Source organism: Hyperolius riggenbachi, chromosome 9, assembly GCF_040937935.1.
Source record: "Hyperolius riggenbachi isolate aHypRig1 chromosome 9, aHypRig1.pri, whole genome shotgun sequence".
Taxonomy (NCBI): domain Eukaryota; kingdom Metazoa; phylum Chordata; class Amphibia; order Anura; family Hyperoliidae; genus Hyperolius; species Hyperolius riggenbachi.
In genome coordinates this window covers 248620472-248692560 of record NC_090654.1, presented here as the reverse complement: position 1 = coordinate 248692560, position 72089 = coordinate 248620472, and the positions used below count along the sequence as shown (strand labels likewise).

Sequence of the window (72089 nt, the reverse complement as noted above, 5' to 3'; positions counted from 1 at the left end):
TGGCCAATCACAGTGGCTGCAAGCCATAGGCCAATCACAAAGTGCAGGCAGCGCAACCCAAAATGACGTAAAACGTCCAGCCGCCAGGAGCCAGTCTCACTATGCGCAGTCGCACAGACACCGGCCAATGAGAGCGGCAGAAAGCCGCCGGCCAATAGAAGGTGTCCATGTATCACAGCGCCGCCCCATCAGACGTCACAGCAAAACTCCGTGCGTCTAGAGTGGGCTAGATCAAAGACTGCTCCAGGCATATGGGAGGGCGTGCGGCGTCATGACAACGTCGCACCGCCCCTCAAAACAAAAACATACAAATATGTCAAAGATGCGCCCCAGCTAGATATTATAGATAGAAAAACATGTGAACAAAAACAAAGAGCTCACATGTACAATATAAAACTTACAGAACCCCAGCAGGTCATCCCGTGTCCACATTAAAATAAGGCAAGAGCACCTGTAAAGATATAAAATAAACAAAACAGATGTTAAGAGACCATCATACTGTACAACTCTCCCCTACAAACAAAACCTGAGATCGTATTCCTTGTTTAGACCCCCTGAACCCATGGTACCCAATCTGCGAATCCAATATGCCTCCCTGTGCAATAATTCCTTCTCACGACTCCCTCCCCTAAAGTTAACAGGAACCCCATCGATGACAGTTACCCTCAACTGTGAGACCGCATGCCGAAAACTGTGAAAGTGTTCTGCCACCATAAGATTACACAAAGGATTACGGATATTAGATTTATGTGAAGAGACGCGGTCCTTCAGACGCTGAGTCGTCTTACCAATATAAGAGAGACCGCATGGACACTTTAACATATAAACCACATAAGCAGAATCACAGTTATAAAGCCCATTAATTTGCATGGGAGTACAAAGGGAAGGGTGAAAAAACGTTTTGCCTCTAATGACATTGTTGCACATATGGCAGCTGAGGCATGGATACATGCCCCGCCTGCCATCAGCTGGACGCGCAGGTATAGCCGCCGTAATTTTGTCACGAATCGTCGGAGCACGTTTAAAAGACATGAGAGGGGGGTACCTAAACTCCGGCACAGCAGGCAACCCATCTCTCAAAATGTGCCAATGTTTGCGAATACTATGCGTAATCGCATCACTACAAACATTGTATGTCGAGACAAAAGGCAATCTAACACCCAAACCCCTCATACTGCGTTGGGCCCTGGGTCTGAAGCAACGGTCTGGATAACCCCGTGCCCTAAACTTGTCCATCATCTCCCGGCCGCGTGCCTTCCTCGTACGCTCATCGCTGACAATCCTAGAGACACGAGACAATTGACTGTGTGGTATACTCTCCTTGGTGCCCATGGGGTGAAAGCTGTTAAAGTGAAGCACCGAATTCCGATCCGTGCCTTTCACATGTAGATCGGTTTCTACCTCAGAGTCACCAAGGGAGACCACAACGTCCAAAAAAGGAACGCTGGTCTTGTCAGCATGGACGGTGAGACGCACCTGCGGACAGGAGCTGTGGAGTTGTGTGACAAACTCCTGCAAGCTGCTCTGTGGCCCCCTCCATACGCAAAAGATGTCATCAATAAAACGTAGCCAGCATAAGGCGTGCTGGTGAAACAGCGTATTAGTATAAACAAAGGCTTCCTCGTACAGCCCCATATACAAATTTGCGTAGGAGGGGGCCACATTCGAGCCCATAGCAGTGCCCCGTTTCTGCATATAGAATCTTCCAGCATAAGAAAAGTAGTTAAATTTCAACACAATTTCCAACAATGAGATCGCAAACCTTCGTTGTTCTACTGTAAGGTCAGCCTCCGTCATGAGATACCAATCTACTGCCTCTACACCCGCATCATGAGGAATGGAGGTGTAGAGGCTTTCAACATCCATGGTGACCAAAAGCACATTCCCACCAAAATCTAGTTCCCCAAGTTTACCCAAAAACATGGATGTATCCCGCAGATAAGAGGGCAAAGCTTGTACCATAGGTTGGAGAAGACCGTCGAGGAATTTGGCCACAGGGACAAAAATAGAACCTACCCCTGCCACTATAGGCCTCCCCGGCGGCCGCTCCAACCGTTTATGTATCTTGGGCAAAATGTAGAGATATGGAGTACTCGGAGAGTCCACCTTAAGATACCTATATAGGCCCTCATCAATGATGCCAGAATGTAATGCAGAATTTAATAACACATCAATCTTAGAACGTATTAGGAGTACAGGATCATAGCTGATATATTCATAAACCTCGGTGTCAGCCAATTGGCGTAACACCTCAGCCTCATACAAAGTAGTGTCCATCACTACGACGGCCCTGCCCTTATCAGCTGGACGGATAGTGATAGCAGTGTTCTTTTGCAATGTACTCAATGCCTTCCGTTGGGATGGAGACAAATTACATTGAACCCTGTATGAGCAATTTTGAAAGTCAGTCTCCAACTTCTGGAGATCCTCCTGTACCCTACTCACATAGGAATCAATGATGGGGTGACTGGGAGGTACAAAGTCACTCCGATTTCTTAGGCCCAAAGATCTCAATTCAAAACGTCCATCATTTGGTGTTGTCCGACTGGCAAACTGTGGAACAATGGAGAAAAACTGCTTGAGCAACCTAAAAAAAACGATAAAGTTCTTGATCCAGGTTGAAAAAATTGGGGAAATTAGTAGGGCAATATGACAGACCAAGTTCCAGAACCTCAGTTTCTTCCGCAGACAAGGGGTATGAGGAGATGTTAACTACCAGGGATTTTCTTATTTCCTGGGTCTCAGGATCCTGGGGCTCAATGGTTGCTTGCCTCTCCCTGCGCCCCCTGCATCTCCGTCCGCCCCTCCTGATCCTACCCCGGCACCCACGTTTGGGGAAGGATCCCTGGAGCCACCACTAGAAGGATCAGACGCAGGTTCTGCCCCTGAGCCTGAACCAGGGACCCTCGGTTTACGTCCTCGTGGTGGTCTCCCACCTCTAGGGCCCTGGCGTCTCGGAGCCGGTTGTTTCTGCCAGGCATAGACATAGCCAGAAGTGTAGTCCGCTGTATCCCGTGCAAACTTCACTCTCTTCTCATTTTGAACAGCTTTAGTGAACTCATCAATCTTCTTAATAAGAAGCTCGGTATATTGTGCGAATTCACTCGAACTCATGTTGTTCTTTACTTGAGAAGTCACAAGATCAATCTTAGCATCCAAGAGGGGGAGTTCTTTATGTATGCGAACTATAGTGTGTAACATCGCGTCGAATGACGCCTTGTTCCAAATACACTCCCATATTTTGGTAAACGCAGCATCATGAGGGAACATCAAAGGAGCAATCTGTGAGCGCATAGCTCGGGGAATTCTCCTCACTCTACAATATTCCCCCAGAGTCTTAGCATGAAGATGCAAATTCACCCTCCGCTTCTTAACAGTCTCCAAATCCCTCTGGAGTGTTCTAACGTCGGGTGTTTGCAGGAACTCCACTTCTCCTTCATCCAGAGCCAAGATCTCAGAAGCTTGGGCTTCGTTGTAGAAGAAAGTGTCCACCACAGTGGTCTCAGCCATCATGAAGCTAAGTGCTAGACCTCACAGAGACACTCACAGTACTCGCAAAAGGTAAAGTGAGGAGCACCTTGGCAAAAAGGAGGTGTGCCACGACCCCATCCCAGTGTCTCTTGGGATGACCACAGTCAAAAATATGAATGGGTCGGCACCACCAAGTAGTAAATATAGCTCTTTTATTCCAGCAGTAACAGACGCTGTTTCGGGCTAACAAGCCCTTTATCAAACTGCTCAACCCTGTGAAAGATACCACCACCTTATATATCCACCCACAAAGTGGGTGGCGACACGGGCGGACCTGATGGGGAACTTTTGGATAGAATAAAACATACAAATAACTCACCACGAGTGATATATGTTTTATTCTATCCAAAAGTTCCCCATCAGGTCCGCCCGTGTCGCCACCCACTTTGTGGGTGGATATATAAGGTGGTGGTATCTTTCACAGGGTTGAGCAGTTTGATAAAGGGCTTGTTAGCCCGAAACAGCGTCTGTTACTGCTGGAATAAAAGAGCTATATTTACTACTTGGTGGTGCCGACCCATTCATATTTTTGACTGTGGTGATCCCAAGAGACACTGGGACGGGGTCGTGGCACACCTCCTTTTTGCCAAGGTGCTCCTCACTTCACCTTTTCGTGAAGTGACATTCACAGCATATACTGTGTAGAGAGCAAGAGGAATATCAAATGTCAGGTAGTGGAAATGGCATTACTAGACACCACTTTTATATAAATATATTTGTAAGTTTATGCATCATTTTTGCCAAATTACCCCTGTGTAACAACATCTCGCAAAACGGACGCTTTAAAGTAATCCGTGTTTTAGAGCGCAGAAGATCGGGATATACCTGCAGGTGCTGTGGCCACGCACACACACCTGCAAGCACGTGGCCACTTTCTGCACTCTCTGGGCGGTTGGAAAGTGGTTTAAAGAGAACCTGAACTGAAAAAAAAAGTCACGATAACCATACACAGGTCATACTTACCTCCTGTGCAGTCTACTTCTCAATCTCTTTCTCCTATCCTGCGTCCCATTTGTCCACTGTGATCAATGGAATTCTCTGTCCTCCATTTTGAAAATGGCCATTACCACACAACAGCTTCCTGGTCAGCACACTGTTAAACTGTAATAATACTCATTTGAGCCATAGGGAAACATGGACATTACCTTGCACATTCAGTTGTAACTGACAGCTGCTGATATATAGCTGACAGCAACTGGTATATTTCAGTTCTGACAAAATATTGTCAGAACTGGAAGGGATCACTGTAAGAAGAAAATGGTGAGCTTCTGAAAGGAACTGGCGGTTAGGTTTGTATGTAATATTCATTTGCAGCAACGTCATGTGTTTATTTTAAATAATTTGACTCGCTTCAGGTTCCCTTTAAAGAGAACCTGAACTGAGTAAAATTATTTAAAATAAACACATGACGTAGCTGCAAATGAACATTACATAGTTACCTTCCCATCAGTTCCTCTCAGAAGCTCACCATTTTCTTCTGACAATGATCCCTTCTAGTTCTGACAACATTTTGTCAGAACTGAAATATATCAGTTGGTGTCAGTTATATATCAGTTGCTGCCAGTTATAGCTGAGAGGACAACTGATGTGCCAGGTAATATCAATGTTTCCCAATGGTTCAAGTGGGCGATGTTACAGTTTAACAGTGTGCTGACCAGAAAGCTGTTATGGGGTAATGACCATTTTCAAAATGGAGGACGGAGAATTCCCTTGATCACAGTGGACAAACAGGACGTGGGAGAGGAGATGGAGATTGAGGAGTAGACTACACGGGAGGTAAGTGTGACTTGTGTATGTTTATTTAGACTTTTATTTTTCAGTTCAGGTTTTCTTTAAAGTGAATGAGTTAAAAAACAAACAAACAAAAAACAGCCAGATACTTACCTATGGAGAGGGAAAGCTCTGTGTCCTATAGAGCCTTCCCTCTCCTCTCCCGGGCCCCCGTTCCAGTGGTGCTGGCTCCCCCGTAGCAGTATTCATTTGGTCAAATACTGCTTTCCCCCGCTGCCAAAGGGAGGCTTTGGAAGTCTTCAGGAGTTCCCCCTGAAGATGGGCGGCTCTGTACTGCGTCTGCATGAGAACGCTCTCTCACACGCTCATGCAGGTGCAGTATGGAGCTGCTTGTCTTCGGGAGGACTCGGCTCCCAAAGACTTCTGAAATCGCCCGTGGTGTGGGATTCAAACGGAGGAGCAGCCTCTTCAATGAGGGTGCCGAGACAGGAGAGGAAAGGCTCCATTGGACCCAGAGCTTCCCTCTCCTTAGGTAAGTATCTGGCTGTTTTTGCTTTTTTAAAGTTCCCAATGACTTTAAGGGCCCGTTTCCACTACAGCGAATCTGCATGTGTTTTCCGCATGCAGATTCGCACAAGCAATGGAAGTGGATTGGCCTGTTTCCACTTCTGCGTGATTCTGTGCAGTTTGTCGTGCAGAAAAAATCTGCACGGCAGACTGATCAGAATTCGCACGCTGCACACCTGCATGTGATTCGTCAGTAATATAACTAAATAGGAAAACCGCAAGCATTTTAGTCTTGCGGTTTTCCCGGTGTTTCCGCATGTGTTTTCGGTTAAAATCGCGTTGTGGAAATCTGCATAGAAACGGCAACAAAACGGCAACCACATGCGGATTCGTTGCTGCGATTTTCCTGTAGAAATCGCGCCGCACAAGTGGAAACGGGCCCTTAGTGTACCCGAGGCAAACCTAAGCTGAAAAAAATAGATACTTACCCCCCCTTGCCCCATCACCCTTCGCAGCGCTGCGATTCCCTGAGATTGGTGGCCGCCAACATATTTTTGCAGAAGTCCGACAGTAACGTGCTGTTGATCCATCGCTGTGGAAGTCTGACGGTAACGCGCTGTTGACTTTGCGATGGGTCAGCCTTGATTCGGAAACTTACGCCGCAACACGTCGTGATGGGAAAATGTACTAGTCCTCATAGACTTTCATTGCTGTTGTGTTATCCTGTGAAAGGGTAACGAGTCTCCTAATGTAAAATGGGTCTATGGGTCCTTTTACACTATATCAGTTGCTGTCAGTTGTAACTGAAAGGACAACTGATGTGTAAAGTAATGTCCATGTTTCGCTTTTTCACAATGCATTGCTATGGAGAAAAAAAATGCATTAAAACGCAACACATAGCAACGCATTAAGATTAAAAGTGCCCTTAGGACCCGTTTCCACAAGGGCTGAATCGTTCCTTTTTGCTGCAAGTGGAAACGGAACCGAAATGACAGCCTGTTGAGATCAGGCTGACTTATTTGTTTTAGACATTGCTTAAAGGAAAACTTAAGTCAAAAAAAAAAATGACATTTACTCACCTGGGGCATCCCTCAGCACCCCGAAGCTGGATGGTGCCCTCGCAGCCCCGCTCCGATCGTCCTGTCCCCGCCGGCGGCTACTTCCGGTTCGGCGACAGCCGCCGACAGGCTGGGAACGCGGCTGATTTTCCGCGTTCCCAGCCGCTGCTATCACCCTCTATGCTGCTATAGCGTCTATATATACGCTATAGCAGCATAGAAAGTGATAGCAGCGGCTGGGAACGCGGAAAATCAGCCGCGTTCCCAGCCTGTCGGCGGCTGTCGCCGAACCGGAAGTAGCCGCCGGCGGGGACAGGACGATCGGAGCGGGGCTGCGAGGGCACCATCCAGCTTCAGGGTGCTGAGGGATGCCCCAGGTGAGTAAATGTCATTTTTTTTATTTGACTTAAGTTTTCCTTTAAGGATCCCCATTGCCACGCATTGTCACAGCAGGAAGATCTGGACGCAAATGTGGAGCAGCACGGGTGCTGCGTCTGTCTTGGAGATGCATACAGCACTCAAAAAAAAGAAAGTGATCCTAATTGTTTGGTTCTGTCCAATGGCGTAGCTTAGAAACTGTGGGCCCCAGTGCAAGTTTTGCATTGGGGCCCCCCAAGCATGCTAAACATAACAATTGATATGGCGCACCAAATCCAATCAAGGACAACCACAGTGTCAGAGGTGCAAGAAGGGGATGGGAAGCCATGTGTTAATGATCACTATTATTCAAAGCATCTATAGAAGTGATGATTACAAGCACTGGACCAATAAAGAGCTAATAATGTTGTTGAGAGTGGGCCCCATGGGGCCCCTCTAGCCCAAGGGCCCCGATGCGGTGGCTACCTCTGCACCCCCTATTGCTACGCCGCTGGTTCTGTCTCAAATGTATCCAACTATAACAGTAATTCCAATCTACTGCAGTGAAAGTAGTCACTTTTTATGTAAGAATCTTCTGAGCAAAACAAGGAAACTGGCCAACGTATAATTAGTGGTATATTGTGAAAAAGGGCAGTGCCAGACTGTAATGTAACTACAATTCATGGGGCCCCCCAGTGAAACTTTGATTGGGCCCCCCAATGCTCACACCCCTCCCCTTGCCTCCCCTTGGGGTCCTTCCTTGCCTGGGGGTCCATCTCACAAGGGTCATAAAACATGTGTGGCCATCATCATCTTCACACAAAAACACCAGATATGAAGTATAGTCCCCTGTATCAGAGGAAAGGAAGGTTAGTAGTTGTCCCCCCCCCCCCCCCCCCAAAGCTCTAGACTCCCCTGGGGCTGCTCCCCTCTAGTTACCCCCCTGGTGCCAGATCTAACACTTCTGCCCCTACTGAAGTGATAGGGTTAGGGTAGACATGGGCAGACTACAGCTTGCAAGTGCTCTGGTTTAGCATTTTTTTATCTGGACCCCCGATGCCTAAATCATTTCAGTAGCAACATTAGCCATTTATATTAGTGTCTATGGCCGCCCGAGATCCTCTGTCTCCCCACAGCAGACTCCAGTATTTGCTGCTACTTACCTGTGTCGCTGGATCCTTCCAGAAGACTTTCATTGCCCCCTCCTCACAGTCTGGTCACGCTTCCGATCCTCTATATCAGAGATGCCCACACTTTTTCGGCCTGTGAGCTAGTTTAAAAAATTAGCAAGTCAAAATGATCTACCTATGTGCAATTTTAAGAGCACAATTGTATAGTCCTTCGCGATCTACCGGTAGATCGCGATCTACCCATTGGGCACCCCTGCTCTATATGATCTTGCCGCACGCGCTCATTACCACAACCAATGAACTAACTGAAGCAGGGAGCATAGGCTGGACTTCTTACAGAAGGATATAGCAGTAGGAGAACAGAGGCGCCAGCAGGATAAAAGCGGATAAAAACTTTAAAATTTGCTGGGAGGAAGTGGTCGACTTACCTCCATAAAGCAGACACGAAAGACTGTCTGAACAGCAGCAATCACATTTATTAAATAGTACCCGAAAAAAGTGCAACGCGTTTCGCAGGCCCAGCCCGCTTCATCAGTGTTATGATCATGTCTGCAGCGTTTACTGCTGGCTGCAGTGGTATTGTAACCCAAGCAGTTCTGATGTCATTACATGCATTTTCTTGCATAGTTTGGTTTGCACTTAAACTAGTTGCTGATTCCATCTGCAGTCGCTCTGAAGTTAATGACAGTTTCATATGCTTTTGTGTACACAAACATTGTCTGCTGCAATGGAGGGGCAATCCCTTTCCTGCAGGCTGCATATCATTGTCTGCCTTTTCCTGCTGTCAGCCTGTGATTAATTACCATTCACTTGTGTGGGAATCTGCAGGTCTGCTCCCATTGGATGACCTCAGTATAAAGAACTGCTTCCTGCAATGCTTGATGGGCTACCATAGTCTCAGATTAAGTCTGTTACTCTGCCCGTGCCCCACCTCGTTCCTAGTCCGTGTGGACTGCGCTGACTCCTGCGAAGGGGTCAGCGAGTCCTCCTAGTTCTGCTCTTGTTTCTAGAAGTTGTTACTTGCTTGTCTTGTGTCATATATTGGTTCATCGCCAATATATACGCATACTTGCACGTTTATTATTTTCCTTGTATTCGTGTTACGTTGATACATCAGTGTCGCTGATATATACGTACACGAACTGTTTATATCCTGTGTTCCGTTAGTCAGCGTTCCAGCACGCTGAGCTAGTTATCCTGTTCCTGGTCCTGTTTGTGGATTGCGTTCATCTCTGCGAAGAGATAGCGAATCCTTCTGAGTCCTGTTCCCTGTATTACTCCAGTCTTAGTCAGAGTTCCTGCTTATGTCATATATCGGTTCATTGCCGATATATACATATGTTAGTCAGATGTTACAAATAGTTTCATTGATAGCTGTAATTGTAATACGCTAGGAAATCATACTTATTGTATATTTATCTGTGTTACGTTCATCTATCTTGATCCTGCTATTTCCTGACTATCCTGTCCTGTCTTTGTGAGGCACGCCATTGCTGCAAACGCATTGGCTACCTCATTCCAGTCTGTTTTATTGTGGACGCTTGCTGTCACTAAGTAGTGGCTAGTTAAGCAAGCGTTCATTCTGTCTACCTGTCCTGATCTCCTCAGTCCTGGTTTATGCGCTCAGCGCTACTTTGCGCTGAGACGTTATTACGAAAGTGTTGTTTGTGGCTGTTCGGATCTGCACCGGCTCTGTGCACCACAATCTCCTATTGGAGTCAGTCCTCTCCTCCACTAAACTGGGGATATCCTGATTCCTTGTGCTGGTGTGTGTACCTCCTTCACGTCAGCTTATGTGTTGCATGCTGACTGTGGAGATTACACCTCCAAGCTTAACAATCAGGCAATAAACATGGGGACAAAGCAGAATTTCGGCAATAGCAGGTGTTGCCTGATGAAGCGGGATGGGCCTGCGAAACGCGTTGCACTTTTTTGGGGTACTATTTAATAAATATGATTGCTGCTGTTCAGACAGTCTTTCGTGTCTGCTTTATGGAGGTAAGTCCACCACTTCCTCCCAGCAAATTTTAAAGTTTTTATCCGCTTTTATCCTGCTGACGCCTCTGTTCTTCTACTGCTATACCGTGTCCACCCCTGGTGGAGGGGTGATCTACTCCCTTTCGCATCTACAGAGAGCGACTTCTTATCCCTGAGTGAGGACAGGTCTAATCTCCTCACCTGCCTATACAGTGGTTGCCTTTGTGGTAACCTATGTTTGTGAGTATAATTTTCTCACGATAACCTTTACTTCATTTATGCTTAACATACTACACTATATTGGGCTTTCGGTTTCTCTACATTTTATTTTTTACAGAAGGATGCCAGGGACTCCGCTGCAAATACTGGAGTCTGCCGTGTGGACACGAGGATTTCAGGCAGCAATGGACACAATGTAAGTGTCTGGTGTTGCTACTGAAACAATTTAGGGGTCCAGCTTCACCTCACGTTTCCTTTCCTTTTTTCTTATTTTGTTGAAGAGGCGCATCATTAAAACCTCAGCCGGCAGAACCCGTCTGTTGTTCTGCCTAATGAGATTATGCAGAGCGGCGTAGGGAGCTGTTATAGTTACCTGTTTTCCGGACGGTGGACCAACTTCTCCTCTTCCTCCACCTGCGGCGCTGCACTCCCGCCATCCTCTTCTGACTTCCGATCACGTTATTACATGTGATTGGGGTTCAGAAGATAGCGTCAGCGGTGCAGCACCACCCAGTGGTGGAAGAGGGGTGATAGAAGACTCTTTTGGGGTGGGCTGCGTGCATTTACTTATCTAAGGGGGATGCTCCATAGCTCACGTTCTCTATGAGGGCCTCCATCTTCTCTGTCCCTGTGCTGCAGGACAGAGGTTGAAATATGGTGATGTTGCATGTCCCTCTCCCTCTAAGTGCTTGCTGGGAGATGTAGTCCATTCAAATGATTATATCATATCACCACAGGAATGGACTACATCTCCAGGAATACACTGTGATGGCTGGGGGTGTGCAACATCGCTTTGGGTACTCCAACCTGTGGTTATGTGGCAAAGGGAGAGAGAGAGATAGATACCCTCATACAGGTAAGTATATGAGGTAAGTATATGGATGCCCCATAGATAGGTAAATGCATTGATTCTCAATGAGAGAGTTCATATCAGAGCGGTTCATTTGCGATCTGCTTCGAAAACCGGTGCTTGAGCCATTTTTGAGGCGATTTGCCTCAATGGAAGGTATAGGAAAAACGCGAAATGCTCACAAAATTGCTTTGGCAAGCGATTGCGTGAGCGTTTTTTAAAAAAAATAATACATTGTATTTATTGTTTCCGGATTTTTTTCCGGATCAAAAGATGGAAGCGCTCTGCAAAAGCACTTAGAAAAACGCCCACAAAAACAAGCGAACGCGCAGAAAATCGCAGGAAAACGCTCCGCGGACGGACATGCGAGCCAAACGCAATGTGAACAAGGCCTTATACTGTATTTGGTGGGGGGTATTTACTGTTCTTGTAATTTACTGTATAACATCCTGCTGGTTCTGGATCTCCATATTTTATCTCGGTGTCCAACACCCAATAATATGAAATCCTGTGTATTGTGTCTGGCAGGAGATCTGTACATTTCCTCAGGATTGCAGTCACACTGGAAGTCATGTGGATTCCCGGTGACCTCATTGTGTGAATGCTTGCTCTTTCTATAAGCCACAAGCACTGTGTCACCTCTCTTATTACCGATAAATGCCTGGGAGTGCCCAGCTGTGGTATGTGTTAAACTATTCTGCTTGCCGTCTTTCCTTTTTGACATGAAGACATACGGTAACAGACGACTGTCTTCCAGAGAACATAAATGTCAGATTGCTTCAAGGATTGCACTCCACTTGTAGGCGGGGTTACAGGGATGCACGTGACAGGGCCTCTTTCTGACCCCATAAGTGTCAGATGTGAAGCTAAAACACACTGGGCCCCATAGCAAAAGTATGACCTGGTATCTCCTGTTTTGTGGAAACATTTGAACCAATTACACACAGGGCTGTGGAGTCCAAATATCCACCGTTTCCAACTCCGACTCCTCAGTTTAGGATTCCACCGACTCCGACTCCTCGACTCCGACTCCTCTAATTTGCATATTACAATTTTGTTGATTAAAAGTATGTAACATGAAATTCGTCTCTTAACTGCCAACGCTTAGGAATTTTACAAGACAACTGAAGTGAGAAGGATATGTAGACTACTATATTTATTCCCTTTAGACTAAAACTAGTCCTTGGTAAGAGTACTTGTAAAAGGTACAAACCGGAACAAAGAACATCTATCAGGCCCTAGGCAATGTAAGTGTGAGTACATGTAAGAATGATGTGCAGGTACTCTGCAGGGGAATGAGGAGATTGTAAACAGACAACACCTCTGTGTTCAATGTGCACAGCATTCTCAGTGGATTCCCTGCAGCTCTGTGGGGAGTGCATATGTAGAGTATAGTACTACTGTGTAACAAAGTAAACCTGAGACAGATGAAATTAAAGTTTTATACATACCTGGGGCTTCCTCCAGCCGCCTTCAGGATAATCAGTCCCTCGTTGTCCTCCTCCACCACCTGGATCTTCTGCTATGAGTCCAGGTACTTGAGCCAGTCGGGCGTAGTGCGCATGCACACACTCCGCCGCCAGGAGCATACTAGACCTGTGCAGCACTATTGCGCAGGTGCAGAATGTTCCTGGCTGTGGGAGCGGCATGCGGCCGGACAGCGCTGACTGGCTGAATTACCAGGACTTATAGCAGAAGATCCGGGTGGTGGAGGACAGCGAGGGACTGATTAGCCTGAAGGGGGCTGGAGGAAGCCCCAGGTATGTATAAAACTTTACTTTTCATCCGTCTCAGTTACCCTTTAATTTGTAGTCACCAAACCAAATTTTAACAACATATCAAATTATTTGCTTTCATCAGCAAAGGGAGTGCATACATTTGCATAAATCAGCATCAGTGCAGAATTATTTCCATCTCATTGACCATCTCTATTAGTGACACAGCTACACATCAGGCTTTATTCTTACAGCATAGATGTTATTTAGTATATATAAGAGATTCCTGTGTACACATCATATATACAGTCACAATCAGATATGTATATCTGACCTTAAAAATACAGGGATTGCTTTATTGAAGCAGCACAAGTAACTAATTTTGATTGGTTTATTTCATTTTTGTAGACTAAGCACAGCTATTACTGTATATATAGTGTATATATACATTATTTTTAATGACTATTATCTGAGAAATAGAACATTTTATCATATTTTCTATTTTAATTACAGTTACAAATTCATTAGGAGTCGGAGTCGGTGCATTTTTTTCCGACTCCGACTCCAGGCACCCAAAATTGCCCGACTCCACGACTCCGACTCCACAGCCCTGATTACACAGAGAGAGGAGAATTCCAATCAAAGGCAGTAGCTGAGAATCCTGATACCTCTCCAATTCCAAGTTACATAAATGTGCATCAAATTAACATAAAATATACATCAACTCAAAATTCTGCTTTCCCTGCGACAGCAGCCAGCAACGCAACGAGAAAGTGGCGCCGCACATTAATCACCAGTTCTGTCACATACAGTGAAGTATGAAGTAAATGAAAAGTATGCTTCACTGTTAACGCGCATGTTTTGCGGTAACACGCTGCATGCAGTGCTTTGCGACGTCACATGCGCTGTTATGCTGCACTGTGAGCGTCACAGAGGTAATACATTGCAGCAAGCTGCATTATAATACAGCTATTATGTCACACCAGTGCAATTTCTGCATGTCATTACCCGCTTGCACGAATTTGCCCATGGCAAATCAGGGCTGGTGCACACCAAGAGCGGTTCTGAGCATTTTTAAAAATGCTTGCGGGCTGAAAACCGCTTGGCTAATGTATTGCAATGGGATGGTGCACACCAGAGCGGTTCGTTCTTTCCCCAAACGCAAACTCGGGTCCTGCAGCATTTCTGCTGATTTATGAGGCGATTCTGCCTCAATGTTAAGCATAGGAAAGTGGAAAACCGCACTGAAAAATGGTAGATCAGAGCGTTTTTTTCAAGCGTTTTTGTTACAGAAGCTGTTCAGTTACAGCTGTACTGTAACAAATAAATAAAATCTGCTACACAAAAAACGCTCCAAAAAACGCTAGGCATGGTTAGAAAACCTCCCTAAACATGCCTAGAATTGATCTGAAAATCAGCTGTTTGCATATCTGCTAGCGGTTTTTGTTGTGCACTGGCCCTCAATGAAGTTAACTTACATAAAAATGTATCCGACATGATTTTTTTTTCTATGCAAACGCAATTTTATGTATTTACATTGACTTACGTGGAAACACAAATCGCACACAAAAAATATGCAGACCTACTGTCAAAATTAAAAATGCACATTAGATGTGTTGTGAAATGCATGAAAAAAAAAAACCGCGAACTGATGAGTCAGCGAAAAAAAATGGCGGCTTTCCACGGATGATTAGTTGCCGACTGTCAGCGATAGGAATCGCTAGTCTAGTTTAGGGGTCCATTCCTCTCATAAGCTCACCATTTTCTTCTAACTGATTCCTTATAGTTCTGACAAGATTTTGTCAGAATTGAAAAATATCAGTTGCGATAATTTATATATCAGTTCTTTCAGTTATAACTGAAAAGACAACTGATGAGTAAGGTAATATTCCTGTTTCCCTATGGCTCAAGTGGGTGTTATGACAGTTTAACAGTGTGCTGACCAGGAAGATGTTACAGCGTCATTGCCATTTTTGAATTGGAGGACGGAGAATTTCATCGATCACAGTGGATAAACAGGACGCAGGAGAACAGAAAGAGATTGATGAGTAGGAGGGAAGTATGTCCTGTGTATGTTTATTTTGACTTTTACTTTTCAATTCAGGTGTGCTTTAACCCAGGGGTCTAGTCCTGGGAAAAGAGGTGAGTGGACTCACCTCGAAAACCCCTGCGGCGCGCCAAAAATGGGCGTGGTTAAACATAATGTAGGAGTGGTCATGGGCGGGGCCAAATATACATGACCTTAGCAGTGATTTAAAAGGTCTGCCGGGGAAGTTTGAGCTGTGCCGTAGTGTATCCCCCCAAAATAGATGTAATCTGACAGCATTTCACCAAAAAGACACATAATGGGCTCTATTCATAAAACTTCTGAGTCGGAAAAAATCCTGGAGGTAAAATACCGCAGCGGTATTTTACACTTCTGGGTGGTCATTCATCGAAATCTTCCCAGCTGCGATGCAAGAGCGGAGATCTCCCGCTGAAAGCTGGCGGTAAGCTGTCGGAAGGCATGCGGAAACACTTCAGCCGGCAGAGTCCCTCCGTGCACTGCTCTCTCTGGGAGGTCTGTCCCATTCACTTGTATGTAATCCGCAAAATCAGAGGAAGCGGTATTTCCCGTACACATACCGCTTCCTCTAAACTTTATGAATGGCCATTTTGTTACTTTTTTCTAGATAAATCTAGAAAAACACTGGAGAAGGCGGAAATTTCTCGCTCTGCTGGGGGATCGTAGATTTTCATGCGGGAACAGCTTTTATGAATGCCCACTTTGCTAAATGGAAGGGAAAATCCGCTGTTTTGAGCGGAAAACTTGCGGTAAGGTTTTATGATGAGAGCCCACTCTGGTAGAAATTCCTCCAAAATACAGATAATATGGCAGTGGTTGCCCCAAAATAAACAATGTGGCAGCAGCAGTTCCCCCAACATACACATAATTTGGAAGCAGTTCCCCAAAATACGCGAAACCTGGCATCGGATCACCCAAAATACTCGTAACACCCAAAATACATATAATCTGGCAGTAGTGGTCCCCCAAACATACACAATCTGGCAGCAGTTCCCCAAAATACGCGTAATCTGGCAGCAGCCGTTCCCCTAACATACACATAATCTGGCAGCTGTTCCCCAAAATACACGTAATCTGGCAGCAGCCGTTCCCCTAACATACACATAATCTGGCAGCTGTTCCCCAAAATACATAACAGCAGATAATCTGACAGCAGTTCCCCAAAATAGGTACCCCCCAGCATAGGTAGCCAGGTCTATAGGTGTCCCCAGTAGAAGTAGCCATGAGTATAGTAGTCCCCAGTATATGTAGCCAGAGGTATATGTCCCCAGTATATCTAGCCAGGGGTATACTTGCCCAGTATATGTAGCCAGGGGTATATGTGCCCAGTATATGTAGCCAGGGGTATATGTGCCCAGTATATGTAGCCAGGGGTATACGTGCCCAGTATATTTAGCCAGGGGTATATGTGCCCAGTATATGTAGCCAGGGGTATATGTGCCAGTATATGTAGCCAGCGGTATATGTGCCCAGTATATGTAGTCAGGGGTATATGTGCCCAGTATATGTAGCCAGGGGTATATGTGCCCAGTATATGTAGTCAGGGGTATATGTGCCCAGTATATGTAGCCAGGGGTATATGTCCCAGTATATGTAGCCAGGGATATTTGTGCCCAGTGTACAGTATGTAGCCAGGGGTATACGTCACAGTGAGTACATTTGAAATCGGCGCCGGTAGACTTGGGCGCAGGATACAGCGGTATATGGCTGATCCTGCTTCTGCACAAGTCCGGGCCGATTTAATTACTATTCCCCCTCCAGGCCGCCATGGATAGTGGGGGAATGAAATAATTCGGCTTCCAGCGATTGCTGGAGGCCGAATTATTATGTTTTTAAGCAACCTCGGCTCCGTCTTCTGACGGAGCCGACGTTACTCACTGAGCGCTTCAATAGGAGTGATTCCTATTGAAGTCTATGGAGGCGCCGGCTGCGCCCAAATCTAGCAGCGCTGAAAAGCACTGCTCCGGTCCCAGTATATGTAGCCAGGGCTATATGTCCCAGTATATGTAGTCAGGGGTATATATGTACCAGTATATGTAGTCAGGGGGTATATGTCCCAGTATATGTAGTTAGGGGTATATGTGCCCAGAATATGTAGCCAGGGTTACATGTGCCCAGTATATGTAGTCAGGGGTATATGTCCCAGTATATGTAGCCAGAGGTATATGTGCCCAGTATATGTAGCCAGGGGTATATGTGCGCAGTATATGTAGTCAGGTGTATATGTGCCCAGTATATGTAGTCAGGGGTATATGTGCCCAGTATATGTAGTCAGGGGGTATATGTGCCCAGTATATATGTAGTCAGGGGTCTATGTGCCCAGTATATATGTAGTCAGGGGTCTATGTGCCCAGTATATGTAGTCAGGGGTCTATGTGCCCAGTATATGTAGTCAGGGGTCTATGTGCCCAGTATATGTAGTCAGGGGGTATATGTGCCCAGTATATAAGTAGTCAGGGGTATATGTGCCCAGAATAGGTAGTCAGGTGTCCCCCAGCATGAGGGGAGCAGCGCAGTGGAAGGAGAGCTGTGAGCAGCGGTGGAGAAGGGGGGCCATCTCCCCCCCCCCCCTTCCCTCACCTTAGGGCTCTCCATCCCTCACTCTCCCCTCCTCCAGAACTAATGTGCGGGCAGCTGGCAGCCGGCGGGACCTACCTCTCCTCGTTCGGCGCGAGCACTCCACTGCCGCTAGTCTGGTCTAGACCAGAGCAGCGGCATGCAGATCCGGCGTCGGAACGAGGAGAGGTAAGTCCCGCCCGCTGCCGGCTGCCCGCACATTAGTTCTGGAGGGGAGAGCAAGGGAGGAAGAGCACCCTAAGGTGAGGGAAGGGGGGGAGATGGCCCCCCTTCTCCACCGCTGCTCACAGCTCTCCTTCCACTGCGCTGCTCCCCTCCACAGGGTGGACGGCGTCCACGCTCTGGAAAAAGTAAGTGGACGTCGTCCACCCGCGTCCACGCCCCACTCGACCCCTGCTGTAACCGCTTTCGGATGGCGGTGATTGAAATCTATGCCCTGTTTGGAGGCTGTTATTCCTGCCAGGGCGTAGATTTCACTCACCACTGCTGCACGCTCTCGACGCTCCCACCGCAGCTCACTCTGTGAGCCAGTCAGGAGCCAATTTCATTGGCTCCTGACCCTGTCATCAATGTGAGCCAATCTCATTGGCTCACATTGATGACATGGTTAGGAGCCAATGAAATCGGCAGAGCTCTGTCGTCATAGAGACTGCAGAGTGGGTGGGCTTACATAGTTACATAGTTACATAGGTTGAAAAAAGACATACGTCCATCGAGTTCAACCAGTACAAAGTACAACTCCAGCCCGTCCCCCACATACCCCTGTTGATCCAGAGGAAGGCGAAAAAAAACCCCACCAGGCATGGTCCAATTAGCCCCAAATGGGAAAAATTCCTTCCTGACTCCAGATGGCAATCAGATAAAATCCCTGGATCAACATCATTAGGCATAACCTAGTAATTGTAGCCATGGATGTCTTTCAACGCAAGGAAAGCATCTAAGCCCCCTTTAAATGCAGGTATAGAGTTTGCCATAACGACTTCCTGTGGCAATGCATTCCACATCTTAACCACTCTTACTGTAAAGAACCCTTTCCTAAATAAATGGCTAAAACGTTTTTCCTCCATGCGCAGCTCATGTCCTCTAGTCCTTTGAGAAGGCCTAGGGACAAAAAGCTCATCCGCCAAGCTATTATATTGCCCTCTAATGTATTTATACATGTTAATTAGATCTCCTCTAAGGCGTCTTTTCTCTAGACTAAATAAACCCAGTTTATCTAACCTTTCATGGTAAGCGAGACCTTCCATCCCACGTATCAATTTTGTAGCTCGTCTCTGCACCTGCTCTAAAACTGCAATATCTTTTTTGTAATGTGGTGCCCAGAACTGAATTCCATATTCCAGATGTGGCCTTACTAGAGAGTTAAACAGGGGCAATATTATGCTAGCATCTTTTAATGCATCCCAAAATGTTGTTCGCTTTAGCTGCAGCGGCTTGGCATTGAGTACGATTATTTAACTTGTTGTCGATGAGTACTCCTAAGTCCTTCTCCAAGTTTGATGTTCCCAACTGTATCCCATTTATTTTGTATGGTGCTAGACCATTGGTACGACCAAAATGCATGACTTTACATTTGTCAACATTGAATTTCATCTGCCATGTATGTGCCCATATAGCCATCCTATCCAGATCCTGTTGCAATATGACACTATCTTCCTGAGAGTTGATGATTCTGCACAATTTTGTATCATCTGCAAAAATAGCAACATTGCTCACTACTGCATCTACTAGGTCATTAATAAATAAATTGAAGAGCACTGGACCCAGAACAGACCCCTGTGGGACCCCACTGCTAACAGTCTCCCATTTTGAGTACGATCCATTGACCACAACTCTTTGTTTTCTGTCCATTAGCCAGTTCCCTATCCATGCACACAAACTCTTCCCCAGTCCTTGCATCCTCAACTTTTGCACCAGACTTCTGTGGGGAACAGTGTCGAAGGCCTTTGCAAAGTCCAAGTATATCACATCTACAGCATTCCCAATATCCATATTAGCATTCACTACCTCATAAAAGCTGAGCATGTTAGTCAAACAGGACCTGTCTTTAGTAAACCCATGTTGATGCTGAGAAATAAGATTATTTTCTACTATGAAGTCATGTATAGTATCTCTTAGTAACCCCTCAAATAGTTTGCATACAACTGATGTTAAGCTTACAGGTCTATAATTTCCTGGATCAGATTTTTTGCCCTTCTTAAATAATGGGAAAACGTGGGCTGTACGCCAAGTAGGCGACAGGTGTGCAGCAGCAATGGGGGTAGCGGCGACTGAGTTTGGCAATTTGCTTGTATGTGCCTGTTTCTGGTATCAGCAGTCTCTTGTCTTTAAAGGACAGATGCGGGAGGGAAAAAAAGATCTACTTACCCGGGGCCGGGGCTTCCTCCAGCCCCTGGCAGCTGATATGTCTCCTTCCAGCTCCCCTTCCAGCTGGTGGTTCAGGGGCTGCTCCATTGCAGATGCCGACCAGCATCTACTGCGCATGCACGAGGTCGCCAGGTCGGCAACGTCTGGAACGGAGGGGACCCTGGGCCACCACCTGGAAGTGGAGCTGCGGCGAGGGACATATCGGCTGCCAGAGGATGGAGGAAGCCCCGGGTAAGTAGAATTTTTTTTTTAATTTTGCTCAGACCTTCCGTTTAAAGTGTACCAGAGACAAAGCATAGTCAAAGATTTATACATACCTGGGGCTTCCTCCAGCCCCATTACACGGATCGCCGTCCTCAGCCTTCTCCAGCTCCGGTACCGGGTCCCGTAACTTCGGTCAGTCGCGGCCACTCTGAGCAAGCCCATCTGCTCTCTCAGGCGCAGTACTATTCTCTGCAGGGAAGGGAACGCACTGCGCATGCATCACACTGGCCGCAAATTGCCGAAGTTACGGCTGAGGACGGCAGCGTAGGAGCGATCCGTGCAGGTGGGGCTGGAGGAAGCCCCGGGTATGTATAAAACTTTGACTATGCTTTATCTCCGGTTTCCTTTAAGTCGGCAGAGACCGCTGGTACTGAAGGGTAAATGTACCCCATTAATGCGTGTTATATAAATTACTGTTCCAAAGTGGAGTGACCCTTTAAAACTCTCAAGGTTTTCATCCCTGACCTTCCAAACAAATCCTTATCTGTTAAGTGTGGCTTAAACCTCTGCAAACATCTTGAAAGGCATCTGATCCCTCTTCATATTTTCTATCCGGCTTACTGCAGGTTAAAAACAAGCTTAGCAAAACACAAGCAGAAAAACCTAGCAGCCGGGCGTGACTCATTAACCTACATTGCATGGGCGGTGCTGCTGAGCGAGAGAGACTCCACCTGCCTGCGAGCCCTGGGCACACCTCTCCCTGACCTGCAGACAGAGAGGAGTTCACACTGCTAAGAGGAAGTAATGTGACAACTGGCTGCCTGGGCTTCCTATGCACTGCACACACACAGACGCTGCCTGGTTGGCACACGGTGAGAGCTCTCTGCTTATTCACAGTGGCAATAAACTGTCTGATTATTAGAGTAGGAATCACAACGCGATGCGGAGGGATATCCTGGCTACAGTTCAGACTCAAGTGTTCAGCTAATAACAGATACTGTAAGTATATTAAGATAAGGCTTCAGATGCTAATGTGTTGCATGCAGTAGTAACCACAGCAATCAAGTTTCAGTTTATGATTACAGATGTGATGTGAAGTGATTTTTTTTTTTTAGAGATCTGGAAGTTTATTTGGCGTTATAATAGTTACTAGAATTAATTAACCAGGCTCTTGATTCACCCATGGATTTGTTTGTTTTTTTCATTAGATTTATGGACAGTTTTAATTCAGTCCCAGGTAATTGTGGCTTCCAGAGAACTATGGGAAAGGAGGATTTAATGCTTGTCACTATGCAAATAGATTGTGTAGTACGTTTGCGATTGGATGGTATTATTGTACTTTGTATAGTATGTTGGTTTCAATACTTTAAATTGAAGCTCTATATAAGACTGATCACTATCTCATTCAGGCTGGTTACACACTGGGGTGTTGGGGGCGCTAATGTCGCACTGTGCATTATGCATGTGATGGAAACTATACTTATTTAAGTGTTTATATAGCACACAGCGCTGTACAGAGTATATTATCTTGTCACTAACTGTCCCAAAGAGGGGCTCGCGATCTAGTCCCTACTACATATAGTAGTCATATAGTCATATGTCTATGTATATATCTTGTAGTGCATGTATCATAGTCCTAGGTCCAATTTAGGGGGAAGCCAATTAACTTTTCTGTATGTTTTTGAGATGTGGGAGGAAACCCATGCAGACACAGGGAGAACGTACAACCGCCTTGCAGATGTTGACCTGGCTGGGATTCGAACCGGGTACCCAGTGCTGAAAGGCAAGAGTGCTAACCACTACGCCGCTGTGCTTACTCTAGCCTTGGTGCCCTCCCCAAAGCAATTGCTGCTCTGCACCTGTACAGTAGCACAGACCCACTTGGGGTTCAGTGGAAAAAGACAGGCCGGGTCTGTGCTTCTGCGCAAGTGGCTCACGCATGTTTAGTTGCTCAGACCCAGTAGCTTTTTCATTGAAGCCTGAGCGGGTCCAGCAACTGCAGTTTTGTGGTGGAGATGGTGCTGGAACAGCCAAGCAGAGGAGGAAGTTGGAAGCAGTGTTGCCAACTCATCCCTTTAATTACTGACGCATCTAAGTTATACAGGTACTGGGGCTACTTACACATAATCGGTGCCTTACCTGCATCTACCTAGCCCCGGAACCTGTATAATTTATGTGTCAGTAATTAAAGGCATGAGTTGGCAACACTGGTTGGAAGCCTCTGGAGGATTCCCAAGCGGAGTACCCATTCTGGGGGCCCTTTTATTTATTTTTGTTCCCTTACAGGTTTCCTTTAAAGTAGGGCCAAGGATGCTAGAGTGACGGTCTAGTAGTGGGTCACTGTTTCCTTATGAGGTAGTTGGATTGTACAGGGTATGTTGTTACCACTTCAGCAGTGCTGGCTTCTGTCATTACCGAGGCTTTGCTGAGTCTGGCTGGATTTTCTAATCGGAAGTTGAGCCACATATTTTCCCAGGAAAAAAAAAAGATCAAGTTTTCAAGTACCTTTAGTTCCGTTACCCAGGTCATACTGACTGTAGCACTGTCCTGATCCCCTGTAGTGCTTTATAAATCTAGACTGAAAGATCCACAATGCCTGTCTGCACTGCTGCATCTCTGCCTCACCACTGATCAGGATCACTGAAGCGGCAGACACATCTTCGCCTTTCCCGCTGGGGTTCCCCTCAGTCCACCGATCTGGAGCGGTTAGCGGTGTGTTCTGCTGCTATTGAGGGGGACGGAGGGATGACGATCGGCGGACGATGGAGCGACTTCAGTTGGTCAACGGGGTGGAAATAGCATTGAGATTGGTAATGCTCGGGGGTCGTTAAAGATACGACAGGATGGATCCATAATGATGCTCAAGCAATATGGATTGTTTGCCGCTGTGCACACAACAATCGTTGGCTGAAACAGTAATTATTGGCTGTATTGCTTAGTCATTGGGAATAGTTTTTTAACCTAAGGAGAGGGAAGGCTCTGGGTCCTATAGAGCGTTCCCCTTCATTGCGGCAGCAGCTCCCCCGTTTAAATCCCCCGGCACGGTCTTTGGGAGCTGAGTCCTCCTGAAGACAGGCAGCCCCCATACTGTGAGGGCGCAAGAGAGAGAGGGGACTCGCACATGCGCAGTATGGAGCGGCCCATCTTCAGGAGTACTCTGGCTCCTGAAGACTTCTGAAGCTTCCCTTTGGCGGCAAAGACAGCAGTATGTTTGACCAAATTGGTTGAATACTGCTATGGGGAAGCCAGTGCTGGAATGGCAACCGGGAGAGGAGCAGGATGGCTTTATAGGACCCATGCTACCGTAATTAAAATCCACACATTTTATTTGGCCATTTGTCCAGGTTATTGCAACATTAAAATTATATCCCTAGTATAATGTATGGTAACAATATTTTATTTGGAAACAAAGGTGCATTTTTTTTTTTTGTTTTACATCCATCGCTAATTTTTATTCCATAATTTCATAATATGCCCTCTTGACATAATTAAATAAATGTATTCACCAAATTCAGTAGGTGTAATTTTACTATTTGGCCACAAGATGTCCCCACTAAGTACTTCCTATTCGCATACAATAAGTACGCTATAGGAAGTAATGTGTTGCTACATTGTAACTAGGGAAGTGACGCCTGCGATCACGGTGGCCTAGAGGGGAGATTAATGAATGGGAACTTTGTTCCCATTCATAAATCGGATGAACTGCGGCGGGGAGGAAGCGCGGCGGCTCTATTTAAGAATAAACACTGTTTTTGAACTAAAACCGTGTTTATTCTCGGCGGACATGTACGGATTGGCTCGGGACTTTTGTCCCCTGGAGACAATCTCACCCCTGTTGTAACCGTGCGATCGTGGGCATCTGCCCGCACAGCCCCCCAAGCTGAATGGACATGACTATCGCATCTCTGCTGCTGTGGATGTGAGGCTCACGTCCCAGCGGCAGAAATGGTTAAGTTATAGGCCACAATTCAATAAGATCATGCTGTTAATAAGGCAAGTGAGAACTTATCACCACACATCGATCGGTAATTGAAGTGTGCATTTATTAAAGAAGCTTGCCTTATTAACATGTTCTAATAAGTTATCAGTGAGAGTGTTATCTTATAACTCCAGTCCTTAAGTTATCGCCTCTGTAGTTATTTTCACATGCAGTATATAGGGAGGGGAGGAGCACATGCAGGCAGGATATAGCTCCACCCATCCAGAGAGTGAGATAAAGATAAATATCTGTATACATACTTGCTGTCTCTAAGTTTTTAGACTTCAAAGTTTCACACGTCACCCACCTTCTAGGCCTAGCGTAGACCTTCGTGCCGGTGCAGATCTCCTGCAGGTACACCACTCCTGCTACACCTTGATACAAACTTCAAAAATGGAGACCGCACACAAAAGGCTTCAGCAACAAGCTGTATTCAAAGCATGTAAAGGCACAAACACAACATGTTTCGGGCGGAGCCCTTCCTCAGGTGTGCCACACCCATCACCTGTGACACCTAAATATCCCCCCCACAGGAAGTCATGTGACAATCACATGACCACAACCACATATAACAGTGAAATACATCAAATGTCCATCAGGGGAACTACACATATGGTGTCTACCCCAGATACAAAAACTGAGGATTAGGACACCCAAATATAGTAGGCTTATACATTGATTCATATACATAATAGAGATATAATGTAACTGGTCTATCATAATTTAACGATACCAATCTTGAAAAAGTCCTGTTATAACGTTCTGCGCAATCCATTTCAGCCTAGGAGAGAAAGACATCATAAAGAACACTTCAAAGAAAACATTTCAGAATCAAATTTTCATTTAAACCTTTCGGGCATACACAATCAAATTTTCTTATCCATTTAGCCTCACACTGCAACAGTAGTTTCTTCCTATTACCACCTCTTGGAAGCTTTGGCACATCCTCAATCACAAACCACCGTACTTGGCTCGCCCCATTGTATCTGGGGTAGACACCATATGTGTAGTTCCCCTGATGGACATTTGATGTATTTCACTGTTATATGTGGTTGTGGTCATGTGATTGTCACATGACTTTCTGTGGGGGGGGTATTTAGGTGTCACAGGTGATGGGTGTGGCACACCTGAGGAAGGGCTCCGCCCGAAACATGTTGTGTTTGTGCCTTTACATGCTTTGAATACAGCTTGTTGCTGAAGCCTTTTGTGTGCGGTCTCCATTTTTGAAGTTTGTCTCTAAGTTTTTACTTGCCTTATTATCACCAGCATGATCTTGTAGTGGTTGGATAGTGTACTGGTAATGCTAGGTACACACGATACTTTTTGCGTTCGATAATTTCCAACATGTCCGATAATACTTTCGATCGTTTTACCGCTCGATTTCTCATAGAAGTGAATGGAAATTGATCAGAAAAGATAAGAGAATCATTAAGCAAGTTACGCAAAAACAGGTTAGTGGATTCATTGGGCCGAATTTCACACAAGCTCTGAAAATTACGTGAAATCAAGATGACCCATAAAATTGTAATTACAATCAGAATTGTAACTGCAAAACTTTCGCAAAAATTATTTAGGCAGCTGAAATTCCAAATTGTGTTTTAAAGTGACTCTAACAAAAATTACAACGTTTTTTCTACCATCCTACAAGTTCCTAAACCTATTCTAATGTGTTCTGGCTCACTGCAGCACTTTGTACTATCACGGTCTCTGTAATAAATCAATGTATCTTTCCCCTGTCAGACTTGTCGGCCTGTGTCTGGAAGGCTGCCAAGTTCTTCAGTGTTGAACTGTTCCTCTATGCACACTCCAGTGTGTGTTTTTATTTACATAAGCCAGCAGCTTCTCTGCTATCTTATCAGTGATAGAAGAGAGCTGGATAAAAATCCTCCTCTGTTAGGCTGTGAAAGTAGCTGGCTGACACATACTGAGGAATTACAAACACAGGCACAGGCAGAGCTGTCTGCAGGAAGCCTGTAATGTTCAGTGCATGAGAGAAGAAGGGGACATAAGGTAAACACACAAATGATCTTTTGAGATTCAAAAGGAAAGCTGTATACAGCCTGCTTGTGTATGGATGTATTTTCTATGTGTGGACATACTGTACATCAACCTACTTCCTGTTTTGGTGGCCATTTTGTTTGTTTATAAACTTTTTAAAACTGTTTTTGACTACCTTTAATGCGGCGGGGAGTGGCGAAATTGTGACAGAGGGTAATAGGAAATGTCCCCTAACGCACTGGTATGTTCAGTTTTGTGCGATTTTTTTTTTTATTTTTTTTTTTTTTTTTTTTTTTTTTTATTTTTTCTTTTTTTTTTTTTTTTTACACAATACAGATTCTCTTTAAAGTACATGGGAAGTGCAAAAAAAAAACAACAAAACAGATAGATAGCCGAGGAAAGGGAAGGCTCTGGGTCCTATAGAGCCTTCCTGTTTCTCTCATGGTCCACCCCTTCCAGCGTTGGCTCCCCTGTTCAAATCCCTCGCTGTGGGATGCTTCGGAAGGCTCTGTACTGCATATGCGTGAGTGCGCAAGAGAGCGTGCTCACGCAGGCGCAGTATGGAGCAGCCCGTCTTCGGGCTTCCAAAGCGTCCTTCGAAGGCAGAGGGCAATATTCAAACGATCGGTCAAAAACTTCTACTGTGGGTGACGGCGCTGACCTTGAGAGGCGCGGGAAGGCTCTTTAGCCTAGTTCCCCAACCCTGTCCTCAAGGCCCAACAACAGTACATGTTTTGCAGAAAACCACAAGTGAGATGGTGTCTCAGCAGAGCTGATTAATTCCCTCTGTGGATTTCCACAAAACATGCACTGTTGGTGGGCATTGAGGATGGGGTTGGGAAACACTGCTCTACAGGACCCAGAGCCTTGCCTCTACTTGGGTAAATATCTGTTTTGAGATATATACTTAATCTTTTTTTTTTGTGTGTTTTTTTTTGTTTTTTTGTTTTGCACTTCCAATTAACTTTTACTATTGCTCTCTTTTTCCAGTTTGTATTATAATCAAATAGTAGTATGGACAAACAAGGCTTTGGTGGCATAGTATGGGTACAGTACTGGCTTCTTGAATTGACAGAAGTCAAACATTACAAACCCTGGACTCTACTAAGGGCCCGTTTCCACTAGAGAAAGGATGTCGAACCGGTCCTTCGAGGGCCGAGGTCCTCACACATTTTTGACACGGCTCAAATTAATGGGTCGGAATCAGGAAAGGTGTGGTCCATCAGGTAGAACACATTCCTTTCTTTCTCAGTCCATCGTAAACACTGGCATGGATCTGGCCCTCCAGGCCTGGAGTTCGACACCTGTGCGAGCGAATCGGCATGCGTTTTCTACATGCAGATTCTCATAACCAATATAAATCAATGGGCCTGTTTCCATAAATCTGTGCGGTGGACTGTGCAGAAAAAATCTGCACAGCAGAGCCATCAGAATTCGCACACCGCAAGGCTAGTGTGCGATTCGCCTGTAATGTATTTATTTGGAAATTCGCATGTTTTCATCATGCGAATTTTCCATGTGAATTCGCATACGTTTTCACTTAAACTCAATGTAAGAGCACACAGGCACTGACATGGTTAAATTCACATACTTACAAACAGATGCGAAATTTTGTGTTAAAATTTGCATACGAATTTGCATCCGCATGCAAATTCGTTTTCCGCAATGGAATCGCACTGCAATTGTGGAAATGGGCCCTAAGGGCTGGTGCACATCTAAAAGCACTAGTGTAACCACAAACACTCAGCGTTTTTAGAAGTGATTCTTTTTTTTTTTTTTTTTTTTTTTTTTTTCTTCTTGCTTTCTTTTCTTTTTCTCCTAAGCGATTCTGGGCCTGTGCCTAGTAATTTTTGTATTTTTGTCTAGCAATTTTTGGAGCATTAAGGTGTAATTTTTTATTTTGTGTACAGTAGAGCTGGAAGTGTACAGTTGTTTTTGTGTGTGTGGGGGGGGGAGCAGCTTGGAAACTCTCTCTAATCACGCACTTATCAGAGCGAATTTCCACTTTCAATACTTAAAGGGAACCATAACTGAGTGGGATATGGATGTTTCTTTTTAAACAATAGCAGTTGCTTGGCAGTCCTGCTCATCTCTTTGGCTGCAGTAGTGGCTGAATCACACAGCTGAAACAAGCATGCAGCTAGTCCAGTCAGACTTCAGTCAGAGCACCTGATCTGCATGCTTGTTGAGGGGCTGTGGCTAAAAGTATTAGACACACAGGATCAGCAGGAGAGTCAGGCAACTGGTATTGTTTTTAAAAGGAAAAAAAAACATATCCTTCTCAGGTTAGGATCCCTTTAACATTGAGGATGAATCGCCTCAGAAATGCTGCAGGACCCGTGTTTGCGTTTTGGGAAAAAATCCCATCGCTCTGGTGTGCTCCATCCCATACAATTACATTAGCCAAGTGCTTTTCAAAGCGCTAGCGTTTTGAAAAGTGCTCAGAAGCGCTCTAGGTGTGCACCAGCCCTCAGTCTGTTTTTTTTCCCTGTGCTATGGATGGAATTAACTTTGTAACGATGGCTGTGGAAGGGTTAAGTTGTGTGGCAAGTGTAATGAAAGGCCTTGTGATTTTCAGATGTGACACACAAGCCCAGTGTATAGACTTTGCCTGGGGCTCCTAGGAACAATGATGTATCTGGTTAGACCGTCTACCAGACCCAGCATTCGCTTAGCTGAAGACAGCAACCGGCTCCCCACTGGGAGATATTCCTCAGCTGCAGAGCTGCTCTATGGGTTGCCAGGCAATGCTGGGCTGCTGCTAACGCTGAGGGCGGCGAAGTGCTTCTGTATCCCTGATATGAAACCACCTAATCATGTCGCTGGTTAGAGCTGGCTGAGGAATGATACGGGAGGCAAAGCAGACCCGTCGTGTACAGCTGCATAGTTGTCATATCTGTATTCGTGAACGCAAACCACAAATTCCCCGCTTGCATCGAAAGTGGAAGTTTATGGGACCATGGTATTGTTGATGCATTCTTTTAATGGCATTTTGTATTGCAACCTGACTGGTTTATATGTTGTTGTGTCTGTCCTTAAAGGGTACCTGAAGTCGCAAGTAACATGAGATGAAGTTGTCTGTGTAAAGTTTTTAATCCTACCTAGAACTAGGCTGTGTTCCTTAAGAATTAAAGTGTACCGGAGATGACGTGACATGAGATAAACATGTATGTATGTACAGTGCAAAACATAACCAGGCTGTTTTACATGCTTTATTTTGATGCCTAAAAGATTTAGAGACTCAGTAACAAAAAAAAAATCCCCTGGGGGGTACTCACCTCAGGAAGGGGAAGCCTTAAAGGGAAGGTTCAAGCAAAATTAAAAAAAGAGTTTCACTTACCTGGGGCTTCTACCAGCCCCATCCAGCCATCCTGTGCCCTCGCAGTCACTCACTGCTGCTCCAGTCCCCCGCTGGCAGCTTGCCGACCTCGGAGGTCGGCGGGCCGCATTGCGTACATTTTTACACATTCCCGCTAGTGCAGGAACATTAACACATACATTTTTACTCATTACTGGTTCAATGCGTAAAAATTTACGCATTGAACCAGTAATGCGTAAAAATGTATGTGTTAATGTTCCTGCACTAGCGGGAATGCGTAAACGTACGCAATGCGGCCCTCCGAGGTCGGCAAGCTGCCAGCGGGGGACTGGAGCAGCAGTGAGCGACTGCGAGGGCACAAGATGGCTGTATGGGGCTGGTAGAAGCCCCAGGTAAGTGAAACTCCTTTTTTTATTTTGCTTGAACCTTCCCTTTAAGGCTCATACAAACATCAGACCATAGTCTTTGGAAAATGAAAGATCACAGACCAATATTACCCCCTTCCATGTAGTATGAGAGCCATACCTACACAGTCTTTTCTATGGAGCTGAACTCCCCATCAGAAAAAATCTTTGCAAGATGCTGCACACACATATGCTGTACAGACACAAAAGATCAGTATCTGCAAAAAGATTTATTCCTGCCAAGGATCCGTTCCTGCAAATTGCATTCATAGTCTGAGATCTGCAGATCATCATACACACCTTGTTTAACCTCCTTAGCAGTAACCCCGTGTGTGACACGGGGTAAGCTGCCGGAGGTTGCCGCTCAGGCCCTGCTGGGCTGATTTTAAATTTTTTTTTTTGCTGGACGCAGCTAGCACTTTGCTAGCTGCGCCAGCACCCCGATCGCTGCTGCGCGCCCGATCGCCGCTATCCGGTGCGGCGCGGGCCCCCCCCCCCCCCAGACCCCTGCGCTACCTGGCCAATCAGTGCCAGGCAGTGCCAAGGGGTGGATCGGGTCTCCCAATGACGTCCCGACGTCGGTGATGTCATCCCGCCCCGTCGCCATGGCGACGGGGGAAGCCCTCCAGGAAATCCCGTTCTTTGAACGGGATTTCCTGATCGGAGATCGCCGAAGGCGATCAAAGCGGGCGGGGGGATGCCGCTGAGCAGCGGCTATGATGTAGCGAGCCCTGGGCTTGCTACATGATTTAAAAAAAAAAAAAAAAATTTAAAACTGCTGCGCTGCCCTCTGGCGGTATTTTTCATACCGCCAAGGGGGTTAACTGACATCCATCCGCAGATCTGAAAATCCATCCTGGTGGATCTGATCTGCAGATGAATGTCAGTTAAACAAGGTGTGTATGATCTGCAGATATCATAGACTATGAATGCATTTTGCAGGAACGGATCTTTTGCAGGAACTGATCTTTTGAATGTCTACAGCATGTTTGTGTGCAGCATCTTGCAAAGATTTCTGTCTGATGGGAGTTCAGCTCCATAGAATAGACTGTGTAGGTATGGCTCTCATACTTCATGGAAGGGGGTAAAATTGGTCTGTGATCTTTCATTTTCCAAAGACTATGATCTGATGTGTGTATGAGCCTTAAGGGTCCCAATGAGGCTTCCCCCATCCCTGTAGCTGCAGGCAGTCCAGCGCTGGCTCCCCTGAAGTGTCCCAGAATCCTCCCCGACAAGCTTGATAAGCGCTGATTTATTTACCTTCCCTGGCTCCAGCGGGGGCGCTGTTGCGGCTCTCAGCATGGAGATAGGTGTAAATAGCCGATCTCCATCGGGTCCGTTCTATTGCGCAGGAGACTAGCGCCTGTGCAGTAGAGCGGACCAACAGCGATTGGCTATTTCCCCCTAAAGTTGTGTTCAAAATTATTCAACTCCCACTGAAATTGAGTGTTTTGGCCAGTTTGATTTTGATCATTTCAGTCATCTTGTTTACAATTAAATCAGAGGCACTTGTAAGTCAGACAAATATAACATGTATAATAACCACAAATGTCTTTTCTGTGCTCACATCATTATCAGTTTTATTCAACCCCCAAGTGACATTCATTCTTAGTACTTAGTACAACATCCTTTTCCAGTTATAACAGCTTTTAAACGTGAAGCATAGCTTGACACAAGTGTCTTGCAGCGATCTACGGGTATCTTAGCCCATTCTTCATGGGCAAAAGCCTCCAGTTCAGTCACATTCTTAGGCTTGCGCGCTGCAACTGCTTTCTTTGACCAGCCGGGCGGTATGGACGAGCTCAGCTCGTCCATCACCACTGGAGGCTGCCGCTCAGGCCGTGCTGGGCCGATTTGTATAAAATAAAAAGCAGCACACGCAGCCGGCACTTTGCCAGCCGCGTGTGCTACCTGATCGCCGCCGCAGCGCGGCGATCTGCCGCGTGCAGCGCCGAAAGAGGGTCCCCCCAGCCGCCTGAGCCCAGCGTAGCCGGAACAAACAGTTCCGGCCAGCGCTAAGGGCTGGATCGGAGGCGGCTGACATCAGGACGTCGGCTGACGTCCATGACGTCACTCCGCTCGTCGCCATGGCGACGAGGTAAGCGAAACAAGGAAGGCTGCTCATTGCAGCCTTCCTTGTTACTTCTGGTCGCCGGAGGCGATCAGAAGAACGCATCCGGAGCGCCCGCTAGTGGGCTTTCATGCAGCCAACTTTCAGTTGGCTGCATGAAATAGTTTTTTGGTTGTTTTTTTTATTAAAAAAAACCCCTCTCGCAGCCGCCCTGGCGATCTTAATAGAACGCCAGAGTTGTTAAGTCCCACCAGAGGTTCTCAATCGGATTTAATTCTGGTGACTGTGATGGCCACTCCAAAATCTTCCAGCCTTTAATCTGCAACCATGCTCTAGTGGACTTGGAGGTATGCTTAGGATCATTGTCCTGTTGAAAAGTCCGTCTCCCAAGCCTCAGGTTTGTGATGGACTGCATCACATTTTCATCCAATATCTCCTGGTACTGAAGAGAATTCATGGTACCTTGCACATGCTGAAGCTTCCCTGTACCTGCAGAAGCAAAGCAGCCCCTAAGCATGATTGACCCTCCGCACGCTTCACAGTAGGCAAGGTGTTCTTTTCTTCATAGGCCTTGTTCTTCCTCCTCCAAACATAGCGTTGATCCATGGGCCCAAACAGTTCTAATTTTGTTTCATCAGTCCACAGAACACTATCCCAAAACTTTTGTGGCAGTGTTCTGTGGACTGATGAAACAAAATTAGTCCTAATTAGGACTATAAAGAAAATTGTTCACCTCATCCGTTTCTTTTCAGTTCCAATTTGTTTTAAAGCAGGCCATACACTGGTCGATTTTAGCCATCGATCGACGGCCGATTTGACCGTTTTGATCGAATCGGCTGGAAATTGATGCAATAGAAAGCGATTTTCGGTCGATTTCGATCGGTCCGGATGGAAAATCTGGGTCGATCAGCTTCTGGCAGGCAATCGATGGCCCATAGGGTTGCATTGGATCGAATGGTGCAACACTGCATTTCGATCGAATTTCAATCGTCCTGCTGTGTGGCACACATCAGATACATTCCTGTCAGATTCGACCTGATGGAAATCTATCTGTTGGTTGAATCTGCTGCAAATCTATAAGTGGCCACCTTAAGATATGTCCGCAGGATAAAATGGTCCACCATTACAATGTGCCCCCCCCCCATTATAGCCAGATGTGCCCCAGTATTAGGTTATTCCCCCCCCCTCCTAGGTTAACCAGATGTGCCCCATCATCAGATCCCCCCCCCCCCTACAACCCTGATGCCTGCCAGTTACCCTGCTGCCCCCCCCCCATAACCCCCAGATAACAGCCCCCCCCCCCAGTGGCCAGATAACAGCCCCCCATCAGGTAGCCCCCTTGGTGCACAGATCGGCCATTTGGTGGCCGCCTGGCATAAATGTCACCAGAAGCTGATGGAGTGTCCGCGTATTCCCTCTGCCCCAGATCACGCCGTCATCCACGTGTAATCCACTAGTCTCTTCCGTGTCCTGGCCTCGGCATTATGTGGCTGAGTTCAGACCGGGATTGGAGGCTCGGGCTGCAGGCTCGTCGCTGGAACAAGGTAAGGTGAGAGAGGCTGCTTGCTGCTGAATTAAATAGCCGATCCGTGCACGGAGGGGAGAGATAAAGGATCACCTCTCTTTGCTACAATGGTGATCATTCATCTGTGGTGTGTGGGGGGGAGGGGGGGGGGGCGGGCTGGGGTTAACTAATTTCAGCTCGTGAGGATTTTGCACCTTATGCATCAGAGCAATTTTCACCTCCCATTCATTCGGTAATAACTTTATCACTACTTATCACAATTTATTGATCTATAGCTTGTTTTTTTCCGCCACTAATTAGGCTTTCTTTGGGTGGTACATTTTGCTAAGAATTTTTTTTTTTTATAAATGCATTTTAACAGGATTCATCAGAAAGAAATGGAAAAAATTCATTATTTCTCAGTTTTCGTCCATTATAGCTTTAAAATCCACGCTACCATAGTTAAAACCCATGTATTTTATTTGCCCGTTTGTCTCGGTTATGACACCATTTAAATTTTGTCCCTATCACAATGTATGGCGCCAATATTTTATTTGGAAATAAAGGTGCATTTTTTTCCGTTTTGCAGCCAACACTATTTACAAGCTTATGATTTCAAAAAATGTTCGTAGTATAGAAACAGAAACATCTGATCTGCATGCTTGCCCTGGGTCTATGGATAAAACTATTAGAGGCGTAGGATCAGTAGGCTGCCAGGCAATTGGCATTGTTTAAAAGGAGATGCCTATTGCAGTCTCCATATCACTCTCACTTCAGGTGTCCTTTAAATAACATCTGACTAGCATTATTTCTCTGCATACAGCTGCTGATGTGTCAGTTATGGCAGCAAAATAATGCCTGTTAGAACTCTTGTTAGATGGGGAGACCAACTGAATAGGGGAATCCCTGCCAGCAGCCCCCAATGAAAGACTAGGAGGGTCAGGATTTGAAGTGTAATTTCTGAGCATTGTATGACTATATATGTATTCTGTTCTTATTACATGACCAGAGGTAGCAGAACAACCTATTTAGCAGCATGTAATCATCGTGATGCAAGTGTAAATAATGAAGTCTGCTCATTGCAACATTTTCTGAGCCACAGTCAGTGTGTTGCAACAATGATTTGTATCCTTTGTTGTTACATCAAACTCTCAACACAAGATCTTGCTTGCTGTTACAGCCTACCTGAACAAATCTGGCTTCTATACAGTATTTGTAATACTTATATAATGTACTTGTATAACAGGAAATCAAAGCCATGGCTGCCTGCTTGTACTAGGCTGTCCTATCAGAGAGAATCCTAAAGCCTCATCTACACGCGTAGATGCGGCGGCGATGTTCCTTATCAATCGAGCCGCTGATGCAGCTCGATTGATAAGATCCGACAGGACGAATCTCCCCACCGCCGATTCCCTGCTCGTTCCCCGCGAGGGGACAATGGCAGGGAATCGAGCGGAAGATAAGCGACGCGGGGACGAGCGGGTATCGAATCCAGCGCACGCGCGGGGACGCAGAAGAGGCAATCCGGCGGCTAATCGAGCCGCCGGATCGCCGCCTCATCTACGCGTGTAGATGAGGCTTAAAGGGTTTATTAAAAAGGCATGGTAACGATCTATAGCAGAATGCAGTAAATTACTCAGGGTACCGACTTTTAAGGCCAGTTTTAACTAAGTACAAATCCGCAATGTGAATTCGTCTTAACCACTTAAGGACCGGGCTGTTTTTCCCTGATGTGTGCTGCGTGGGCTCTCCAGCCCACAGCACAGATCAGGATAGAGGCAGGGCGATCAGACTTCCCCCCCCCCCCCCTCTTTTTTCCCCACTGCTGGGGGGGGGGGGGTTTGATCGCTGCCGCTCTATGTGGCCGGGGGGGGGGGGAGGGGGGAGGGAAGACGGGGGGCGCTCTTCAAAGCCCCCCTCCACAGCGATTCCCAGCCTCCCTGTCCTTCCCTCCCTCCCCTCCTCCTTCTTATGGGCGGCACAGGACGGCGATCCATCCTGCGCAGCCTCTGATAGGCTTCAGCCTATCAGATGCCGGCGATCCCCGGCCAATCAGAGTCCGGGGATCGCCGATCTCCTTTACCGTATGATAGCACAGGGGATTTCTTCCCCGCGCGTTTACATTTAGCCTGCGAGCTGCGATCGGAGGCTCGCAGGCTGTTCACGGAGACACCCTCCGTGAACAGACATGGAAAGGCCGCTTGAACGAGCGGCTGTTTCCATGTAAAACCACTTGCGACCTGCCGCCACCTATCGGTGTTAGGCGGTCTCTAAGGGGCACTATGGCGAAACATTTTAAAATTTAAAATATGTGCAAACATAGACAAAGAAGTACCTTTTTTTTTTTTTTTTTTTTTTCCTGAGTAAAATGAGCTATAAATTACCTTTCTCCTATGTTGCTGTCACTTACAGTAGGTAGTGGAAATCTGACAACCGACAGGGTTTGGACTAGTCCATATCTTCATGGGGGATTCTCAGCTTTTAATCTTTATAAAGATATTCCCTGAGGGCATCAGCCCACTAACGCAGTTGTATCCGCTTCTGTCCACTTTTTAGCATCTATAACATTGATGTGTAACTGAAAAGTGGACACAACTCCGTCAGTGGGCTCAGGCCCTAAAAATGATTTGAACAATGATGCTGGCCAGCTTCCCTGCTCGTTGCAGTTTTTTGGCAGCTGGACAGAGCAACTGTCATTCACAAAGTGCTTTTGAAAATAAATAAATCCCAGAGAATCCTCCATGAAGAGATGGATTAGTCCAAAACCTGTCGCTTCTTTCAGATTTCTCCTACCTACTGTAAGTAACAGCAACATAGGAGAAAAGTAATTTATGGCTCATTTCACTTGGGGAAAAAAGTACTTCTTATTTGTATATGTTTGCACATATATTACATTTTTACAATTTTTTTTCCCCCCATAGTGCCCCTTTAAAAATGAAACCAATTAAAGTGAACCTAAAGTCAAGTTAAAAAAATGAGATTAACTCACCTGGGGCTTCCCTCAGCCCCCTGCAGCCGATCTGTGCCCTCGCAGCCCCGCTCCGATGGTCCAGGACCCGCCGGCGAACACTTCCGGTTTGGCCGTCACCGGCCGACAGGCATGGGAATGCGAGTGATTCTTCGCATTCCCAGCCTGTATATCGCCCCCTATGCTGCTACTGCGGAGGACAGGAGGCCACAATGGCAGCATAGGGGCTGCGAGGGCACAGATCGGCTGCAGGGGGCTGAGGGAAGCCCCAGGTGAGTTAATCTAATTTTTTTTACCTTGACTTTAGGTTTACTTTAATGTCAATGGCCTCCTTTCCATTTGAATGCAAATTTCCGCATGCGGTGCGATGCAGAAAAAATATGGGCTGCATGCTGCAGATTTCTGCTTCCCACGTAATGATAGACACATATTAAAATTCCCATACAAGAAAAACGTGTGTGAAATGTGTCATCCTACTGGAAATGGACCCTGATGGTGCCCATACATGGTACAATTTTTTTCTTCTTCAATTAGATAATTTTGTTGGATCATTCTGTTAGATCGAATATAAAGATTTAATCCAACATGTCCGATCGGATTTTTACATAAAAAAAAAAAACGGAATAATCGATTTTTTTTCTTGACTTTATATAAAAAATGTTTTTAAACTTTCATTACATTTGGTCGAATAAATGGGACAATTGTATGTTTTTATCGTGCAGTGTATGGGCCCCATAAGGCTAAATTGCATTGCGATGCGATGTTAAAGTCGCAACACAATTACAATGCAACAAAGTCAGTGCACATTAATGCTGTGCTGTGTTAACGGTGCATACAGTGAAGCATACAGACAATGAAAAGTATGCTTCCCTGCATCTGTTAACGTCTGCGTTTAGAGGTAACGCACTGCGGCAGGGCCGTTACCACAGCGCAACATTTACAACGCAACGCTAATATCGCACTGTGACTGTTGCATAGCCTTAACACTGCAGTGTTTTAATCTGCGTTTTATAAAACTTGATAACGCAGGACAATAACGTCCCACTGTGAACCTAGCCTTATAGTAATTTATCTAGTTTTACCATCGGAAACACTTCCTACAGTAATGTTTAGGCTGGTTAGCTATGTGGAATTCTCCTGCCAGAGCAGTGTGTGTGTGTGTGTGTGTGTGTGTGTGTGTGTGTGTGTGTGTGTGTGTGTGTGTGTGTGTGTGTGTGTGTGTGTGTGTGTGTGTGTGTGTGTGTGTGTTTTCCACATTTTGTCATATTACTGCCACAAACCTGAAACAATTTTATTGGAATTCCACGTGAAAGAATACAAAATGGTGTACACGTGAGAACTGGAATGAAAATCATACATGATTCCAAACATTTAAAAAAAAAAAAAAACCTGCAAAGTGGGGTGTGCGTAATTATTCAGCCCCCTGAGGCAATACTTTGTAGAACCACCTTTTGCTGCAATTACAGCTGCAAGTCTTTCAGGGTATGTCTCTACCAGCTTTGTACATCTAGAGACTGAAATCCTTGCCCATTCTTCTTTACAAAACAGCTCCAGCTCAGTCAGATTAGATGGACAGCGTTTGTGAACAGCAGTTTTCAGATCTTGCCACAGATTCTCGATTGGATTTAGATCTGGACTTTGACTGTGCCATTCTAACACATGGATATGTTTTGTTTTAAACCATTCCATTGTTGCCCTGGCTTTATGTTTAGGTCTGTTGTCCTGCTGGAAGGTGAACCTCCGCTCCAGTCTCAAGTCTTTTTTGCAGACTTCAAGAGGTTTTCTTCCAAGATTGCCCTGTATTTGGCTGTATCCATCTTCCCATCAACTCTGACCAGCTTCCCTGTCCCTGCCGAAGAGAAGCACCCCAGAGCATGATGCTGCCACCATCACCATATTTGACAGTGGGGATGGTGTGTTCAGAGTGTTGTGCAGCGTTAGTTTTCCGCCACATATAGTGTTTTGAATTTTGGCCAAAAAGTTCCATTTTGGTCTCATCTGACCAGAGCACCTTCTTCCACATGTTTGCTGTGTCCCCCACATGGCTTGTGGCAAACTGCAAACGGGACTTCTTATGCTTTTCTGGTAACCATGTCTTTCACCTTGCCACGCTTCCATAAAGGCCAACTTTGTGCAGTGCACGACTAATAGTTGTCCTATGGACAGATTCCCCCACCTGAGCTGTAGATCTCTGCAGCTCGTTCAGAGTCACCATGGGTCACCACCTCTTGACTGCATTTCTGATCAGCGCTCTCCTTATTCAGCATGTGAGTTTAGGTGGACGGCCTTGTCTTGGTAGGTTTACAGTTGTGCCATACTCCAATTTCTGAATGATCGCTTGAACAGTGCTCTGTGGGATGTTCAAGGCTTTGAAAATCTTGTATTTTTGAGCATAAATGGTACATGCTAGGCTGACTTCAGCATGTAGTGTTGGTGTGAGAGAGAGAGATGAATCTACCTGGCTATCTGGGGTTCTCTTTGGACAACTGTTGAACACAAAAGACAAGGCCATGCCTGCCTACATATCCTTAAGCAGTGGCTGGATGGTGTAATAGTTAAGGACTCTGCCTCTGACACAGGAGACCAGGGTTCGAATCTCGTCTGTCTGTTCAGTAAGCCAGCACCTATTCAGTAGGAGACCTTAGGCAAGTCTTCCTAATGCTGCTATCTTGTCTAATTTTTCTCTTGGATTGAGCATAAATGGTAAATGCTAGGCCAGCTTCAGTTAGTACTGTTGTGGTACAGCGGTTAAGGTACTTGCCCACCACACAGTGAGACCTGGTTTCAATTCTCAGCTATGGTATGTAAACTGGCTTTTGAAATAATATAATTCTCTGGCAGATGAGACCCTCCTCCCTCCGGTAGGAGGGAGGAGGGAATAGGTAGAAGGGTGGAGGGAGGAGCCCACAAGAGCCCAATTAAAATCTTCCTAGCAGAGTGTGTAGAAGCTGTCCCTTAACTAATTTAGTATAGGCAGATGAGTGAGTCAAATGGCTCAAGGACCTTGCCTTGTATAAGGGGGTGTGGGGCTCCACCAGTGAGTGCAGCCTGATTGGCAATAATGTGTCTGCTGACTGTGATGGAGAGGGTCAAAGTTTTGCTCCATAGAGCATTATGGGGCGAATCGAACTTCCGAGAAAGTTCGCGTTTGGTAGGCGAATGCGAACCACCGAAGTTCGCCTGGAACCGTTCGCCGGCGAACCGTTCGGGACATCTCTAGTGTGCACCAGGCCTTAAATCCGATTTGAGAACCTCTGGTGGGACTTAAAGAAAGCAATTGCAGCGCGCAAGCCTAAGAATGTGACTGAACTGGAGGCTTTTGCCCATAAAGAATACCCGTAGATCGCTGCAAGACACTTGTGTCAAGCTATGCTTCACGTTTAAAAGCTGTTATTACTGGGAAGGGATGTTGTACTAAGAATGAATGTCACTTGGGGGTTGAATAAAACTGATAATGATGTGAGCACAGAAAAGACATTTGTGGTTATTTCATTATAAATGTTATGTTATATTTGACTTACAAGTGCCTATTTGATTTAATTGTAAACAAGATGACTGAAATGATCAAAATCAATGTCAAACTGGCCAAAACACTCAATTTCAGTGGGGGTTGAATAATTTTGAACACAACTGTATATGGAGCTCTGTAGCCACAGTTCAACCAGTGCCCCTGCCGACCCTGTCCACCGCCAAAAGTGCCTACTGTGGGCATGCACACCTCAGAGATGGACACTGGAAACTGAGTAGTGCATGACAGCCAAACTTGATGATATACTAATGCCGACTAAAATAAGCTAGCATTTGTTTGATTTGTATGTGGAATTCCAATATATCCCCCTCATTTTAGGATTCAGTACCTTTTATAATGAAGTGAAAAGGATCAGCATTGCCTGTGAATGGATGTAGGATGCAAAAGTGCTACCAGTGCTGATTTCAGGACTGAGCAAAGCCTGAGTGTCTTCTCTGATGAGTGTCTTCTCTGATGAGTGTCTTCTCTGATGAGTGTCTTCTCTGATGAGTGTCTTCTCTGATGAGTGTCTTCTCTGATGAGTGTCTTCTCTGATGAGTGTCTTCTCTGAGTGTCTTCTCTGAGTGTCTTCTCTGATGAGTGTCTTCTCTGATGAGTGTCTTCTCTGATGAGTGTCTTCTCTGATGAGTGTCTTCTCTGATGAGTGTCTTCTCTGATGAGTGTCTTCTCTGATGAGTGTCTTCTCTGATGAGTGTCTTCGCTGATGAGTGTCTTCGCTGATGAGTGTCTTCGCTGATGAGTGTCTTCGCTGATGTTTTTTTCAAGCCCAAGCCTGCCCCTTTCTGGCTCTGTTTTCCTGTTCTGTATATTCACAGCATCACAGCTGTGATGAGATGAGCTGCTAATATAAGGGTTTATTTTATTTATTATTTTTTTATATATATCCAGATTAGTCATAAGAAGTCTTTAGAAATGATGATTTCATTTTGCACAAAGCCCACTAAATACACTTTTTTGATTAACTGTTTTGCGTGGAGTTATAGTAAAAAAAACGAAAACAAAAAAAAACAAACGGCACACCAGAGCGGCGAAAATAGTGATACCCGGTATAGTATTTATTTTGTTCATCTCTGGTTTCCTCTTAAGTACCAGAGGTCTCTGCCCTTTTAAAGACCAGAGACCCCTGGTACCAGAAACAAACGAATACCGGCAAATCGCCTCACATACTCGCTGCTCCCGCCGTCCACGCTGCACACCAGGATCCTCAGGCCACGCACTCTGCCATATTTATGATGGCAGAGGCCTGTAAGTCGCCTTCACTGGCTCCTGACCCTGTCCATCAATGAGTTGCTTATATTGATGACAGGGTCAGGATCCAATGAAATCGGCTCACAGGGCTCTGATGTCATAGAGCGAGTGAGCTGCGGCGGAGAGACAGCGATGAGATCGGTGGGAGAATTGAAAGCGGTGAGAATGCAGTGGGGATGTGAAATCTGGCAGATATTAGAGCATCAAAACTGGGTGTAGATTTCAGCCACTGCCGTCTGAACGTGGTTAAAGTAACTGTTTGCATATACAGAAAGAACTGGGCAGTAGCTCTGCCTCCATGCGCGTCAATTTTTTCTTTTTCTCTGCTCACACAATCGCAAAACGCATACAAATTCAGTTGCAAAAGAAAATCGCTCTAAAAATGCCTGCAGTCGCTTAAAATTGCTTACAAAAAGCGATTAGTGATTGCGATTCGTGTGAGCAAGGCCACAGTCGCTAACTTACAAACTACTCAAGTTACAACATTTCATACATACAAAGAAGGCTGTCTTCATGTAAAAAAAAAAAAATATACTGCACTGTTTTTGTTACATGTTTCAGTATTGTATAAACTGTTGTAAGCAGTTAGAAACAAATTAAAATTACATTAACAACCACAAAAAGCATTGTTCTATCAGAGTTTAAATCAAGAGTTGTCGGAAAGTAAAGTCCTTTATCCACATTTTTCTGTATAACACAGGAATCTACTTGCCAACTAAATCAACTTACAAAACAATTTCCTGGAATGGAGCCTGTTTGTAAGTAGGAGAGCGCCTCTATAGACAAGTCTTGGAGGAAGTTGTTAGGTTATTTTCTTTTTTCCACCAACAAAGGAAGTAACAGGTGTTCATGGAGTTCATGTAATCGCACATTCTGCTGTGTGATAGACATGTAGCTCAAAGGGTAACTTCGCTTTTGTTTAACATATTAACAGTTTAAGTGAATCTTATTAAAGTGGACTTCTAATTCTGGTAAAAACTAAGCTAGTTTGAATTGAACAGCTAGTGGTATAATGGACTAGCTAGAATTCACATCTCTGTGCTATCAGCTCAAGGCTTACTTTACAGTATGCACAAACTGGTAAGAACAATCAAGTGTCCCATAGAGTGAGTACTTCAATAGATGGAATATACACACGTCTGCACATGTGTAATATTCCGTGTATTGAAGAGGCCGCACTTTTTTTTTTTTTTTAATATACGGCACATCCTAATTCTCTTTTGCCACTCCGTAACAACAAGTCATTCCAGGGCATTTGATGGCCAGCTCCGGAACAGAAACACTTAGGTCTGTCAGATAACTTGTTAAAGGAAACTTGAGATAAACAGGTACCTTTAAAATAAACTTACCCCCGAAAGTGTGTGCCAAATACAGGCTATTCCTGCAATTTTTGTTGCGCTCTTGTGCTAATTTCATTCTTAATTTTTCATTTTTATGCGGTCTAAAATCCAAGATGGCCGCCATCTGCTTTCGCTTCAGTGTCACTGTGGGTAAAGTTCTCCATCAAGTGTATGCAGGGATGTATATGGAAAAAAAAAACCCTGCAGACATATACACACTGGCACAATGACTTTCAGGGCCCGTTTCCACTAGAGGGAGTCTGAATGCAGATTCGCATAACTAATACAAGTGGATGGGGCTGTCAGGAATTCTGTGCCAGTCTGCTGTGCAGAAAAAATCTGCACGGCAGAGCCGTCAGAATTCGCATGCCGCACACCCGCACGCGAATAGCCGCTAATGTAATTTAATAGGAGAACCGCAAGCGTTTTCCATGCGTTTTCGCGTGCATTATCGCTTAAAAACCCATGTCAATGCTTACCGGCATTGACATCGTTAAAATCGCATAGTGCAAACCGCGAGCGATTCCGCAGAAAATCTGCATGGAAACGCGAACAAATCCGCACCCACATGCGTATTCATTGACGCATTTTCCGCAACAAAATCGCAACGCACAAGTGGAAATGGGCCCTCACTCATTCCTGTAAAACTAAAGACAAGCACAGCTGCTGCATTTGATCTGTGTGCAGTCATCACCATTATTATAGAGTAGTGTCCCTGTATGTTCCTTGTTTAGATGGGGAGAGATAAGTGTGTAACTCAAGCCCAGAGACTAATTCACTGGGTAGATAAACAAATCTGTTACCTCAGCAGCTTCTCCTATCACAGGCACTGCTTTCTATGATGCTGATCTGTGCACAGATAGGGAGAACACAGGCAGAGAGGGGACGGGCTTGAGCAGATTGCTCTCACAGATAGGGAGAACACAGGCAGAGAGGGGGGTGGGTTTGAGCAGACTGCTCTCACTGCTATAGAGCTTCCTGATAAAGAAGCGTGCTTAGAGCTCAGTCAGTGGTTTTTACAGAGGGGGTTACAAGCTCACAGGGCAAATCAGAATGAAACAGACAGCAGGGTAAGTGTCTGTTCTCATGTCCCTATTAGTATGTAGTATTAATTAAAGTAGGTTGCTTCGTCTCTGATACACTTTAAAATACCTAAAATGTGTATAGCCAATCTGTCAAGGGATGTTTTTGGCCAGCACAAAAAGGATGCTTTACTTGCTGCCTGCTTCCAGCCTCTAGAAGTCTGTGTGGTCTCTCAATACAGTTCCACTCTTCTCTGGTCCTTGGCTAGCCCCTCCGTAATGATCACCGACCCGCCGGGTCAGCAGCTTCTGTGTATGTCGCTCGCGATCATGCTCCTGTTGCTGGGAGCTTTCTGTGCGTTGCTGCTGCGCATGTGCAGAACGCTCCCGGACCCAGAATTGCAGGGACCACTCAGATTTGTAAGGCCTGGAAGAAGCCAAGGCAAGTAAAGCAAGAATATCTTGCTGTCACCTTGGATAGCCTTTAAAGTGGATCTGAGGTGAAAAACTAACTATAACAAGTAACTTGTCTATATATCTTATCTAATGTTTAGATAGTATACACAGCAGATCTAGCTGCAAACAGCTTCAACAGTATATGGTTATTTCTTCCTGTGATGCAATGAGGGCAGCCATGTTCTGTTTGTCACATTACACATAGGCAAGCTGCTCTGCATCTCCACCCCTCAGCCTGTGAAAACTTCACTCCTCTCTCCTCCCCTCAGCCTCTGAAATCTCTGGCTAGTATCCTCCTCCTCCTCCTCCTCCTCCTCCTCCTCCTCCTCCTCCTCCTCCTCCTGCTGCTGTCCAGACTGAGCTCCCATAAGCCCTTGCTACATGAGTCTCAGAGTCAAGGCACTGGAGAAGCTGTGGGGGATGCTTGTTTAATCTATAGGGAATTGGGGTATTAAAACCATTAAAAAAAAAGTATTTGGCTTGAGGAATGCCCTATAAACTATATGTAAGTTACACAATTATGCAATGAGTAAAAGTGTATCTTGGATCCACTTAAGGCGGTTTACAAACAAAGTGGTGCATGTGCGAGTATGGTCTATGCCTGCCCAGTAGCTTGAAGCCGCTTGTGTTGTACATGTTTTTTTTTTTTCCCCTCCATGCATGCGTATTATACAGTATACATGCATTATAGTGTGTCTGAGCCCTTTTTTCACTTTGTTTTGGTCCTGCTAAACAACCTCAGTGACCTGTTAACCACTTCCCGACTGCCTAACGCACAGGGGCGGCCGGGAAGTGGAGCCCTTAAAGGGAACCTAAACTGAGAAGGATGTGGATTTTTCCTTTTAAAATAATGCCAGTTCCCTGACTCTCCTGCTGATCCTGTGTCTCTAATGCTTTCAGCCACAGCCCCTCAACAAGCATGCAGATTAGTTGCTCTGACTGAAGTCAGACTGGATTAGCTGCATGCTTGTTTCAGGTGTGTGTGATTCAGCCACTACTGCAGCAAATGAGATCAGCAGGACTGAAAAGCAACTGGTATTGTTTAAAAGGAAACATCCATATGCCTCTCAGTTTAGGTTCCCTTTAAGGACCGGCTCACCCACAGAGGCAGCGGTCCATTTAAGGGCATGGGCGGAGCGATCGCGTCATCTGTGACGCGATCCTCCGCCGGCGCCTGTCACCGCTCGCCCGCCGCAACATCCCGCCGGCTATACGGAAGCGCCGGCGGGATGTTAACCCCGCGATCGCCGCATACAAAGTGTATAATACACTTTGTAATGTTTACAAAGTGTATTATACAGGCTGCCTCCTGCCCTGGTGGTCCCAGTGTCCGAGGGACCACCAGGGCAGGCTGCAGCCACCCTAGTCTGCACCCAAGCACACTGATTTCTCCCCCCCCCCCCCCCCTGCCCCAGATCGCCCACAGCACCCCTCAGACCCCCCCCCCCCTGCCCACCCCCCAGACCCCTGTTTGCACCCAATCACCCCCCTAATCACCCATCAATCACTCCCTGTCACTATCTGTCAACGCTATTTTTTTTTTATCTTTCCCCCCCCCCCCCCCCCCCCTGCCCACTGCCCCCTCCTGATCACCCCCCCACCCCTCAGATTCTCCCCAGACCCCCCCAGACCCGCCCCCCTGTGTACTGTATGCATCTATCCCCCCTGATCACCTGTCAATCACCCGTCAATCACCCCCTGTCACTGCCACCCATCAATCAGCCCCTAACCTGCCCCTTGCGGGCAATCTGATCGCCCACCTACACCAATAGATCGCCCGCAGATCCGACATCAGATCACCACCCAGATCTGACATCAGATCACCACCCAAACGCAGTGTTTACATCTATTCTCTCCTCTAAACACCCACTAATTACCCATCAATCACCCCCTATCACCACCTGTCACTGTTACCCATCAGATCAGACCCTAATCTGCCCCTTGCGGGCACCCAATCACCCGCCCACACGCTCAGATTGCCCTCAGACCCCCCCTTATCAATTCGCCAGTGCATTAGTTACATTTGTTCTTCCCTGTAATAACCCACTGATCACCTGTCAATCACCCATCAATCATCCCCTGTCACTGCCACCCATCAATCACCCCCTGGCACTGCCACCCAGGGCTGTGGAGTCAGGCAATTTTGGGTGCCTGGAGTCGGAGTCGGGAAAAAATGCACCGACTCCGACTCCTAATGAATTTGTAACTGTAATTAAAATAGAAAATATGATAAAATGTTCTATTTCTCAGATAATAGTCATTACAAATAATGTATATATACACTATATATACAGTAATAGCCATGCTTAGTCCACAAAAATGAAATAAACCAATCAAAATTAGTTACTTGTGCTGCTTCAATAAAGCAGTCCCCGTATTTTTAAGGTCAGATATACATATCTGATTGTGACTGTATATATGATGCGTACACAGGAATCTCTTATATATATACTAAATAACATCTATGCTGTAGGAATAAAGCCTGATGTGTAGCCGTGTCACTAATAGAGATGGTCAACGAGATGGAAATAATTCTGCATTGATGCTGATTTATGCAAATGTATGCACTCCCTTTGCTGATGAAATCAAATAATTTGATATGTTGTTAAAATTTGGTTTGGGGACTACAAATTAAAGGGTACCTGAGACGGATGAAAAGTAAAGTTTTATACATACCTGGGGCTTCCTCCAGCCCCCTTCAGGCTAATCAGTCCCTCGCTGTCCTCCACCACCCGAATCTTCTGCTATGAGTCCTGGTAATTCAGCCAGTCAGCGCTGTCCAGCCGCATGCCGCTCCCACAGCCAGGAACATTCTGCACCTGCGCAATAGTACTGCACAGGTGTAGTATGCTCCTGGCGGCGGAGTGTGTGCATGCGCACTACGCCCGACTGGCTCAAGTACCTGGACTCATAGCAGAAGATCCAGGTGGTGGAGGAGGACAAAGGGGGACTGATTATCCTGAAGGCGGCTGGAGGAAGCCCCAGGTATGTATAAAACTTTAATTTAATCTGTCTCAGGTTTACTTTGTTACACAGTAGTACTATACTCTACATATGCACTCCCCACAGAGCTGCAGGGAATCCACTGAGAATGCTGTGCACATTGAACACAGAGGTGTTGTCTGTCACCCATAAACCTTGTTCAGATTGTGCATGAAGAATGTGTAATAGAGGAAGAATCTCCTCATTCCCCTGCAGAGCACCTGCACATCACTCTTACATGTACCCACAGTCACATTGCCTAGGGCCTGATAGATGTTCTTTGTTCCGGTCTGTACCTTTTACAAGTACTCTTACCAAGGACTAGTTTTAGTCTAAAGGGAATAAATATAGTAGTCTACATATCCTTCTCACTTCAGTTGTCTTGTAAAATTCCTAAGCGTTGGCAGTTAAGAGACGAATTTCATGTTACATACTTTTAATCAACAAAATTGTAATATGCAAATTAGAGGAGTCGGAGTCGGTGGAATCCTAAACTGAGGAGTCTGAGTTGGAGTCGGTGGATTTTTGGACCGACTCCACAGCCCTGCTGCCACCCATCAATCACCCCCTGTCACTGCCACTCATCAATCAGCCCCTAACCTGCCCCTTGCGGGCAATCTGATCACCCACCCACACCAATAGTTCGCCCGCAGATCCAACGTCAGATCACCTCCCAAGGGCAGTGTTTATATCTGTTCTCTACCCTAAACACCCACTAATTACCCATCAATCACCCCCTGTCACTGCTACCTATCAGATTAGACCCCTATCTGCCCCTAGGGCACTCAATCACCCGCCCACACCCTCAGAATGCCCTCAGGCCCCAGCCCTGATCACCTCGCCAGTGCATTGCTTACATCTATTCCCCCCACTAATCACACCTTGAGACACCCATCAATCACCTCCTGTCACCCCCTAGCACACCTACCCATCAGATCAGGCCCTAATTTGCCCCGTGTGGGCTCCTGATCACTCGGCCAAACCCTCAGATCCCCCTCAGACCCCCTTCCGATCACCTCCCCAGTGCATTGATTGCATCTATTTTCCCCTCTAACCACCCCCTGAGACACCCATCAATCACCTCCTGTCACCCCCTAGCACTCCTATCCATCAGATCAGGCCCAATACAACCTGTCATCTAAAAGGCCACCCTGCATATGACCGGTTCCACAAAATTCGCCCCCTCATAGACCACCTGTCATCAAAATTTGCAGATGCTTATACCCCTGAACAGTCATTTTGAGACATTTGGTTTCCAGACTACTCACGGTTTTAAGCTCGTAAAATGCCAGGGCGGTATAGGAACCACAGAAATGGATCCCATTTTAGAAAAAAGACACCCCAATGTATTCTGTTAGGTGTATGACGAGTTCATAGAAGATTTTATTTTTTGTCAAAAGTTAGCGGAAATTGATTTTTGTTTTTTTTTCACAAAGTGTCATTTTTCACTAACTTGTGACAAAAAATAAAATCTTCTATGAACTCGCCATACACCTAACGGAATACCTTGGGGTGTCTTCTTTCTAAAATGGGGTCACTTGTGGGGTTCCTATACTGCCCTGGCATTTTAGGGGCCCTAAACCGTGAGGAGTAGTCTAGAAAACAAATGCCTCAAAATGACCTGTGATTAGGACGTTGGGCCCCTTAGCGCACCTAGTCTGCAAAAAAGTGTCACACATGTGGTATCGGCGTACTCAGGAGAAGTAGTATAATGTGTTTTGGGGTGTATTTTTACACATACCCATGCTGGGTGGGAGAAATCTCTCTGTAAATGGACAATTGTGTGTAAAAAAATCAAACAATTGTCATTTACAGAGGTATTTCTCCCACCCATCATGGGTATGTGTAAAAATACACCCCAAAACACATTATACTACATCTCCCGAGTACGGCGATACCACATGATTGGCACTTTTTTGCAGCCTAACTGCGCTAAGGGGCCCAAAGTCCAATGAGTACCTTTAGGATTTCACAGGTCATTTTTGTTTCAAGACTACTCCTCACGGTTTAGGGCCCCTAAAATGCCAGGACAGTATAGGAACCCCACAAATGACCCCATTCTAGAAAGAAGACACCCAAACGTATTCCGTTAGGAGTATGGTGAGTTCATAGAAGATTTTATTTTTTGTCACAAGTTAGCGGAAAATGACACTTTGTGAAAAAAAAACTATTAAAATCAATTTCCGCTAACTTGTGACAAAAAAATAAAAACTTCTATGAACTCACCATACTCCTAACGGAATACCTTGGGGTGTCTTCTTTCTAAAATGGGGTCATTAGTGGGGTTCCTATACTGCCCTGGCATTTTAGGGGCCCTAAACCGTGAGGAGTAGTCTTGAAACAAAAATGACCTGTGAAATCAGGGCTGTGGAGTCGGTCCAAAAATCCACCGACTCCGACTCCTCAGTTTAGGATTACTCCGACTCCTCGACTCCTCTAATTTGCATATTACAATTTTGCTGATTAAAAGTATGTAACATGACATTGGTCTCTTAACTGCCAACGCTTAGGAATTTTACACGACAACTGAAGTGAGAAGGATATGTAGACTACTATATTTATTCCCTTTAGACTAAAACTAGTCCTTGGTAAGAGTACTTGTAAAAGGTACAAACCGGAACAAAGAACATCTATCAGGCCCTAGGCAATGTAAGTGTGGGTACATGTAAGAATGATGTGCATGTACTCTGCAGGGGAATGAGGAGATTATAAACAGACAACACCTCTGTGTTCAATGTGCACAGCATTCTCAGTGGATTCCCTGCAGCTCTGTGGGGAGAGCATATGTAGAGTATAGTACTACTGTTTAACAAAGTAAACCTGAGACAGATTAAATTAAAGTTTTATACATACCTGGGGCTTCCTCCAGCCGCCTTCAGGATAATCAGTCCCCCTTTGTCCTCCTCCACCACCTGGATCTTCTGCTATGAGTCCAGGTACTTGAGCCAGTCGGGCGTAGTGCGCATGCACACACTCCGCCGCCAGGAGCATACTACACCTGTGCAGCACTATTGCACAGGTGCAGAATGTTCCTTGCTGTGGGAGCGGCATGCGGCCGGACAGCGCTGACTGGCTGAATTACCAGGACTCATATCAGAAGATCCGGGTGGTGGAGGAGGACAGCGAGGGACTGATTAGCCTGAAGGGGGCTGGAGGAAGCCCCAGGTATGTATAAAACTTTACTTTTCATCCATCTCAGTTACCCTTTAATTTGTAGTCACCAAACCAAATTTTAACATATCAAATTATTTGATTTCATCAGCAAAGGGAGTGCATACATTTGCATAAATCAGCATCCGTGCAGAATTATTTCCATCTCGTTGACCATCTCTATTAGTGACACGGCTACACATCAGGCTTTATACTTACAGCATAGATGTTATTTAGTGTGTATATATAAGAGATTCCTGTGTACACATCATATATACAGTCACAATCAGATATGTATATCTGACCTTAAAAATACGGGGACTGCTTTATTGAAGCAGCACAAGTAACTAATTTTGATTGGTATATTTCATTTTTGTGGACTAAGCACAGCTATTACTGTATATATACTGTATATATACATTATTTTTAATAACGATTATCTGAGAAATAGAACATTTTATCATATTTTCTATTTTAATTAAAGTTACAAATTCATTAGGAGTCGGCGTCGGTGCATTTTTTCCCGACTCCGACTCCAGGCACTCAAAATTGCCCGACTCCACGACTCCGACTCAGACTCCACAGCCCTGTGTGAAATCCTAAAGGTACTCATTGGACTTTGGGCCCCTTAGCGCAGTTAGGGTGCAAAAAAGTGCCACACATGTGGTATCGCCGTACTCGGGAGAAGTAGTACAATGTGTATTGGGGTGTATTTTTACACATACCCATGCTGGGTGGGAGAAATACTACTGTAAATGGACAATTGTGTGTAAAAAAAAAAATCAAAAGATTGTCATTTACAGAGGTATTTCTCCCACCCAGCATGGGTATGTGTAAAAATACACCCCAAAACACATTATACTACTTCTCCTGAGTACGGCGATACCACATGTGTGGCACTTTTTTGCACCCTAACTGCGCTAAGGGGTCCAAAGTCCAATGAGCACCTTTAGGCTTTACAGGGGTGCTTACAATTTAGCACCCCCCAAAATGTCAGGACAGTAAACACACCCCACAAATGACCCCATTTTGGAAAGTAGACCCTTCAAGGTATTCAGAGAGGGGCATGGTGAGTCCGTGGCAGATTTCATTTTTTTTTTTTTTTTGGTCGCAAGTTAGAAGAAATGGATTTTTTTTTTTTTTTCAAAGTGTCATTTTCCGCTTACTTGTGACAAAAAATATCTTCTATGAACTCACTATGCCTCTCAGTGAATATTTTGGGATGTCTTCTTTCCAAAATGGGGTCATTTGGGGGGTATTTATACTATCCTGGAATTCTAGCCCTTCATGAAACATGACAGGGGGTCAGAAAAGTCATAGATGCTTGAAAATGGGAAAATTCACTTTTTGCACCATAGTTTGTAAACGCTATAACTTTTACCCAAACCAATAAATATACACTGAATGGGTTTTTTTTTTTATCAAAAACATGTTTGTCCACATTTTTCCCGCTGCATGTATACAGAAATTTTACTTTATTTGAAAAATGTCAGCACAGAAAGTTAAAAAAAAAATCATTTTTTTGCCAAAATTCATGTCTTTTTTGATGAATATAATAAAAAGTAAAAATCGCAGCAGCAATCAAATAGCACCAAAAGAAAGCTTTATTAGTGACAAGAAAAGGAGCCAAAATTCATTTAGGTGGTAGGTTGTATGAGCGAGCAATAAACCGTGAAAGCTGCAGTGGTCTGAATGGAAAAAAAGTGGCCGGTCCTTTAAGGGGCACCTTAACTGATCGGGGGGTATAGAGTTTTACTTACCTGGGGCTATTACCAGCCCCCTGCAGCAGTCCTGTGCCCTCGGCGCCGCTCTGCAATCCTCTGGTCCCCTACTGTCACTTAGTTTCGTTTTTGACGACTCACCAGTCGCCGGCCACCATGCGTATTATTGGACGCATTCACCAATGCAATTAGCGCTATTGCAGACCGCAACGCATACAAAAATACGCGTTGCCGCATTCCGCATGCGTAGATATGCGGCAACGCGTATTTTTGTACGCGTTGCGGTCCGCAATAGCGCTAATTGCATTGGTGAATGCGTCCAATAATACGCATGGCGGCCGGCGACTGGTGAGTCGTCAAAAACGAAACTAAGTGACAGTGGGGGACCATAGGATTGCACAGCGGCGCCGAGGGCACAGGACTGCTGCAGGGGGCTGGTAATAGCCCCAGGTAAGTAAAACTCTATACCCCCTGATCAGTTAAGGTTCCCTTTAAGGGGTAGAAAGCCCTAGGTCCTCAAGTGGTTAAAGGACAAGTGAACTGAGAGGGATATGGAGGCTGCCATATTTATTTCCTTATAATCGATACCAGTTGCCTGACAATCCTGCTGATCCTCGGCCTCTAATACTTTTAGGCATAGACTCTGAACAAGCATGCAGCAGATCAGGTGTTTCTGAGATTCTTGTCAGATCTGAAAAGGCTTGTATTCTTGCTTATTCAGATACTACTGCAGCCAATAGAACAGGGCTGCCAGGCAACTGGTATAGTTTAATAGGAAATACATATGGTAGTCTCCATATTCTTCTCAGTTCAGTTGTGTTCATAGTGGATGTCTTGCTTAGGGCAGTGAAATAGAGAAACATGTCATTGGACTAGCCCAGGCATGGGCAAACTTGGCCCTCCAGCTGTTAAGGAACTACAAGTCCCACAATGCATTGCAGGAGTCTGACAGCCACAGTCATGACTCATAAAGGCAAGTGCATTGTGGGACTTGTAGTTCTGTAACAGCTGGAAGGCCGAGTTTGCCCATGCCTGGACTAGCCAGTACACTGCTAGGAGGTAGGCTTTTTTTCTGCTAAGAGCTACTGTCTATTGTGGCTGAGCTGTAACTATGTATTCAGTCTGGAAACCGCCTATAAAATATGTATTAAGTAGCTTTGTTTTTTTCTGTTTTTAGAATATGAAAAGTCGATGGTGAAGCCCATTTCTGCTAAAGCCACTGTGAAAATATTGTATACTTCCCTAAATCTGGCTGCAGACTTCGTGGAAAGTCCATGAAGGACCATGAAGAATGGCAGTGACGCTATTACTGCGTGCAGTGGGAATGAGGACAATGAGAACGGTTTACCTGCTGCACCAGATGTGGTCCTAGTCTGTGGTGAGGAGACGTTCATGAGCTCCGCCTCTCAGCATGACAAGTCTGACGACCACCAAAAACTACCTGACGTTCCTCATACGTGGGGTGACTTTGAAGGTTTTAGTGAACTGACTCCACAGTCTGATGAATTTTATTATGAAGATGAAGAATTACAGTTTGACTCCTCAACCACAACTACCTCTAATACAGAGCATTGCACGGAGCAGCCTGATGTTCAGGATGGATGGGAAGCCTTTACTGATGAAGTTGGGGTATGTAAATTAAGTTGGGGAATCTGTAAATAATTGAAGGACACCTTAGCTCTTAAAGAGACACTGTAACTAGAATAAGGCCCCTGGGGGGTACTTACCTCAGGAGGGGGAAGGCTCAGGATCCTAATGGAGCTGGCCTTTCAAAGCCGGCCCGAAAAATCCGTCAGCCTGTTCAATATTTACCTTTCCAGACTCCAGCGGGGGCGCTGTTTCGGCTTTCAGCTTCGAAGTAGACGGAAATACCCGATCTCAGTCGGGTCAGTTCTACTGCGCAGGCGCCGGAGACTTACGCCTGCGCAGTAGAATGGACCCGACAGATCGGGCATTTCCGCCTACTTTGGAGCTCAGCGCTGCTACTGCGCCTGCGCTGGAGCCAGGAAGGTAAATATTTACATCGCCGACATTCGGAGGGGCACAGTGAGACCCCCGTGGGACACAGGAGGATGGGGGAAGCCTCGATAGGATCCGGAGGCTTCCCCCTCCCAAGGTGAGTACCCCCCAGGGGATGTTTTTCTCAGTACAGGTTCTCTTTAATTAATTCAGTAATTAATACAGTGTGTGTCGGGGGGGGGGGGGGGAGAGCATACAGTAGGCTTACCGCACATCCTGTGACCTGGCATCTTCTCCGTTCATCTGGAAAAGATCTCATTCCAAAGTAGGGTCGGCGCGGGTGCAGTATGTCCACGGGATAGGACATAGTGTAGTGAATGGGATCAGCAGCGTAGATGGCTGTGCGCTCGTACACATTGCGGCCTGATCGCATGGCCACACTAAATTATCTAACGAGCTCTTGCTGTGTAAACGATCTAAACTTCAGATAAGATAGATATTCAAGTTAAGTTCCATGGTTAGTTTTTCATCTCTGTTCCGCTTTAAGTTGAAAAAGGGCGGCTCGTGTATATACAGGATTTTTTTCCTGCTTGGTGGCTGCTGTGTAGACTTCTGAATTACAGACTACCTAATGCTGGGAATACACGTTTCGTTTTTGCCTTCGTTTTAGCCTTCGTTTCGATTGTGCCTTTTGTCCTTTTCGATCCCGAAATAATCGATCGTACGGTTAATATCACCACCCACGGTTTCGTTTTTTTTTTTTCGATTCTGATGGTTTCGTTTTTCCAATGATCGAAGGCTGCAAAGAAACGAAATGTAGTACAGGGACGGACGGCATAAACGAATATATAATCGATCTGAACAGCCATCAAGCCTACCAATGGCTCGATTAGATGGATAAAGAGAGATAATATCAAACATGTTCAATCACTAGTCGTTCATTTTTGGGGTCTATTAATCGAAACTATAATGAGATTATGACTATTTTCACATACGTTTTCAACACTCGATTCGTTCACCAAACGAATCGAAGGCAAAAACGAAACGTGTATTCCCAGCATTAAGCAAAAATCACTTTGAGGATTTCCTTTTTTGAGATCATTCTGCAAAGCATTGTTTACAAGGTTCTTCCGCTTCCTCTTTCTGCAGAATGCCCAGGAGTGTGAACGTATTTTTAAATTAAGCTTTCCAGACCCACCTATAGAGGAGACTGATGACAATGTGAATGATCTGGATGCACTTTTGATGTCTGATGAAAATGCTGTGTCCAGACTTATAAAGACTCGTTTATGGTAAGTCAGGTGGGCCTAAGTGGGTGACCATGGAGTGATGCTCTATACTCAGGATAAAATGATTATTTTCCAGGCTAGATTGCAACCAGTCAGAGGACTGTCCTGCCTGTGACTGGCCGAACAGCAAAGGCTGCAGAGATCTCATGTCGCTGCTCGGAGTGTCTGCAGAACATGTAAGTGATGTTTGACATAAATGCTACAATTCTACATTTTGTTTTTAAAGAGACCCTTTAGTATGAGAATTCACTGTTGTATAATGAAAGAGAAGTGTATACTAAAGTATTGCTGGTTTTTCTTTCCCTATAAAAGTTTTTTTCATTGTCCTAGTCCAGCCAGCTGAAAACTTGAAATTTTGATCATAGCATGGTGGGATCTGTAGCTCCGCCCAGACTCTAACGCTCCCCTTCCTTCTGATGATTCATGCTGTCTGCTCTTTGTTCAGAGACAAGACCGCTGTTCTGTGTGTTCAGTGATATCTCTGTGAGCTAGTTTGTGCAAAGACAAAACTGCTGCTCCGTGTACTCAATGCTGAGTCTGGGAGCTGGTTTATATGGCTGCAGACAGCATGACTCATCAGAAGGAAGGGAACAAGGAGGAAGTTAGCTGAGAGGCTGAACAGAACTGCAGATCTGACTATTCTATTGTCTAACTTCATTACAGATCACTAGATTTGGAAGAGGAAACTGCACAGGGCAAAGAAAGCCACAATACTTGTAGTAAATAACTTTATATACGTTTACACAGGTCAGGCCCTGTTTTTCCCTCTTTATGTATGGTTAACATCAAAAATAATTATGTAATTATGTACAGGACAGGAATGAGCAGATTCATGAGGTAGCCAAGATTTAGCAAAACTGATTGGCAGAAATTTCTGAACACCAGATAAAACAGATAACTTGAAAACAGAAATGATCCTGTGAACCTGGCCTGGTTTTCTTAAAAACTGTTTGTTTGCAGGACTAGAATCTAGGGTTCTATTCCTAGCCAGGACACTGGATTGGGCTTTCTCTAGAAGCTTTGGACCCGGTTACCAACCCCAAAATATTGATAGGCTAGTTAGATTCCACCCCCCAAAAAATAGATTTTAAACTGCAGCAGGGACATTAACGAGACATTGAAGCAGAAAATTTTTTTTATTTCTTAACTACACATACAAATCATCATGAGCAGAGACATACCAGTAAGTCTAATATTGTTTCCAGTACAAGAAGAGTAAAGAAACTCCAGTTGTTATCTATGCAAAATAGCCATTGAGCTCCACGACTTTAAAAGTTGCAGAGAGCTCTGTCTTCTGAAGCTTATCTCAACTGTCAGTCACTGTATTTTCTTTCTCTCCAGAAGACAGTTCAAAAGTTCACTGGCCTGCTCTGTAAAATCATTTAGAATGCTGAGTAGTGTGTAAACTGCACATATTAGAATGGTGCAATGTTATAAAAAACACTAACTGAAAATAAAAATGAGAATATTTTCTTTGCTACTAATGTTCTAGTAATTATCCATACTACACAACCAATTCATTATAACATAATTTTTTTTTTTTTTTTGCTTCAGTGTCTCTTTAAATTGAAAGCCTAGCCAAAAGCTTTTCAATGTACTTTTTAATGCATTGTAGAAAATGTGTTGGTGCTGTACCTTGATCAGCTAAACATTAAAGTGAACCTGAGGTGAGAGTGATATGGAGGCTGCCATATTTGTTTTAGAAAAAAATACCAGTTGCCTGGCAGCCCAGCTGATCTCTTTGGCCGCAAAAGTGTCTGAATCATAACAGAAACAAGCATGCAGCTAATCTTGGCAGATCTGACAATAATGTCAAACACCTGATCTGCTGCATGCTTGTTCAGGGTCTATGGCTAAAAGTGTTAGAGGCAGAGGATCAGCAGAACAGCCAAGCGTGTACGAGAGATAACTGCGCTGGAGACTTGGGTGCAGGACACAGCCGGTATATGGCTGATCCTGCTGCCGCACAAGTCCCGGCCGTATTAAAGGGACTCCGAGCAGTGCAGAAACTATGGGAAGATGCATATAATTTTAAAGCTCTTTCTCCTGTTTCCAATGATATGTAAACCGCCACCCTACGCCTTTTAGTTTCCGCTATTTTCGCGATTGAAATTGCTGCGGCCGCGAAAATAGAGAAAACTAAAAGGCGTAGGGCGACGATTTAGGGGTCGTCAGAAAGAGGAGAAAGGGAGCTTTAAAATGATATCCATCTTTCCATAGTTACATTGTATTACACAGGGCGACTTTTTCTGCTGAATGGAGCTGCTGACTTCGAGAAAAAGTCGCCTCTATGCATCTTTCCATAGTTTCTGCACTGCTCGGAGTCCCTTTAAATACTATTCCCCCTCCAGGCCACCATGGGTAGTGGGGAATGATATAATTCAGCTTCCAGCAATTGCTGGAAGCCAATTTATTTTTTTTAAAAGTAACCTCAGCTCAGTCTTCTGACGGCGCTGAAGTTACTCCCTGTGCCTGCTATAGCCGTAATTCCTATTACAGTCTATGGTGGCAACGGCTGCGCCCAAATCTCCTGCGCTGGTTTCAGCCAGGCAACTGGTATTGCTTAAAGAGAATCTGTACTCTAATATTCTTACACTAAAAAGCATACCATTCTATTCCTTATTTTCTCCTGTGCCCCTCTGTGCTGTTTCTGCCACTCTCTGCTGCAATCCTGGCTTGTAATTAACAGTTTTAGGCAATGTTTACAAACAAACTAACCAGCTTCTAATAGGCTCAGCTAAGCATAGTGTGTGAGTATGCAGGGGGCCTGCAGAGGGTGTGTATCGCTTCTACCAATCACAAGCAGCCCTGCACATTCCACACAATCAAAGCCTTAGCCCGACAAACAGGACAGAGGAAAGATACATTGATTTATTACAGAGACAGTGTAATTAGGAAGAGCTGCAGTAAGCCCCAGCACATTAGAACAGGCATAGGAACTCATAGGATAGAAGAACTAAGGCTGAAAAAATTGTTACAGAGTCTCTTTAAATATGGCAGCCTCCAAATCACTCTCACCTCGGGTTCACTTTAAACACACCTGCTTAACAATGTGTAAGTTCCCCATTATGCTGTAAGAAACAGCTGTAACCTATTGAGGCATGGACTTCTGAAGATGGTCTGCGGTATCTGACACCCAAGACAATAGCTCTACAGAAGTATGTTAAAATATAACTTTTATTCTTTTTATCATTAAAAAATGTATATCATATTTATTTTCTCATAGTACATATAACCAGGGTAAGGCCAAAAGTACTGTGGGAAGCACATGTACAAGTTTGACACTTTTTGTATGACCGTGCCTCTTGGACCTAAAGACCCTGGAGCAAATTGCCTTAACTTTCTACATATAAATAGATACCCCCCACCAATCCGACATGTTTCGACCCCTTGCTTGGGGTCGTCGTCAGGGAAAAGAAAAGTGCTTAGTGCAAAGGTTGCTTGTGCATTAGGAAAGATAAAGCATTATATATACACATCTGGTAAAGAAAACAAAAAAAGTGAGAGCGATGTGCTCTCATGCTTTGTCAGCGTCAGCAGCGCTGACAAAGCATGAGAGCACATCGCTCTCACTTTTTTTGTTTTCTTTACCAGATGTGTATATATAATGCTTTATCTTTCCTAATGCACAAGCAACCTTTGCACTAAGCACTTTTCTTTTCCCTGACGACGACCCCAAGCAAGGGGTCGAAACATGTCGGATTGGTGGGGGGTATCTATTTATATGTAGAAAGTTAAGGCAATTTGCTCCAGGGTCTTTAGGTCCAAGAGGCACGGTCATACAAAAAGTGTCAAACTTGTACATGTGCTTCCCACAGTACTTTTGGCCTTACCCTGGTTATATGTACTATGAGAAAATAAATATGATATACATTTTTTAATGATAAAAAGAATAAAAGTTTTATATTTTAACATACTTCTGTAGGGATCAACTTTTGTGTATTTGATTAAAATCAGGTTTGTGAATTGTAAACCCAAGACAATAGCAACAGATCCATTCAGTCCTGGCTAAGGTGAAGCCTCCATGGTTTGGACTTGGTTTTTCCAGCATATCTCTCAGATATTCGATCAGACTGAAATCTGGGGAATTTGGAAACCAAAGAAAATGTGATTCTTCAGACCAAGACCACCTTTTTTCCTTTTCTCCATTGTCCTATCCTGGTGCTCATTAGATCACTGTAGTCTTCCAGAGTTCAGTTTAGGTCAGCCTAGGCACTCTGACTGGTCTACAGCTAAACCATAATATTAATTTGGCGAACCTCACTGCAGTGGGATATGACCCAGGTGAGGGCTACAAGTTTTTGGTGCCAAACATGATCATTTAAAAAGAAAAAAAAAAGGTAGTGTTTTTAATGTTTTAAAAAAGTAAGATCTTTTATTCAAAACAAATGGCTCATTAATCTATCTTTTACATGTGTTTGTTCTATAGACCGGTAGCAACAATAAAGAAATCACAGGTGTCTTAACAGATCCAGGCATGGAACGGTCACAAGTGAATGAAGCCCCATTCTCTACTGGTAATAAATCTTTAATACAAACCAAGGTAAGTTGTTTTCTGTTTTGCATAACCAGAACCAAAAGTGGGAATTTTTGTAAAAAAAAAACACAGGCTACCTGATTCCGGGAGGGGTGGCAAGCCTGATCAGGTAGCATCCATTACTGCCGCTCCTGCAATCGCTGAATTTTGATAGAAGAAAAATAAACATGGCAGGACCCCTGGGTTCATGACACTGCAGCTCTGACTCTGTGTCTCAACAGAGAGCAGGGAGATGGGGGAGAGGCAGTGCCGCCTAATCAGAGCAGGGAAAGGGGCGTTCCTATCACCAGAGTGGGCGGTTTGCAGGAGTGCCTCTCCTGCAAGGGATGCCCCTTCCCCTCAAGGGATGCCCCTTCCCCTCAAGATTGCTGACAAGCAGCTTGTTGCCAATTTTGGAGGGTGACAGTGCGGCGCAAGGGGGCTGAGAACGGCAGGGAACGTGTCCCATCTGCCCTCCGTGCCACTTTGGGTACACTTCAAAGGGGCCAGAGCCTAAGTTCCCAAAGTAGTTAAGGAGAATTTTTTAAAAAGTACCTGTTCTGCTCTTGTTCAACTGCACTTTTTTTTTGCCAACCAAGCAGGGTATTTAGTAATACTGTTGAAATAAATTTGTCCACTGTGGCCCATTTCTCTCGGTCCAGGAGTACCAGTGTCATGAAAGGAGTGGTCCTGAAGTGCTACAGTGGCCTGTCGCAAGTGCAGTGTGTTTAGAGTGTCTGCTTGCTGGTGATGAATACCCTGGAAGGGATAGATATTTACTCAAAGCCTCTAGAAATGGTTGCAGAAAACAGCAAAACAGAAAACTGCAAAACTATTACCTCCAAAGGAGGTCTGACTGGTATTTGGTTAGGATGGAGGCCCCCACTGTGTATTATATATTGGTGTTTTGAATTATAAATATCAGAGAGGTAATCGCTTAGATATAGGCCTCGATTCATAGAGCACAGTGCGGTAAATGTAAAGTGCTCAGTAAATTACCGCATTCGGTACTTTAGACTTTTTTGTGTGCTAATTCATAAAAATGTTCACAGGTGTGGTAGAAGTTTGGTAATTTTACCAGCTTCATCAATAGACAAACTCTGTGCAGTGAGGGCATTACAATAGTAAGAGACATCCCTTTAGATGTACTGTACATGTTTTGCTATACTGTATGTTATACTGCCTATGCTCACTCTGAATATTTTAGTCTCTTAACATTTTATTTGCCACAGCTTAAAAACAACTTCCAGGAGACATTACACATGCCGTGCTTAGGTGATTTCCCCACTAGCTCCTCCGCATCTTCAAACAGGAACCTAAGAGGTTAAACCGCGAAGGGAGGCAGGGGAAGCCTCTTTTGTTCTGTGATTTCTGTGCTTGCTTTCTAGGGGGTACAAAAGCTAGACCCGCCGGAGAAGCCTGCGGGTCCTATCCAAATCCATCATCCGGACTTGCAGGAGATGGGCTGTTTCTGTTGGCTCTGCTCCTGTCAGTCATAGCTTATCCCTCTCTGCTTGTGTGAGTCATGCTGGCTCCCCACAGTATCGCACAGTCTCCACTCCCATTTTGCCACACCAGAGGTGCTGGTAAAATTTCAGGCTTTTACAGCATGATCTAGTCTTTATGAATTGACATTTGCTGATATTAGTTGAGGTATTTACCACACAAGTCAGTAATTTACCTCACAGCTCAGTAACTTCAGCTTTCCATGCGGTAACAGCCTTTATGAATTGACTTGAAGTGCTCGGTGAAGTCAACTGTTTTCAGCATTACCAAATGTGGTAATGCTCTATGAATTGAGGCCATAGACACCAGTTCCACTGGAAAAAAAATGTTTGTTCAAAAAAAACAATCTGACTCTCATCTGAAGAGGAAGGTGATTATCATTATTATTTTTTTTTTAAATTGCAAAACACCAATATATAATACACAGTGGGCGCCTCCATCCTACCCAAATATGTAGAAATGATTGGCTCTGATGACTCCTTCCTTACTTCCTGGCCTGGGTGAAACGAATTCTGCACCACAAATGCTACTTCCCTTCCCTCCTTCTCCCTAACACTCCTCTTTTAAAGGGACTCCGAGCTCTGAATAAAAATGAAATTGGTACTCACCTGGGGCTTTCTGCAGCCCACCGTAGGTTGGGAGGTCCCACGGCGTCCATCCGGCTTTTCTCCCAGGGCCTGGTCAGAAATGGCTGCCTGACAGCTCCCGGCGACACTTGGCCCGAGTGTCTGGCTCCTTCTTCCCCATACGTCACGCCTGACATGGTCAGCTATGTTGCACGCGTCGAGCAAATGGGGAACGAGCAGAAATAGGTTAAAGTGAAATGGGGTCCTAGGCAAGATGGCAGCTTTTGCCCACCACTGACGGACATCTGGCATTTTTTATTAAGATTGGGTGGGAGCTAGCATCAACCAGGCCTCTAGACCCTCTCCATGCCCTAAGCAACTGCCTAAGTTTGCCTTGTGGATGACCTCTGGGAAGAGTCCTTAGCAGTAAGATCTACTGTGTAAAGTGCTGTGGGAAGATGTTAGCACTATATACAAAGTAAATAACTAAATCCTCTTGATGTGTCGGGTTTTGCAGGGTTGAAATTCTGTTGTGATATTTTTGAGTTTTCAGTTAGTGATTAGATTCTATATTTTAATAACTTAATGCTGCACATTTTTCGGTTTCAGCTGGATGTGGTTCCAGGATCCAAACACGGCCATATATTTTCCTACCAGCTGTTCCTGAAGAAGCCATCCGCTGACACCGCCTTGCCATTCTTCTCTTTTTCGGGAAGGAAGAGCTTTTTCAGCACAAACCAAACGCCTTTTAATTGTTAGATGCCTTTTTGTTTGAGAGGTTTATCCCTTGTTTTATTTAAGTATTTTTTTAAGTATGAAAATTATTTATAACTTTTAGCAGAACCTTAGAATGATGGAACTTCTTGCACTTTGTGTACTTAGACTTTTGCACCAGTGACCTTTTCTGACCGCATTATATGCACGTTAGGGCAGTGATGTGTGATGAAGCTCAAGAATTTAAAGGGCTTGTCCACTTATTTATTCTTTTTCTGGATAGATTTTTCCAAAATCAGAACACTCCTAGGCATTCTGGTTCACCATGAGCTTGTTGGGCAATCTGTTACACTTTCCAGGGACTGTAGTGGAAATATCTATACGCTCGACGCGAAGGTCCACCTCGTAGTTGGTCTTACTACCCCTGTTTGGGATTTTCCTTTTTTTATATCCTAGAGAATGCATCCTAGTGGAAATTGAAGGCGGAGCTGGGAACCTTTGATGCATAAATTCCAGAACAATAAGCCAAACCGTACCCAAAATGAAACGAAGCAAATTCTATTAGAATATAACCAGTATAAACAGTGTATAGAAGCAAAGTAATAGACAATACATGCTCCAAGCACTCTTATAGACTATTTATTTGCTCTAAAGCACACCTGACCTGAAGGATGTAGGGTTGACATTTTTTTTCTTGTATACAATTCAAATTGCTTGGCTGTCCTGCTGATCCTCTGCCACTAACACCGTTAGCCATAGTCTCTGAACATGCATGCAGATCAGGTGTGTCTGACTGAAGTCTGACTGGATTAGCGATATGCTTGTTTCAGGTGTGTGATTAAGACACTACTGCAGGTAAAGAGATCAGCAGGACTGCAAGGCTACTGGTATTGTTTAAAAGGAAACCAATATGGCAGCCTCCATCTCCCTTTGTTTAGGTGTACTTCAAGGCCTGGTTCACATTGGCAATCAAAACGTTCCGTTTAGCGGACTGTAATGGACTGGATCCTAACGGATATTGGTCCTATGTTTATCAATAGGATCCGCTCTCCTTGCTCCATTGGAATGGAACTGCTCAGCCCTTTCCACCAAACGTACAGTTAGTTTGGGGAGGGATCGATTTCCGGATTGATGGACGCATTGCATTCACGGGCGTTAACAGAAGGGTGTGGATCAGAAACTGATGCCCAATTAAAAGCATATCTGCTCCACCACTCAGTTTTACTGGTGTCTTTCTTCCTCATTAAGAAGATTCTTTTCCTTCCTGTGCCTGTTACAGGGCATCTGAGAAAAGAATGTTAGAGGTAGTCACTGAAAAAAGGACCTAGACAACAGTAAAAACTTGGGAAATGTTCTAACCTTTCCCCTTTCTATTAGAATGTAAGGAATTTGGTTGTAGTTATAATTTAAAAGTAAGAGGCCCTTTAAATGACTTTGTGTAAGGCACATATTTTGTCTGCTTCCAGGCAGGAGTAGAGTTGCATAAGTCACAGATCGATGTATTGACCTGTGAAGAGAAAACATGCATTGCTGGTAGCCCTTTAGAAACTGAGCTGAGCACTGATGCTCTAAATCTAAAACCTCACCTTTATATCACTTGTGTCTTTAATTCTTCTCTTGTTTGAATGAGTTTTATGTTTATTCAGCTGGCCTGAAAACCGAGGTAATACAGAGTATACTTTGCACATATTCCACTACTGGTCACTCTAGGTCTTATGAGATGAGCTGAGTAGCTGAGCATACACTGAAAACACACTGCACTCTTCTCCTGCCCCAGTCTGCAAATCATTTGCAGTCAATATACTTTAAGTGGCTTAGCTGGTGATGGTCCTTTCAAATTGTTTTTCCGGCTCCGTAAGTGAAAGCGCTTTGGCGTTCTGTTGTAGAAGGTCAGGACTTGTGGGGCAGTGGAGATGTATTCCAAAGAGGTGCTCTCCAAGTTTTCACTTTTTTCCCTTATTTGTCAAGGTATGGACCTTGTAGATGCCAGTATAATCTGATGATGTTCATATACAAACTATACAGGCATTTCAGCACACGCACGCAAACGCGCACACACTGTACTGGTTACAAAAGATCCACATCTTGATGGAGGTGGATCTTTGATAGCAGATTCCAGTGTATCTGGAAAGGTCACCATAAGCACTATACATACATGTTACACCCCTCCTATGCCCTAATCTTAAAGCACATTGCACTTGTTTACTATTCTCAAAGGTCTAACAGTCTAGATGTAGACTTTGTAGATTCCATTATATCTGGTGAGGTCCCCATAAATTCTAGACCAACATGTCACACTCCTCACATGCCCTGTCTGTAAGCACATTGCACTTATCTACTCTTCTCAATGGTCTACTAGTCAAGATATGGACCTTTTGTAGATTCCATTGTATCTGGTGAGGTCACCTTGGGCGCTATAGAGACCTGTCGCACTCCTGCTACACCCTGCCTTTAATGCACATTGCACTTGTGTACTCTTCTCAAATGTCTACCAGTCAATATAAGTACCTTCTGTAGATTCCATTATATCTGGTGAGGTTTCCATAAGCACTAGACCAACATGTCACACTCCCGAGCACGCCATGCACCACAATGTGAATTGCGCCTATTGCAGCGCTCAGACAGTTCTATAAAAACAGCATAATTTGGCCGCCAGCAGTAGCTGAATTATGTCTTTCCACCTGTGTCTCTGGCAACCTGGAGGAGGAATAGTCGTTAACGCTGCCTTTTGCAGGAGCAGGGTGAGCTATTTTTATGCAATGCCCTGTGCCCAAATTTCCTGGCGCCTTTATTGCATGTATGCCACACTCCTCCTATGCCCTATCTGTAAGAACATTGCACTTATCTACTCTTCTCAATGGTCTACTACTCAATTTGTGGTCCTTTTGTACAATCCTTTATATCTGGTTAGGACACCATAGGACTAGAAATGGTCAGTGATGATTCTAATTTTATTGCTGGAAATTTGCTTGGAAATGGGCCAATCAAATGCATTTCCTCACACTTTGGATTGGTCAAATTCCAAGCTGCATAAAATTTGCATGCATGCTATAGACATGTTGCACTCCTCCCTGCCCCTAGATTATGGACATATTGCACTGGGCCATCATTCTAGGTGTAGATTCCCGATTTATATGTTGAGAATACCACACAAATTGATATTACTACCCCTCTGCCCCATTTGTGGTCATTTGCTTGTTGACCTTGTGGATTCCAGTATATCTGGTAGGTCACTGCACTGCAATGAGCAGACCTCTGTTCCACTCTGCTACGTACACACATGCGACAACGATCGTTCGTTAAGAACGACGAACGAACTTTTAATTGATGAAAGAACGACCTAAGTAAAGGTAGTTTTAAAATGTGTGTAACGATCTGATCGTTAGAACGAACGTTACATCACAGAAAGCAACTAGTGCGCCTGCGCATAAAAATGAGAAGTTCCATGGAGAAATAGTGAAATGCGCATGTCAAGCCTAGTACGAACGATCGTTTCCAACGATGTACTACTTTTACAAACGATTGTCGTTGGTTAAAATCCGCAGAGACAGAACTTTCTTTTGTAGCGATTTGGCTCGTTCGTCGTTTGCCTTAATAGTCGGTGGTTCGTTTTTTGTAACGATCGTCGTTGGTAAAGATCGGGGAACGATCGTTACAAACGACTATAGTCACATGTGTGTACGCACCTTTAGGCCTCTTTCACAGTGCGAAGTTAAAGTTGCACGTTAAAACAATATTTAACGCAGAAGAACGCACTGCAATGAAAAATCAATGCCCCATTCACAGTGCACACGTTGCGTTGGTGACTAAGGCTGCACGTTAAGTGAAAGTACTGCATGCAGTGCGTTATACACGTTATCAGCTGCGTTTGGTTGCATATGCACAGTAACGACTGAGACATACATTTAATTGCCTGTTTTTTCTACTGTATATGTTGGTAACGCTACGATGCGACTTTTTGGCCGCATTGCGTTGTATGTTTGCGGTGCGTTTTTGCACCAAAACGCAATGTCCTACTGTGATAGAGGCCTAGGGCCTCTTTTCCACGGCCAGTTGAACTGTGTGTTCAGCAGCAGTGAGCAGTTGCCAGGCAGCAGTGAGCAGTTATCAGGCAACAGCAAACAGTTATGAGAGTTTGAGAGGCATTTCACTGCCTATCAACTGTCTGTGGAAAAGAGGCCTTAAGCTGGCCACTTATGGGTTGATTTTGACCTCCTATCCCAAACCAATTGATCCCTCGCTGTTGTACTTATGAGATTGTAAAATCGGCAGCACCAGGCTGGCTTCAACGGCCATGGGCCTCTTTAGGGTAGGTTACTGACCTTTCACAATCCCAGTTCACTAGAAGATGATTATAAGAAACTAGGACTTGCGTTCTTAAATAGGCTGACAATCTGGAATAAGATTAGTATTTGACATTCTGACAGTGACTCTTTAACACACAATCACACATTACATTTGCAATGTTTTCTATTGGAGGACTGGCCAGGGTACCTGACCTTAAAGGGCTGTGAAACTTTTTAATTAATTAGGTTTTCTCACAGGAGGTATTTTCATATCGTATCAGGAAAATGCATTTTAAGACTCCAGGTGGCAAGAAAGTACTATAAAAATTGATAATGCTTATTTATCTACTGTTTGTTACATTTCAATTCAGATGCTAAATAATGTAATTATTTTCCATATAAGATGGAAAAGAATCTCCTGGGAGAAAATATATAGGATACCTTAGTTCTATGGTCGACGCCCTTTGCCCCGGACATACTGCACTGCGAAGAATGTCCTCTTTACCACGTCAAATATGTCACAAGCCACCCAAGAGGACAAACTGCATGCGCAATGCAGTATGTGGGGTCAAAGGGCTTTGACCAGGACCTGGAAAATGGCAGCAAACGGAGGCTGACACCGGGCCTTGGGAGCTGTGTTAAGCTTATGCACACAGCATTATTTTTAGAATTTTATTTAGACTAAGGTATCCTTCAATTAAATTGGGCCCATGAGGGAATTTTAAAGTTTACATGATAAAAATTTGCAATGTGCATTTTAAGAGATGGAATGTCTGTCTTGTTTTATAAATCGATTTGTAACAATGATAGTTTTATTTAAATAATTGCTTAGGAGTTTTTAAGCCATGCCACTGGTATGATGATGATGATGATGATGATGATGTTGTCTATATGTAGTACCAGGAAGCTGAAGTACCAGCCCTTTCAGGGGACATGTGGTTGGCTAGTTTGATTTTTAAACCATACGGATATCTTCATCTCTCTGTAGATTGTAGCCTTCTGCTTCTAATGCTGAAATGCTGTGGACTTGATTTACTGAGCCCTGAAAACAGAAGCATGATTCTTTACTTTGCACCGTCCAGGGATTACGGCCTTCTGTCTCATACTGTTCCCAGAATAAAACCCCAATGATGTGCTGCGATCCTCAGCTTCCAGCAGTGACTTAAAATGTTGTATATCACCTTTATTTTCCTTTACATGCCTTAAATGTTTTAAAAATGAAATGCTGTAGAGTCATTTTATGTTGTTTGATTAAAGCCTTTTATTCCTTAGCTATCTTATTACACTTGGTTACTAGTGCAATCATCTGCCTCATTCTGCTGAAATGAATAAGTAACTGAAGCATTATTCTAAAGTAGGGCATGTGTATGCATACATTTGAAATCGGCGCCGGTAAACTTGGGCGCAGGACACAGCTGATATATGGCTGATCCTGCTTCTGCACAAGTCCGGGCCACGTTAATTACTATTCCCCCTCCAGGCCGCCATGGATCGTGGGGAATGATATAATTCGGCTTCCAGCGATTGCTGGAGGCCGAATTATTGTGTTTTTTAAGCAACTTCGGCTCTAGTCTTCTGACAGAGCCGACGTTACTCACTGAGGGCCACTGTGGATGTGATTCCCTTTAGTCTATGGCTGCGCCCAAATCTAGCAGCGCTGTAAAGCACTGCTCCGATGTGTGTCCCCAGTGATTGAATTAGTCTGCAGTCACGTGCATTTTTTTATTTATCTTAAATTTGAGCAGATTTATCAAACCAGTGCAAGGAAAACTAAAGCAAAACAGGCATTTAAGGGCCCTTTTCCATAAGCAGTTGATAGGCAGTGAAAGGACTGTTGAACACACAACTGCATGCTGCTGCCTGGTAACTGCTCACTGAGCGCTCAGTTCAGCCGCCTGTGGAAAGTGAAGCAATGTTCAGAGCTGCCAATCGAGGTCCTTGAATGCAGCATGTGATCAAACCTCTCTTGCCACATTTCCCTCCCTACATTAGTTTTGAAATTACTAGGAGGCTAGGAGCATAGCAGATCTGCTAAAGTGTACTTTGGGTGAAACTCTGGTCGAACCTAACAGGGAAGAGCTCCGGATGAAATCCAAATGAGTTTCATTTGGATTTCATCTAGATAATTAGTGCAGCTGCGTGGGAGGGTGAGGGAGGGTTAAACTTACCCAGCAGCTGTCTTCTTTAAAGGATACCCGAGGTGACATGTTACATGACGCACAAATAACTATGCCAGGTTCCTTTTTTGTTCTTTCTCTGCCTGAAAAAGTTAAATATCAGGTATGTAAGTGGCTGACTCAATCCTGACTGAGACAGGAAGGGACTACAGTGTGACCCTCACTGATAAGAAATTCCTTTTTACCTCTTTCTTGCTCTCAAGCCATTTTCTGCTAGGAAAGTGTTTTATAGTTGGAATTTCTTATCAGTGAGGGTCACACTGTAGTCACTTCCTGTCTGAGTCAGGACTGAGTCAGCTACTTACATACCTGATATTTAACTCTTTCAGGCAGAGAAACAAAAAAAAAAAAAAGGAACACAGCATAGTTATTTCTGTGCTAGGCCCCGTACATCCTCTTACCAAGAAAGTGCGCTCAATAGTGCAAATAATTTCAAGGGCTTCTATCGTGTCTACAAACAACAACCCCTTACAAAGTGTCTGTGCACCTCTAATAGAAGTATCCACCTATAGTCGAAACTCTAACAGTCCACCTGTGAAAAAATATATAATAATTGCATCAATTGTCCTGTATTGGATCGCAGTCCTCTTTCACCAAACATACAAGTGTACCAATCTTTATCTTCCCACGGACTCTGCGCTCTCAATGTACTCCAATCCTCTGTGCTTTTATACTCCAATTCGTGAACATAGAAAAAATAAACAAAAATACATAGCGTGACTCTGTATTAACATATGAATCCACCACGTGTTTTGAAAAATCTCATGTGGTCCCACCACAAACAGGTATCACAGCTCCTCACCCTCTATAGTGGCTGTCAACCCACAAACAGCTTAAGCATTTAATTCTCCGTGATTTTACAAGCCTTTCACCTTCCACCACGTTATGCTGCATACACCTCATTAAGACCTCCAGCCTCTCACCTTATATGCTTGCTGCCAGATTATAGGTCAGCTATAGCGCTTAGTGAGTCCCACTCCAGTTGTTTCCACACCAATCTCTATCTCGTTTTCCACCGCTACTCCATCACGTTTGCACCCTATTGACTGAAAGGAGTCTCCATAGCGTAAAACTGTTGCTTTAATTAAAAATTTAAAAACAATTGCACTCACATGCTCCCATAAAGTAATGCGCATATAAAATCCAAGACGAGCTGCAGTCCAGTCCACGTCCTTAAGCTCCGCCCAACGCGTTTCGTATCAAATACTCATCAGGGGCTGGAGACGTTGGACCAATGAATGCTTTTTATATACTCTAACTCCTCCTATTTCCCATCTCCACCTTCAAACAGGCACCAATCATCGGCAGCTTGCACCTGCCTCATAGTGAGCGTGGTAGAACTTACGATCGAGGGCTTCCGCCCTCTGCGTTCCACTCGCGTCACTTCCCATAATGGCTTGCGTTCCATCTGTCCGCAAAAAAGGACGTCACATCTCATGCGCCACTGCGGCCATTCAAGCGTGTCATCTCTTAGCCGCTTGCGTTCCACACAGCCCCACGTTACAGCAACATTTCCTATACACCAATGCGGCCAATCGGGCGTACGTATCCGCCTCCTTGTCCAGCATGCTACCTCCCCCAACCATTCTCCTCTCTCTGCCTACAGGCTCAAACACAACACGCCCCCCCATCAGTGTACCAGTTAACCCTAACAGGTCCACATCTCCAGACTGACCAATCTGATACCAAACACTTACATTGCTAGCACCATCCTATCTATACATAAGCTTCTATCTAATCCCAGAACCCCTACCTCCCACCACCCCCACCCATCCAAACAACAACCCCCCCCCCCCCCCCCCCAAAATCCATCTAGTCTCTAATTTCGATATTTCCCTTACACGATTACACCCTCTCCATTTAACAGAGAGACTGAATGTTAAATGGAGAGGGTGTAATCGTGTAAGGGAAATATCGAAATTAGAGACTAGATGGATTTTTGAATTAAAGACCATGCAGCCTGCCGGTTTAAATGTGGAGGTAGATTTGAACTGTTATATTGCTAATGATTAAGATTGGGATTACAATTGGGGTGTTGTTTGGGGGGGGGAAGGGGGGGGGGGTTGTTGTGGAGACTCCTTTCAGTCAATAGGGTGCAAACGTGATGGAGTAGCGGTGGAAAACGAGATAGAGATTGGTGTGGAAACAACTGGAGTGGGACTCACTAAGCGCTATAGCTGACCTATAATCTGGCAGCAAGCATATAAGGTGAGAGGCTGGAGGTCTTAATGAGGTGTATGCAGCATAACGTGGTGGAAGGTGAAAGGCTTGTAAAATCACGGAGAATTAAATGCTTAAGCTGTTTGTGGGTTGACAGCCACTATAGAGGGTGAGGAGCTGTGATACCTGTTTGTGGTGGGACCACATGAGATTTTTCAAAACACGTGGTGGATTCATATGTTAATACAGAGTCACGCTATGTATTTTTGTTTATTTTTTCTATGTTCACGAATTGGAGTATAAAAGCACAGAGGATTGGAGTACATTGAGAGCGCAGAGTCCGTGGAAAGATAAAGATAGGCCCCGTACATACCCATGTCTATCTCATCATGTCACTTTGGGTATCCTTTAACCCATCCCATGTCGCGTCTCACGCCGCGTTCCAATCTGTGTTCTCGTGACTATCACGTGTCCTCCTTCCGGGTTGAAGGAGGAAGCGTAGTAGTCTCATGATGCGGCTTGGAACGCAGCGTGGGATGGATTAACACCCCCCCCCCCCCCAAACACCGATGGGCGTGAACGTGGCAACAGCCCCAGGACTGCCTAATGCCAATTGTCGTTCACCTCCCTGGCGTTCAATTCCCCAGGATTTCTGTGCAAAAAGTGATCTAATTAATTTTCATAACTTTTTTTTTTTTTTCACCCCCCAGTAACTTGCAAAAATGTGTCAAGCAAGGGGTCTAGTATATAGTGCAGGAGAGTATTGATGTGTATGCATGTCAATACTGTTCACAGCATGTTTTGTATTGACTTGTATAACCGTCTATACTGCTAGGGAGGTTAAGTCCTGGGGTGGGGTTTTGCAGAAGATCGCCTCCGCATGAATCATTCTCCCAGCAGGGATCACTGCTAGAAGACTGTTAGACTGCGTCTATTT

General features: G+C 44.9%; 1 protein-coding gene across 2 annotated transcripts; it reads left to right on the top strand.

Moving 5' to 3' along the window:
- The first annotated feature begins 21061 nt into the window (after positions 1-21061).
- CLBA1 (clathrin binding box of aftiphilin containing 1) lies at positions 21062-68086 on the top strand. 2 transcript variants are annotated; one of them, XM_068254259.1, is made up of 6 exons: positions 21062-21160; positions 53157-53608; positions 55088-55230; positions 55304-55403; positions 59657-59770; positions 62425-68086. In XM_068254259.1, the coding sequence occupies exons 2-6, from the start codon at positions 53264-53266 to the stop codon at positions 62572-62574; spliced, it is 852 nt and encodes a 283-aa protein (XP_068110360.1). In that variant the 5' UTR covers positions 21062-21160; positions 53157-53263; the 3' UTR covers positions 62575-68086. The 2 variants fall into 2 exon arrangements, with proteins under 2 accessions (XP_068110360.1, XP_068110359.1); XM_068254258.1 differs by having other exon boundaries at positions 21062-21287.
- The last annotated feature ends 4003 nt before the right edge of the window (positions 68087-72089 follow it).

What these genes read in the sequence shown, in the direction of transcription:
- CLBA1 (XM_068254259.1), top strand. Translation starts at nt 53,264, where the DNA reads ATGAAGAATGGCAGTGACGCTATTACTGCGTGCAGTGGGAATGAGGAC. An exon ending in CTTATAAAGACTCGTTTATG is followed by an intron (nt 55,231 to 55,303) that starts GTAAGTCAGGTG and finishes ATTATTTTCCAG; the next exon opens with GCTAGATTGCAACCAGTCAG. An exon ending in TCGGAGTGTCTGCAGAACAT is followed by an intron (nt 55,404 to 59,656) that starts GTAAGTGATGTT and finishes TTTGTTCTATAG; the next exon opens with ACCGGTAGCAACAATAAAGA.